Source organism: Dermacentor variabilis, chromosome 9, assembly GCF_050947875.1.
Source record: "Dermacentor variabilis isolate Ectoservices chromosome 9, ASM5094787v1, whole genome shotgun sequence".
NCBI classification, from domain to species: domain Eukaryota; kingdom Metazoa; phylum Arthropoda; class Arachnida; order Ixodida; family Ixodidae; genus Dermacentor; species Dermacentor variabilis.
The window spans coordinates 104606556-104678644 of NC_134576.1; the positions used below are offsets into that span (position 1 = coordinate 104606556).

The window sequence follows — 72089 nt, forward strand, 5'->3', positions numbered from 1 at the left end:
AATAGAGGTGGTTAACCACAGTTACGCGCACTCCTGTGAAAGCGGAGCTACATTGCGCAGCTTTCACAATTTGGGAGGCGGGCTATCGACATCGCTGTCACTTCTCAGCGTTGCTGGAGGAAGGACTCTTACCTTTCTTTTACAGGCTGCTCATATCGAAAAAATTCTGCTTACTAAATATCCACGCGCTTTTGGGAGTAACCGCTGCAGGTGTAAACACTGCCGAGGGTGAGCGTTGCGTCGCGCCACAAAATCCTAGGTCCTTAAAAATTGTTTGTCAATTCTTTTAAGCCAAACTGATCGAAATTGGCGTATTTTTGCGAAGGTGTGCCCACGCGTGAGCGATAAACACAGGGAACTTTCCGAACAGCGATGGCGCGGTGGATCTCCCGCATTAACATGCGCACATCAAGCTGCTGTGATCCTTACAACTGCAGGGTTTGTTTTCGGTACTACCTTTTAGCAGGTACAGTATAACCATCGGTTGTATAGACTATGCATATATGCCTCGTGCAAGCGGGCCGGATTGCGGTCGTGCAAGATTTCTCACAGTGGTTTTATAAACGGGGCCGTATACATATATGTGCGCAGACGTGGTTTGTTCACATAAAATCTTGTAATACCATGTTTACATAAAATACTGGTTAACTCGGTTACTTAAATTCGTGAGGCAGCGTCGAACTCTGCTCGTCAGTAAACCTGCTCACAGTGGAATGGTCTGGGCAGGGGAATTACTTTTCTTTAGAAGCGCGTCTTGCAAATCTATGCCAGTTTTCAAATCACAGATAAAGCTTGACACTGGTTGAGACAATGCACATTGATTTTCGTACGGTCCATAAAGCTGTAAGAAGAGACGCGGACAGCCTTGCTATGTTTGAATAGCGAATTTATTAAACCCTTACAAATTTTTTTTTAAAAATGCAACGACACTAAAGATCAGTGCGAACAACAATAACAACAGCAACACACACACAATGCAAACAGTATAACAGGTCGTGCAGACAGAGAAGTTGGAAACGATTGGACGCCTGTTCCAAGATGGCAGTGTCAATGTTGCACGCAAAATGCAAGTTCGTAACGCTAACAAAAAAGCGTTTTGCAACGGATGTGTTCTATAGTAACAAGAAAACAAAAGACATCTTTCTTTTATATACACGAGCAACATCAGCCCAGAAACAATGGACAGCATAGAAACAGCTACGCAAAACAGTCGATGGAATATTTAGCGTATGTTCTTAGTCTGCCTGGTGCAAGGACGCGATATTTTCGACACTATAGTTTGTTCTTTCTGAAGGTTAACTATACGAAGAAGTAAATATTGTTATGTGATGACTACAATTCCGAGTCGCTAGAGGTAAACTTACCGACACGCGAATTTTTCGAGAGCCGTCGTCCATTTCTTCTCTCCAGTTTTCAGTTTTCGAGAAAGCCATCGTTCAGCTGTGCCCCGTTGCGGATGTTATGATGAGGGTGTCATGCACGCGAAAGAATGCTGCACAGAAAGTTACAGGAATAGTTCGCCCTCCTGCAAAGGCCGGATTTCAAGCTCCAAGTTTTAATGCTCATCGAAGACACGATCAAGCGTGCAAAGCGTGAAAAGAAATATATCTCAATTGTCTGAGCTGGTTAGGCCCACCTGGATGAATAAAAAAATAATCCCCCACTAAGCGTGTGACGCGCCCTATGTGATCGCGGGTATCTTTTTAAGCTGCCACTTGAAGGGGTTGTAAACAAACGGTTAAAATTATTGCAGTTTCGTTACACAAAATACTGTGTTTATAGAGACTATTCTCGCAGAAACGAGTTAAACGAAATGTCGACAACAATGTGTGTTTTCGGCGGTCATGGCGTGTGAACCTGCGTGCTCTCCTGTCGACTTCCGGGACCAACTTTAGCAGCGGTTCGAGTTTTCTTCGTCCTCAGCTTGCTGCGAACTTCAGGACACTTATGGTCTGAAAAGATAAGACGAAGCAAACGTAAATTTCTTTTTAAATTATTGTTATGAGTATGCAGCGAACTAATAATTTATAATAGCACACCTTGTTCTGTCCAAGGCGACATTTTATTTTTTTTGGTGACAAAGGCGCAGTTTTGGTTACGCGTAAGAAAAATCGAGAATATGAGCATAGCTTAGCATATGAAACGACTAATACCAGCACAGAAAAGTTTAGTAGTGGAGAATGCTTTACGGCCATGTGAAACTTAACTCAGTGGGAAATGCTTTTACATTGTACGTACAATTTGTACAACTACACAAATTGTACGATTTTAACACCACATTACTGTACGTTAGAGAATTTCTCACACTGTATTTTTTGTATATATATGCACTTATGTATTCTAATAATTGTATACTATAATTGAGTGCACTCTCCCCCCTTACACAATGCTTCTAGGAGTATACGAGGTATATTTAAATAAATAAATAAATAAATTCGAGAGTGTTTGATTGTGGAAAATGAAGTGCCAGTCTCAACTGTATTGACGTCTTGGTAAGCGCGAAGCGTTCACATTTGGCAGAGAACGCGTTACTTGAATAGTGCAGCCGTTGTGTAGCGAACGTTTGTGTGGAGATTACGTGCCGTAGTGCTTACCTACATAAGTAAAACAAAACGTTTCCAATGGCGAGATGTAAGATTTGAAGCAAACTAAAGCACAGTGATACCCTTTGGCAACAGTGGCACTTAATTTTTGACCGCACTACTATCACCGGGATGGGCCCACAACAAACGGCGAGATTGGCAGCACTACCCCCGCGGCACCGTGCCCTCGAAAAGGGTGCGACAGGGGCTGCACAATCACCGGGATCGGCGCATCAGAACATCGAGATACCTCGCCCGCCCGCTTATAAAAGAAGAACAGGAAAGTACCCGCCGTGGTTGCTCAGGGCTTATGGTGTTGGGCTGCTGAGCACGAGTTCGCGGGATCGAATCCCGGCCACGGCGGCCGCATCTCGGTGGGGGCGAAATGAGAAACACACCCGTGTACTTAGATTTAGGTGCACGTTAAAGTACCCCAGGTGGTCGAAATTTCCGGAGTCCTCCACTGCGGCGTGCCTCATAATCGGAAAGTGGTTTTGCCACGTAAAGCCCCACAATTTTTTTTAAAGAAAAAGAAAGTGGCTGCATTAGGAGAAGAATGCTTCGCGCTAAAAAAAAAAAAAAGGCTAAATTTTGAGTGCTCCATGTCGAGAACTTCGAAGCAGAACTATTCACAAAGTGTCCTTTTCTTTTTTTTTTTTTTTGCATATTGGTGTCAGAATCGTTATGTAGGACGTGTGCCAAGTTCGACTCAGCAGGTTAGACTACCGGCAACGGTGGTAACATTCGCACGCGGCCAGAATGCAAGAGCGCCCCTGTTACTGCGCTTTGGGCGCACGGTTCAAGAATTCGAAAAAAAAAATTATCCGGATCCCTACGTCGATCATAAGCAAATGCGCAGTTTTGGGAAGTTGAACAGGACAATTTAAATTCACTTAGAAGTTGCAAACGTAATCCGGCGTGTTGCGTCGATAGCAGCACTACGCGGCATTGTTGTACGGAAAAGTATATGCTTGTTTTGAATAGAAGATAGTGCACGTATAATTGCGTGCTGCCATGTCATGCTGCCATGGTGCCTCGCGAGGCTCTCTCAAATTGTACGGCATTAGCGCGACTGCTTAAGGAAAAAAATCTCCGCGGCAGCGGAGTGTTGATTTCACTGCGAGGTGGTCGCTGGAATGTTTTCTTTGTAATCATATGAAAAAAAAAATTGTCTAGCCTCGCCAACCAGATCTTTGGCCAAACCCATAGTCTCCGGCCAAATCTACAGCGAAACTTTATTGTAAGAAAGCCGGTTAAAAGGAACTAATGAACACAAGAAAATATTCGTAATCCTTCTTTAAAAGTGCCATCGACACACATGGATATGAGTCTCGTTTTAATGAATCAGTACTTTCTTTCTCTAAATGCGTTCTTTGCTTGCCAGCGTTTCTCAGAATTCTGGGGGCGTTGTGTTCGCGAGGTGTATTCCAACGTAGGCCAACGCGCTCAGTCAAAAGTTGAGTTACGACGGTCAGATAATTGTTCACTTAACTGTCTTCGTGCTGCTGCGCTGGCCGACTTGCTCGGCGATTGACAATGCGACCGGCACTCAACACCTCATAGCGTTCTTCGACCCGCAAAGAAACGATGTCCTGCGCGTGGGTGAAACTGCGGCATACGAGTCGCGTTTCGAGGCATCGATTTCGGCGCTGAAATCTCGAAACACAGATTGAGTCGAATTGTGGGGCCTCTGAAGACACTGCCCTGAACCCAGGCCATCAAAGCAAATTTCGCGCCTATGACTATAAAAATGACGCCACTTCCTACTGAACAGATACGACGTCACTTTTATTTTTCGTTCTTCTGGTACTCTGAAATTGTTTTTCTAGTGACTCTGTGAGGTAACACATTCATGGATTGTAGCGCGAACTGACACACACACAGACTAGAAGAAAACAGGACGCTTAACGCTGTCTGTGTGTCGCTGCAATCCAAGAATGGGTTACCGTACCAACCCGTCCAACTTTCTATCCATTTACTTTATACTCTTTGAGGGTTTCAGAAGCCATATTAGAGTGTACTTGAATGTGCTAGTTATCGCAATGCACACGGACTACAGATGGCGTGCGAAGTGATCCATGATTGCCGACACGGACATTACCATGACTAAAGCCCGACCATTCACAAGCCAGTACCGCTTTTTACCAGGTTGGCGATAACGTGTATGGAGGGCCCTAATCAAGAATGCCGACCGCGCGTCCGTGTCGTAGCACGCCGAGTTTATTTCACTTCGACTGCGGAGAAAAAGGCAGCGATGGCGCTACCTTTTACAAAGCCACTGTCTTCAGCAGACATGATGGATCGCCACCAAACCTGCGAAGTAAGGGACCCCATTCCTAATACAAGGCAAGGAAAATCAAGGGTAAGACGGACGCCGACCACAAACATTAAAAGAACGAAACCCAAGACGTTTCGGCTTCCATACGGGGGCCTTGTTCACATGACTATGAGCAATCCCGACCAGACGAGTTCCTGCGAACTCTTGATTTCAGAAGGCAAGGAAGTTCTGAACGCCGGCTATCCAACTCGTGACCGCGTCCGTGAAGGCTTGCAGCATCTGAAGCTGTTACTGTTCGAGGACGGCTAGCACGGACGTCGCACATTTGAGGGAGGAATTTTCAGCCGCGCTATCCGCACGCGTTGTGCACCGCGTGAGTAATTGACGGTCTTGAATATGATGGTTCACGCACCGCGTAAATATAAATGGCAACTATGCATATCCGGCAGGGCGTGCGTGTTTGTTGCCCGGTACACGGGCCTTAAGGCATTTGGCCCCCGTTACAATGTGGCCGCCGCAAGTGGGATCGAAAAAAATCAGATTTGTTGTTTGTTTTGCTAAAACAAGGAGTGGGATGCGTAGTTCATCAAGAACTATAGATTATAACGTTGAAATCTCGCCATAAAACTACCGCGTTTATTAAAGTGCAAGATCGCAAAAATGCTCCATAACGCAGTCCCACGGGCGCACACAACGTCTGCAAGTGAGTACAATCGACCGTTTCCTGAAATAACGCACGGTTCGTTTTCAGCTGGTACTCGAATAGCGTACACAGCTTTCTAACGGCTGTACAAATAATCAACTGTTGCGGTAACGTTCCGATGGCGCTAAAACATCGTAGGGCATAGGTGCGAACTCGTTAGCTTGTCTTATCATGCCGCGTTGGACGTCCGGTTCACATAAACTACAGTCACAACGTCGTAAAAGTTTACGGTTTATGTTTTTCTCATCAATCTTGGCCATGAACATTTCGCTTTCTGATGCCACTCCAGAAGATGACTTCGGCGGCGAAGTTCGCGCCACAAACCTTCATTGGCGGTGACACAGGCTTGCCGATCCGAAGTTTCATCCCCCCACTTCCTTTTAGGAATGCGTCCGTCGTAAGGGGATAAAGACATATTCCATCTTTCAACGCTCGATTGGTGCACCGATGCACGCAACATATCGTGTTGCATTCAAATTTCTCTGTGGCATAGATACAAGCTGTCAACGAATCAGGAACGAGCCCACGCGCACGGAGCTATACGGTGGCACCATGCGGATAATCCTTGACGCATTTCTCTCACTGGCCGCTCCGTGGCGCGACCATCTATGTGCAAAGATCCAGCTGGCACTCCCGTACTGTACCACCGCCGCCTCCGGCGTTGTGTGTGTGCAACTAGCCAATAGCGTTTGTTGAGTAATATGGCATTACACCTAAATGAAACGTGAACTGCCTGCGGTGCATGCTGCTCCTATTGCCGCGTTTGTGGCTGGACGCCACCGTAAAAAAAAAAAAGTTTTCGTTGTCTATAAACGTCCGTTTGTGTGCAGCGACGAACATTGTCGGAAGTCGGGAGATTGCATTGTTCTGCCGGCACGCTATAAAGAAAAAAATAAACATAGTAAAATTTGATAAGCTGAACGATCTGCTAATGCAGGAAGAGTAAACTAACATATACGCGCCTTTTATTTCGTTCGCGGTCCAAAGCGGGCTGTTGTATCTGCGTCGGCTTACTCGGTGGTAACTGGATCAACAATGCAAACACGCACGAACTGGCGGGGAACAGTTGCGGTGAAGGCGGACAACAATTCTAACGAAGTATTTTGCACCCACCCTTCAATCTCGTTATATCGAAGATTTACGACCTCCCTCCTCCTCCATACTTGCCTCTCTCTACATGCTTTCGCAAATTTGATGCGCCATGAGCCGTCCTCCCTAATGGGTTGCGGAATATAGTGTCTGTTATTCTTCAGAATCACTCTCTCTTTTTCTGGGGAATCAGCGCCCAGTGGCAAGTTTTGGTGAGCTAACAACATTTTTATTTTTTTCTTCCTTTTTATTAAGGATACTCTATCGCTTCTCTTACGCTTTGCACAAAGAGAGAGAGAGAGAAAAAAGAAGTACATCCACGGGGATCTTTTATGCAGAGGAACAATCATCAACTGAGAATAGCCTTAGCCTTCCTCGTACGCCGATCTTCGCCGAAGGCTAGATACACCACGTGCCATAAACTTTCTAGAACATACGAAATGTTATACTTCTGGGAGTTCTCTCCTGAGAAAAATACGCAACCGCGCGGGCGTCGCAAAGAGGCGACGGCTTATACCGAGCACTTCCGTCTACTACCCCACGGACGGAATCCTTCCCGCGATGGAATTTCTGAGTTGTGTGCGAAGAAAGTGCGACTTGCAACGCGGAAGCATGCACAGCACCCCCGGACTCCCCCAACGAACGTATAGGCGAAGCTTGCTAAAGACTCCGTAGTCCTTTTCTTTCTCGTCAGATCGCTGATTGCAGCGTTTAAAAGACTGCTCCGTGTAAGTATTCCACGAGCCCAATTTACGCGCGAAGTTTTTCGTACACATGAAGGAGAAAGAGGTGCAACAGGCAGTTGTTCGGACACAAGACGCCGCTTCCTGCGGGCACGGCTCAGTTCCCGGTTCAGCGCCAGCGAGGCGTTTACCGACGCTTCTTATGAGCAATTGAAGCAGCAGTTTTCTTACGAGACCCCCCTGCACATGAATCCCTCATCAGGCCGTTTGAAAACAAAATGCCAGAAAAGTAAGCTAAACCTGCCTCCTCGTTCCCTTGATCTTGTCTCGTTCGTATTAATTCTTTATTTCTTTTTTTCTGCGCGAAGTGCGACTGGAGATTCGCTGAAGCTCGCGGAAATGGTTCCCTGCGCGCAATTAGAGGCGTCTGTTTCGTCTCCATTATGCTCCGCTGTATGAGGCCCTATATGGGAGCGGCATAAGGCTGTCGGGAGGGGTATTTTGTTTTTATGGGAACTCTTGTCTTTGGATCTTAAAGGCAGCTAGCTTTAGAACGGCACACACATACACGCACACGCACACAAAGCAATACTCTGTACTAACGCTCTTTGCACCCATGTGTGGGGTCATTACATCCAGAGCAAGAAGAGAGAAAAAAAATAATTCGCAGTTTTATTTACCACCGTATTAACCAGGACTACGCGCACAGGTCCCTCTGCGGATATGCGCGTCACCTTGTTTTTAAAGTTCCAGTGACCGGCTGAACGCGTCTTAGCCGTGTTCCGCCATAAAGTGGTGTCGTCTGTAGCACATTCCAAGAGAGATAACTTGGCAAGGCTTCAAACAAAATACCTACCCAATGTTTGTTATGCGACGCCGCACAGCGCGTTCTCAAAGAGGAACATTTAAAATGACGACGCCGCCACTCTCGACCATGTACTCTTGCTGAATGCCGCGGGAAATCTAATACGAATGGACACGGCGCCTCATCAGGCTCTGGCCGGCCGTAAAGTTGTTGAGGAACTTGCGGAAAAAAGGTCCTTTGAACGAAGTGAGACGCTTAATTGGTCGATGATCTGTGGAGCGCCGCAACTAATGTTGAGCGTCGTCCTTGGCCTGCCAGTGATGAAGAGTGGTGATTTTAGCTCTAGTGCAACTTTTTTTTAGAGCGAGAAAGTGTGCGATGCAGAGTATAGAATAGGTGTAGGTTGCCTGTTGATTGATTTTATAAGGCTTATGTATACGCTACGCCTCATACTTTGTCTGCCACCTATATTTGACGATGTTCGTGTTACACAGGATCTGATATGTTTATGTGACATGCGTAGATGCTACGCACGAAATGCCTTCTTTTTGTTATTGTTATGCCTGGGTAAAAATCTAGGAAATTGACACGTCATCGGCAAGCGCTCGTAAATATGAGCGATTCGAAAACTGTTTCCTCCTCTAAACTCTACGTCACACGCGTGAGTCGCCTTCTCTCTAAGCAAATACTGGCATGACAATTTTTTATTTACGCATTTTTCCCTCGCAGTAAATGAAGGTTCAGAGACTGGAAACCCTTGAAAACGCACAGGCAAGCCTCAGAATGTCCTAAATACTTTTTTTTTTACTCCAACAGCTTTGTACGAATGAGTTTTGCTTTCGTTTACCAGAATGTGTATGTGTAGTGACGTCATGACACAGGTGGTCACGTGGGAGCAGGTCATCATGATGTCGCGGCACCAATTCAATCTCGCTAGGTGGTTTGTCATGCTGCCGCACGGAACCGCGCAGTGAACAGCTCCATATAGCGGGCTACCGAGCGAGCTGAAGGGAGGGCAAAGATATCTTGTTCCCACGTGACCTCCTTTGTCATGACGTCACCATGCATGCACATCCTGGGAAGCGAAAACCAAAACTTGTTCATTGAAAAGCTATTATAGTAAAATTTTATTCAGGACGCCAGGAAGTTCGCCAATATTTCTCCCGGGGTTTCGACGTCTAAGACCTCCACTTAGGGCAGAAAACAAAGTCGACAATGTAAAAGCAGCAGTCTAATAAATGGCAACGAGGCTCTAATAGATAAAAAAAAAGACAATGTTCGGTAAACTTTTGCGAGCACTTACAAAGTGGCCTGCCTGCCCGCGGGACAGAGAAATTTGCGAACAATTTATAACTAACAACGGCTAACAACAAAAATATATGACGCTTGACGATGCGCTTACAGCAAACAGCTTGCTGCTGTTTAGTTGGCCACGGGGACGGGGTGGCAAGTTTGCTGAAGAGTTGAGGTGATGACCTTTACAGGTAGATAGAAAAAAAAAAAAAGGTTGACACGTGGTCAGCAGACAACAAAGTGGTTCCTTTTATAGTCCGCATGTTTCCTCGGCCTTTGCACTTTAAGGATCATCCCCGCTTGTTTTAGCGAAAGCTTTGCGAAGGGGTGGCTATAGCCTTGGCATTACGTCTGTTAGAAGTACAGAAAATGCAGTGTACTCTCGTCGCATTGTTTCGAAGAGGGCAAAATGCGAAAACACCCGTCTACTTGGGTTTAGGCGCACGTTAAAGAACCACAGGTGGTCCGAATTTCCGGAGCATCTCACTACAGCATGCCTCATATTTAATTAGATCGTTGTTTTGTCACGTTAAAGCCCATAACTTATTTTTGTCGCATTGTAAGTTGTAACGTAGTTTGTATCGAATGAAACCCGCACTCAATGACATTATGTGGCCGCTGCACACGAATGTTTAGTCATTTGAGAGAAACGACATTCTCAATTGAACTAGACTGGGCAACTTCTTCAAACGTACTTCCAAACCTAACGCTCACTGTCCTGTGAGGACGATAGGGAATCGATTATCATTGACGAAATCATTACAAATTATATTATGTGCATTTTACTTCATCAGAGGCTGAGGATTTGTCTTCGATGAGAAGACGAAGGAAGTCGCCTTGTAGGAACGTTAAAAAAGAAAGACTTCTGCGGCACTCCTTGTTCTACCGCTGTTAATCACTTCAAGCCTCCTTCTTCCTTTGAAACACTCTTTTGTTTTTGATTACCTAATCGGAGACAGATTAGCGTTTCTGCACTTTCATTGTGCACCGCCTTGTAATTCATGCTACCTGGCGGGGTGGCGTCGTGGCATTGGAGTTGTGCTGGTGGCGTAGTGGCATTGGAAAGTAGCTTTGGACTTACCCGGATCCGCAAGGGCCGCAATTCATCAAAATTGAAAAGTGCGGCTTTATACGAGTATCTACGGTATACCTCTATATAAACCCTAATACGCACGCGAGGAAAGCTCCAGCAAACAGGCTTACATATAGCGCGATATTTGACCAACAACTATGATGGCAGCGAACCTTTCTTTTTCATAGAGATAAATTTCAGGGTTGACAGATTTGGCTACTTTGCGCCTAATTGGCTACTTTTCAGGACGTTGGTGGGAACAAAATTGTGCCTTGGCTATTTTTATGGCTACTTTTGAAATAGCTTGGCTGTTGTAAAAATTGAATAGAAATATGTGTAGCTCCTATTATGCAGCAAAATTAGTGAAGTAGCCACCGCACGTCCAGGGCACTTCAAATCTTTTCTAGCTGGTCCGTCATCATCGTCAGTTCGACGCGGGCGCTTTCATTTCATGCAAAGGACTTCGCGCTAGTGATGTGACAGCGTGTACCTTCTTCGTGTTCCATGGCACGTCCTCCAGAGGGAGCAGCGAAGCAACTTGTCTTGCCGATATCGAACGCAGAAGCCGAGTGAGTTTTCTTCGTGACAACCTCGATCAAAACTGACCTGAGAAACTCAATATCTGATGTCCTCCTAGTCTCGGTTGTAAGGATCAAGTTCGGTCTGTGACTGAGGTACTTGAACAGCTCCAGCTTCGATGTCTTTCCAGAAATGATTCCCAAAATGCACTCAAAGATTTACACTTGAACTGCAGCTGTGATTCTGATCGTGTGGCAATTTTCTTGTGTGTGCTTAATATTTTGGTCACAAAACGTGCTATTCAAAGCGCTGTTATATTTAGCCGTTTATACACGCTCCATATGTTCTTTATATTTTGCTATATTTACTAAAAGCACCTTTGAGCGTTGGTCGTGATAATAATGTCCTTACACTAACACAATAAAGCAGAGGCAACATTTTTCCATAGTGTGGCAACTTTTCTTTTTGTCATTTTCGAACCATTTTGGCTACTTTGCTCATTTTGAACGACAAAGCTAGGGATAATTATTAATTACGTTTCTGTGCTATATGTCTCACCACGAATGTTCTTGTCTTGCTTAGAAGTTATCGGGCTCTGAATAATCTTATTAACAGGTGCTAAAACTGAACCTCCATAATGGTTACGAAAACTCTACACTATAATTTTCAGGGCAAACATTCTTTTTTGTCTTCTTGAGGAAGTAACACGGTCATCGACTGACCTGGAGTTCGCTCCCTCCAGTGTTCGAGGTTCAGCGCCGGTATCTCCCGACAGTGGACGATGCCGCCGGCCTGTCTCTCCGGCAGCGTGAACACATCGCGCGTGATGTGCGTGATGTTGTCCCCGTTCTCGCAGAGCACGCGGGCCAGCGATGAGCGCTTGAGTTCCTCTCGCTGTTCAGCAGTGAAGGTGCCTTCGTTCAGGTACCACAGTCTGCACAAAATGAGAGGGGGTGAAGTCCGCTGAAGGTTAACACTGTAACATTCCAAAGTCAAACAGAATACAAGCGCAATGCTTTGTTTCTTCGTGTGCCGTCATTAAGAGTAAATTAGTTCTTTGTCTTTGGCTTACTGTGTGTGTGTGAGCGCGCGTGTATATATATATATATATATATATATATATATATATATATATATATATATATATATATATATATATATATATATATATATATATATATATATAAACAAACCAAGACAGACATGGACAGAATACAAGCAAAATCTTGTTTATTCTTCTTCGCCTCCCCACATTGCCAATAAATCAGTTGTTTTTTTATCACTACACGCAATGTGAATAACACCTGCCAAAGGGGTCGAGTAGCCGAGTGATGGTTATAATAATTTCGAATGGCATCCTTTTTGAAACAGGTTGGTGAGAAATGGTCACTTAGTCTGCGTGAGCGTATCGGGCTTTATTGTATCTATTGCAGTCTAGCGTTTCGCTATACATTATCTCGCAATGTTGCCCATGCCTGAGCGAACCCGGCCCCATCTCTTCGCTGCTTTATTTCCACCAATACTTAATACCCCTCTTGTACATACACAGACCACTGACAACTTTACGCTTCCATCAGCTTTAAAAACCGTGCACCATGTCTGGAAGGTCGACGTTCTTTACACGGCTCTGGCTGGGTGAAGTATCTTGGCGCCTGCGGGCTGCGCCAGCTCCACCTAGCGGTAACTGCTGGGTTGAAGGTCTGCTAATTGCGAGCTCAAGGAGCACGTGAACAAGCGCCACCTTGTTGCGGCGTTGGCCAGTACTTGCGACCAATGGCGGGCACCGTGCTGTCCGCGTGGCCGCTCTACAGAAGTACGATGTACGCTTTACGATTGAAAGAGTACTTTTGGCAATATATCATTGGAATAGACTACCGAGGGACATTGTATCTGCCATTAACCATGATGTTTTTGTTAACAAGTTGAAGGTTTTCCTAAATGTGTGATTATTTCTGTGTTGAGTGCCTACTTGCGTATGTTATTCTTTCCGTATATAATTATGTCACTGTCACTGTATCTTACTAATGTTCTTTTTCTACACGTTTCTAACTGTAACTGGCTCCCCCCCCCTCCCCCTATGTAATGCCCGAATGGGCCCTTAGGGTATATGAATAAATAAATAAACTTGGGCCTTTTCGTAATATAATGTCATCACGATGTACAAGGACGGCGAAGACGCAGAAGTACCGCAAGTAGTGAATGTATCGATCTAACTCTTTAGTGCAGTGAAGAGACGGATCCTATAGGCACGAGGCTCATCCATGGGTGAACTTGCGCTCAGAATGAAAAAAAGAAAAGCAGCGCTGCCGTGAAAAGGAAAACGGCGAGCCCGATCATTAAACGTAATCTCGCATTTCAAGTTGGTCTGGTGTTTATAAAACGTGTCGCATTATACATACCAGACAAGGCTCGTGAAGATTCGAGAATGCGCAGCACTCTTCGCGTCGCATGTGCAATCTGTTTAGCATGCCTTCCTGTTATTCAAATTAGCGACAACGTTTACGAAGTCTCGAGCAAAAATGGAAGTCGTGCATGTGCAAGAGGAATAAATAGGCAGCAGTGACAGTTCCGTAATGTGCACAGTTAAAGAAAGTGCAATGAACGACACATGACAATATTGATATATATAAGGGGTGCAAGAATACAGGCAAGGAAAAAAAATAACGTGGGGAGGGATAACTTATAATAGTTATTTGTTCCGGAAAGAACAGTGATGTATAATACACGACACGAAAGCTAAAGAAGCGAAACTTTAGAAAAAAGGAAATCGAAGGACCAAGGCCAAGATAGAGTGATCCCTTGCATGATATCACAACTGATGTCATGTTACAGTATGGCAAATACAAACGGCAAACCTATTTTTTGTCTGTAGTATCTATCGTATTAGTTTATTATGATGTATGTGCAAGATTAGTTTCTCAGAATTTCGGATAACTGCATTTCTTGAAGTAGGACACGAGCCGCTTCTTTTTTTTTCTTCTAATTTTGCCCTCATGTTCATCCAAGGTTTGGCTAGTGCTTCGGTGTGTATCGCTTCTCATCATGCATCCATTCTTTTTTTTTTAATGTTTTATATGCGTTTAGATTCGACTTAATTGTTTTGGTATAATGTCATGAACTGCGTTCAATATGCTTGAACAAACAGTCGGAAATTGACAAATGCAGAAATTTTGCATTGTGGGGCTCTCGCCTGTCTTGTCTGTCCCTGCTTGGTCGCAAAGCTTTTTCAACTTTTTGTCACGTTTCTTCTGACAAGACGCGTGCGTAGTTCGTTGATTTCGTGGCTTTTCTTCATTCATCTTTGTCGCAGCCGAACCATGTTCTAATACAGCCGGCAATTAACGGCAGAAGAGACGTTTGGGAACCGTGATACCGAATTGTGGCGTCCAAGGGCGACGAAGTTACCTGTTTTACTGAAGCACATATTTATGGCGAAAGTTTTGTTTCTATAATTCGCTGGTTTAGAGGCTAGAATATATGATCACAGTAGTACACATGGAATGCTGTACCAATATTGCAATAGTACCTTTGTGTTTCCCTCCTTTTTCTCTCTGGTTTGTGCGGTAACGTGGTGGTAACTGACATGTTACGAACTTATTATAATCCTGCGATTCTTTGACAAACTTGAAGAATGTGCGTTCGTTTGTGCTGAAACATTTGCATTACGGTTGTTATATTTTGGTGACTGATTTACTGGTTTTGCCCGTGACGTCAATGCTCACCTGTCAGCGTCACGCAATCGTGAAAACTGCAGGCTCAACAGGCAGGTCAGCGTCGGTCCCACTTTCGACCCAGGCAAGGGCTCTTCACCGATAGCGCCCACCCAGACGTCGATGTTGTCTGAGAGCGAAGAGAAATAAACAAGGATGTCACCCAGAGAAAAAGAGCTTTTTCTTGACGGCAGGCAGAGGGATAACCTATATTGACGCAAGGACCTCGTGAACGTATGATATTAGGCAGTTTTAGAAGTGCTTGGGGAACTCCGTCCGCCGGGCGTTCAAAAGAATGCATATAGAGTAGAGTAGAACCGCTTCTGTAATATAAGCGGCTTGCGTAAGCTATTTCTAAAACTCCCTGTTTTCGGCTGAAAGATGGGCTTGATGGAGTAAAAGCACACACTTATTTAGAGCGCAAGGCGTTCTAAATTTCCACTTTAGGCCAAATAGGCAGCTGATAAGTAAAAGTCCGCCATGTCACACGGTAATATGGAGCTTTAAATATAGCAAACCTAAAATAGCGCCCGGCCGGCAGTCGCAATTAATCTAAAGAAACATATGGAGTTGTGCAACGGTCTACGCGCAGAATCTAAATGTTTCTGTGAAACCAGTTCTGCAGATATCGCCTAGTATGAGGAACTCCTTGCGGATTACCGAAGAACCAGCTTCCCCCATTTTACGTTACTGATATTCAAGTTAACGATTAATTCAGCGTCGTGCAGCAATCTGATAGCCTCCTGGATTAGTTAAGATGCTGAAACAATCCATCCGGAAAGCCGTTGGTCCCGAAGTCAGTACCCAAACACCAGTGTACTTATATTTAGGTGCACGTTGAAGAAACCCAGGTGGTCGAAATTTCCGGACTCATCCACTACGGCGTACCTCATAATCAGAAAATGGTTTGAGAGACTTAACACCCTATAATTTAATTATTTCATTCCCCGCTGTTCAAGATAGTTGTATTTTTGATGAGCGTGTGTGGCTCTCATTTGTAGCATTGCGCTTGCTTTCGCGTGGATAAGAATTATTTTTTATTTCATCTGAACTTTTTTTTTTTTGCATGCTGCACGCCTAGACTGCATTAGCGTATGCGGTACACTTCTGCACCTGATCACCTGAGTGTTCCTAATAGCAGCTTGCTTCACTTTTCAGCTGCGGAAACAAAACTTTAGAAAGACCGCTCCAGCTTTCTTATACCCCAGAAATACTTTCTGCTATCTCTCCATGCAATAAAAGTTGAAGTTCCAAGATCTGCGCTGAAATTTTTTTTGAGAACTTCAAAGCTAGCGGTAGTTAGGGCTCCAAATTTCCCAAGTACCCGACTGCTGCGTGCCTCATAATCAGATCGCGGTTTTGACGCGTGCAACCCCATAATTTAGATTAATTAAATCCAGTTAGGGCCCAATTTGAAACAGCGTCCTGCGGAGTTGTTCTTGCACGAGGGAACGAATATTTCTAATGAAGCTGAGAACTGTGTAGTGAAACGAGAGCGAGGGAAAGGACATCACCCCCCCCCCCCCATTTTGCTTCGCGGAATACCGGCGTCGAGTCACAGCCAGTTGTAATGAGAGGAACGTTCGTGCATATGGTCAAGAGGCGGCCGCAATGGAAAGCATGGCTTCTCTACTGATGCACCTCGGAAACATTATGAACTGTTCTCGTACTTCTGACAACTTTATTGTTGAAGCAAAATGTAAAAAAAAGCACAACAGCTAAACTAGGATAAATCCCACATATAATTTCGATCAGAAGTTGTTATTTCTTGAAGTGACTTTTTTGTCTCGGAAATTTCGCTGTTGACAGGCACAGGGTGTTTTTGGTGGATCACGAGCAAGTGAACCGTTGAATACGCGAGACAACTTCGCACTTACACCCACACGCACCCAGCGCTTAGTCTCTCCCTTTTTTCCCTCTTTCCATTCCTCTTTCCCCCACCCCTAGTGTAGGGTAGCAAACCGGCTGCACGTCTGGTTGACCTCCCTGTCTTTCCTGTCCTTGCTCTCGATCTACACCTTGACAATAAACGTTGATACATTTCGCCAAATATGCACGAAGAGCTAGCTACGCAAAACTTTCGGCAACGCAGTTTTTCGTATTTAAAGTTTATTACAGACGGCTAAACTAAGAAGTCATGACGAATGCAGAATCGGCAGTAAAACAATCGCAAATCTGTAGCGTTTGAGAATGTCGGTTTTTGTTCGTTACAACAATTAAACATTAGTTATTTGAGCTGTAGGTGTGAGATGGTGGATACGACTGTCTAATGCATGAAAGAAACCAAGCTGATCTGTGGAGATAAGTAGACGGGCAGATTGACACAAGCCATTCAGACAGTAATAACCGCGCAACAAATTAACACTGTTTGACCGTTTCATTACCAAATGCCCTGGTACTGCTCCGAACGTTAGAGTGAGACATGACCAGCGCAAAATGCACCAGGACCTTTGACAAAACAATGCATTTATATTAAAACCTAATAACCAAGGCACTGGTGCCGACAATTCAGATATGATGCCAACATACGTAACAAAAAATACTATACATATACTACTAAAAGAATGGTAACATATAGACTTATTGCTGTCAATGGACAACCTCTCTTGACACAGTGACGTGAAAGAACTCTGGTTAACGAAGAGATACTCCCGATCACAATAATAATAATAATATTTGGGGTTTTACGTGCCAAAACCACTTTCTGATTATGAGGCACGCCGTAGTGGAGGACTCCGGAAATTTTGACCACCTGGGGTTCTTTAACCTGCACCTAAATCTAAGCACACGGGTGTTTTCGCATTTCGCCCCCATCGATATGCGGCCGCCGTGGCCGGGAATCGATCCCGCGACCTCGTGCTCAGCAGCCCAACACCATAGCCACTGAGCAACCACGACGGGTTACTCCCGATCACAGGCCACTGCTTTTCTGTTTGATAACAGCCTTTGTAGTACGGACTTCCCCGTTTACTGTACGCTTTTCCCTGCTCAAACTTAAATGTGCAGGCATTATATTTATACAAGGTGAACCAGGACGAAAATGCAAAGAAAGCGTTTAGAACGCTTATATTTTATTTTAAACATATCACTAGGGCCGTGTTGCTGTACAATGTAGGGACCACTTAGTAATAATTAAGGATGAAGGTAAAGTGAATGATTTGTGACAGCATGGATTCCAAATTGCTGTTTCTTTTCACATTTTTCCGAGCTGCACTTGGATTTGTAGCGATGTGCTTAAGAACTCAAAATTACTTCACCAGCGGCACGTGGCGATCGATTGTTGTTCAGGATACAAGAGGGAATCACCGGGTGTCTTGTAGAGGCGCTCCAATTTGCGCCTGAGCTGGGCGCTGGTTATCTCGTGACGTAGATCGTCGAAGCTCTCGGCCCGCGAGAGGTTGCAGAACTGACGCCACTTGTTGTATCCTGGCATTCCGTGGTCTCGACCCCGTTGAATGTTGAAGGAGGCCAAGTCCTGGGCCACCACTAGGGCGGGCTGCGAGATCGAAAAGATGCTGTGTCAAATGTGGCGCGTCGCGTTGAAGCCTGTACCTGACAAAATAGGGGAAAATTCTCGTTGCACACCGACTGAGTTGACACACAGTAGCTCTAAATTGCTGTTTAAAAAAAAGTTTTCATTTACGTGATGAGAACTGTCCTTGGTCTGCAATGATGTGTAGATACACCAGCAGCTTTTTCCCTGGGGTTCAGGCACTAAAGGCGTCGCTCTGTGGCTTTGTAACTTACGCGTTCAGTGAAAACGAATACGGTTCCAAAGGAACAGAGAAAGAAAAGTTAGTTGATCCCTCTTACTAAAGGAATCGGTCATAACGCTCAAGTGAAACGGGTATTCTAAGGAGCAGTGACAGCTTTTCTGCGCATTCACAAGTACAAGTGGATAAATATGCACATACAGTCTTTAATTAATTGCAGTTTCGATCGAATAGCGAAATGATGACAGCGATAGCGAGCACGCCAGTCGTGTACTGCTGAGCAGCACAAACCGAAACCCAGAGGCTTACCAGGCGCCGCAGAAATACATCCGTTCCCGACTGTGATGGCCTATTTTTACGAAACTGCGGCGTTAGATTTGGCCCACGCCGGTACATTTGTTCAAGGGTGAACGGACACGCGTTCGGTCAGCGCGTTCATCGAACGGCACCTCTGGGCTGAAAACTAGCACACAGTGAAAAGCGAGTAGGGGGTATGTGGAATAGTGATGTTTTTTTGAGGCAGAATCGAATACGAATCGAATAGTACCAGATTAGAATCGAATGACAAATAGATTTTAGAATAGTTTTGGAATAATGAACAGTCGTTGTCACAGCTATAGAAGTATAAAAGGATGCTCACATCCTAGTATTCTCAATGTTAGCAAGTTTCTGTCATTACATGGTAAGTCATAAAGCGTTGTTTATTCAAAGCACAAATGGAGCATTCGGAGCAAACGAGTAGCTTCCTGTTCGGTGCCCGCGGGCGTGATATTTTACCGTACATTTGCTCCAATTTCATGTTTAATTGGGTGCAGTTGACGTTTTGAATTATTCGAAAAGTATTCGAAAAATATTCGCATTTTCTAATAGCGACTATTTAATTCGAAGACCGAAGAGAATAGGGCACTGTTTTATTCGTTATTCCAAAGGGACGGATATTTGCCCACCCCCAAAACCAAGCGACCATCGGCGGGCCAACCATTTTTTCCCTTCCCCTTTGCAACCGCTCCTAGCGAGAGAGAAAGGCCCAAATGTCGACAACGTTCACGGCCGAGAGTATAGGCAAAGCACATAGCGAGCAAATTTACTCATTGCATAAAGACCCGTGCTTTTCCTGAAGTCAAGTGAGTCCTGGGTAGCCTGAAGACAAGAGCTGCAGTCACGTCAAGGGCGGAGAAAAGAGTCAAAACCTCTTTATATCCTAGCCATATTAGTAAAGTAAAGATTGTGCCATGATTCGCAGCGTAGCCACACGTCGAAACGAATGCTGAGCCGATGCGGTCTCCAATAAAACGTGTGAAAAGCCCCGCATAGTACTTATGCTAACGTATACAGAATGCTAGAGCCACCACATACATGTAAGTCATGGAGTAAGGTAATAAAAATAAAATACACGCCAAATTATGAGTGAAAGGCAGTGGCACAGAGATACCGTATAGACTCGCGTAAGGGCAGCACTTTTTTTTACAATTTTGACGACGTGCAGCACTTGCACGGGACCGAACATTTTGGTCAAAATGACGTCGGCGCAGGCGGCGACTGCCGGCACACCCCTGATTCCTGAATGTACCATTGCATCAGAGGTCAAAGCGCAGCTTTCGCCATCTTGTAGATACACGTGGAAGTGCACAGCGTGCTAAAATTCGCCGACGCGCACGCTGCATCTGGGCGCCGAATTCGATTGCTTGTCCAATGAAAAATTCTTTCTCTAAATTTTGGGCTGCCAAATGTGGGATGCGGCCCTTACACGAATCTACACGGTAATTTCCCCAGGTAGGACACGAAATGTCTGCTCACTTCGAATAGGTGATCGGTGAGCTCGGAGTTGAGCAGCTGGTCTGCCTTCCTGAGCTTCGCGGGTGCTATCAGCAGGCCCCTCATGAGCGGGTCGATGCCACCTTCCCTGAGCATCAGGTGCGGGGCGAAGAAGGCCCTTCTGAGAGGTACGGGGCCTTCACGCACGGGCCTCCAGTCGTGGTCCAGCCGAAGCAGCACAGGGTTGATCAGAAAGTGACCGAAGCGCATGGCCGCCGTGGCGAACACGTTCACCACCGAAGGGTTCACGTCCGGTTTGTAGCCCCTGCGGTGAATTCGCTCGTAAATCAGGGTGTGGCGCTGTTCCATATTTAAAAGAAATAGAAGGATGCTGTCCGAAAAGACGTTGTTCATCAACGTTAGACGTTTCGGGCCCTGTGCGGTAACCATGTTCAAACACTAGGTGCAGTTAAGTAAATAAGGCTTCAGTACGGATGTCTGGAACGTTTAATACTTATAACAGCAGTATTTTCATTGGCACCGTTCTATTTCTTTTGACGTGAGTTTACTCCTCGATCAGACGAGATGTACCATCGATTTTAGTTCTGTATTTGCCTAGACCTGGGACGCGTCCGTGGGCATATACTGCGGGAGGTGAAAAGTCTGCTTTTTGGTTGATCGAGTTGTGTTTGTTAGAGCATGGACGCGGGGTTCTCGTTTGTTTCTTCCTGTAAAAGAAGCATTTTCTTCCGAACAGAATGTCCGGTAAAAAGTGATGCAGCAGAAATGTTACTGTTTGCCTTGTAATGCGTTCATTCATATAGGTTACGACCACCAGTCTTGACTACTGCCCCGTATAGTGGACAGCGTAAGGGAGATAGAAGTGGTACGAAGGAGAGCACTGCCAGGAATATGTGAAGTCTGCCTCCCGTAGAAAGTTAGTGAATCATATACATTTTCGGCTTGGCTTGGCTCCACCCAACGACGGCCACTTAGCAAACGAGTTAAGCCGCGTCATAGGTGGAAGTGCGCGTAAGCACTTTCCGCGGTTTCTGCAGAGCTCTGCGTTCTCAGGTCAGTGCAACACGAGGTGCTTAAATGGAAGCGTCAAAGCCCATTTTCACGGGAACATAAAAATCAAAGTTCGCGCATATTAGGAAAACAGAGGAAAATACCGGGAAAGTAAATATGCGAAAGGTTTTTGCATTCTCACCGTACTAATAAGTTTATGTATTCATATTTTCCTCAAACGATCCCTAGCTGAGAGTAACACGCTACCAGCTAATGTCTTCCAATTTCATTATGCAAGCACTTCGAACGTGCGGTTGCTTCGTTCCTTCGTGTGAATCCCATTTTCTTGCTGAATGCTTTCTCATCAGTAATTGTGCTTCTTTATGTTTTTTATCTGCTCTGATTGTATAGCTTCAGCTTACTGTTTGTATTGCGGTTAATTCTGTAGTATGTTGTGTGCTATTACGTAAAATTTTCGAAAAGTTACATAGTTGCATTATGCAACACTGTCTGAACTTCTTCACGTATGGTAACTTTGCTACCACGGACTCCAAGGCTGCTCTATATTCTGCTTTGCATTTTTTCTTCTTTGTGGAAGACACATCTTATTTTTTTATTTTGCTAATGTCACCTGTGGCAGACAGCGCAGTTCGAGCCTTTGAGCTGGATTACTCGAAGAGGCTCACATTACTCACACGAGCAATCAAAATGCATTATCGACTAAATAACAAACTTTCAGTAATTAAGTTTCTAACTAATTACATTATGGTACTCAATGCTATTAACGGATTGTTGCCGGCGAGTGCGCAAGGCGGGCTCACATGGAATGATTTCTCATGGATGACACCAGTCCTGAAATATTCATTCCCAAAGCATGCGAGAAAATAAACTGGCGTTCCAGTTATTTGCGTACTACAACGCAAAATAATTCGTTCGGTTACGGAAGTAGGTTGAACAACAGGTGCGGATTCATAGCGCAGGTGTGACAGCGCACATATCGAAATTGGTGCCGTTTTCAGAATTCGTTTCAGATGAATATGCCTTGCAGGCTCACCAGCTACAATTTGTAAATTGCATTATGCGCCTTAGAGTAATTAGCTAAACATTAATTTAGTAAAATTATGAGAATCGTTCCCTCTCTACATGCGTACACTTTTGGCAGCAGGGCCACAGCGTCGGGCTGCTGTGCTTTAAGTGCCCGTGTGGCGCAGGTTTGATTCCGCCCAGCACAGGATCAAATTCAAAGAACGTTTGTTTCATCGAAGAACATCGTAAAAAACGTTAGATACATACATACACATACACAAAAACATACTAAAATATACGCACACACACGCACGCACACGCACGCACGCACACGCACGCACGCACACACACACGCACACATACACGCACACATACATGCATGCATGCATACATACATACATACATGCATGCATGCATGCATGCACGCATACATACATACGTACGTACGTACGTACATACATACATACATACGTACATACATACATACGTACATACATACGTACATACATACGTACATGCATACGTACATACATACATACATGCATACATGCATACATACATGCAGACATGCATACATGCATACATGCATGCATGCATGCATGCATGCATGCATACCGCAAAATAGGCGAAATTTCCCAAGGTTGAAACCCTGCTATCCGGTATGCTCATAATTGCAGCAGCTTACCGGTAAGGGCCCATAGCAGCCATCCCCACTGGGCCGAGTATCTTGGGTAGCCAGTGTTCGTAAGTGACGTGCTGCATCTGAGCACCGACAATCTTGCGCGCTTCCTGGTACAGTCGCTCGCCGTCCCAGTGCGGGTTGATCTCGCTAAGCGATTCGGCGAGCCGGTTGTGCTCGCGAAACCAGAGCGTGTGCATGGCGAGCAGGCCGAGCTGTTCGTTGGCGCGAACGTCACCCGACAGGAAGCAGTCCACGTCGTTTATCTGCACGCGAGCATGCCGTATGCGAGCATGCAGTGTGGCACAGCGAGCTTTGATTTCTTTAGCACAAAGTTCGCAGTAAGCGAAGACAGCACTTTGATGCCGCAACGGAAGCCACAGCAGCTTGTCATACGGTCATACCGTGCATTGCCTGCAGTGGACTAAGAGCGCTTGTGAAAAGGACTAGAAGAAAATTTTATGAACCATGCGGTCCGGTGAACAAATTCTGCTGATATTCTACCAATGAGCATGTTAGGGAGTCATTAGTGATTTCGGTGTTTTGGTTGGTCAGTGAAATCATTTTTGAATTTATAGTCTTTAACATGGGTGTGCATAGGTTTACGAAACATCTCGTTTTAAGCCTCTGTATGTCGTATATGTGCGTCCAAGATGTGTTCTCACAAAGAACTTTATTTGGATAGCAAGTTAGTGTTTGGACTCGATTCCGTCAGGTTGTCTAAAGCCTCTTGTATGCCATTGGTCTAATCAGGCAAGCAAGTAAAACCGACGGGAAGGAACGCAGAGGTGCGCGCTGAATTCTGTATTGCAATATATTCTATAACTCAGCCTATGAATGCGACCTAGGTTTGCTAATCCTAGAGACTACTGCTACACGCTGCTGCACCTCATATTAATTGCAACCGCGCCTATGAATGGGCTCAATTCTGTAGTACGTACCTTCCAAATACTCACTTAAGGCTAGTGCGAAATTTTTTTTTCATTAACATTCTATCACTGTTATGTCCCTGCCGCGGTCACGTATGCAGCTGAGGCAACATCATAATGTTAAAGTGAAAGCGTTGTAATGTGACACTTTGTTGACAGCGCGTCATTTTCTAGCTTTCGCGGTCGCGAGTGACTGTACACTGTACCACGGACAGCAAAACAGAACGCGTTCGAGGGGTTCCTCACGACCGCAGTCATCGTACATAGCTAGCTGTTAAACTAATGTTTAACATTATGCATTGGAGTGACCGACAATGCCCACCTCGGAGTTTCTCTTGCAGTCATTGGGCTGTCCATCGTTGAAAGGTAGCAGATACTTCCCCGAAGGCATGCGGGGCCCCACCCTCAGGAGGCCGCGGTCGCTGGTCAAGTTGCGCAGGTGAATGGCCTGCTTCGCTCGGCTGCCGTACACGTTGGAGGCGTCGATGAACGCTGTCAGCTGGTTGGTCTGCTCTCGCGGTGCCAGCGCTCCGTAGAACACCGAAGTGCGCCCCGAACCGCAAGCCGTGCTCGATCGAACGAACTCGATGCATCGGTGGCCCCGGACACGCCGGTCGTCCTCCGGTACCTGTGTATAGAATGTGTCGCACTTACGAGGCGAATGAACGGAAGTTCTTGAAGTGATATCTGTTCCGATTCTGGCCGGCGTTGAGTCTATGGCGCAAGCTGCCTTCTAGCAGGCTGTGCTTTGACTTCTAAGAGACAGCTTCGAACCCAAGATATGGAACGCATTCGGAGGACGTCTCTTCAGTAACAACGCAAACTTAGTGGACCTGCTAATAAGGTGGGCGCAACCTTATTTTCGCGAGAGATTTCTAAACAAGACGTAATACATTTAATATTATTAATAACATATTTTAATATCTCTGTGCATTAAATATGCACAACAGAAAACTCTGCGAAAAACAAAGTTATGAAGAAATTCGCAAGTTCCCGTTTGACTTTATCAAATTGGCCTCGCGGAATTTATTAACGTTTCGGATGCGAAGAAGGACACCTCCGAATTCTAATGCATTCATACACGACAACTCAAGTGTCGTTCACATTAAACAAAGAGTGCCGACATAAATTTACGACTCATTTTCTTTCCACAGTAATTTAATGGCCTGCAAGGCCTCTACACCTTGGAAGAAATACGGACAACCTGGAGCGCCTTAAGAGCTTTTATTATTAGTTTTTCTACATCAACATTTGGTTTCGTTTCCCAGGAGGTCACTGCACCATGACATCGTGACGCAAAAGGCGGTAACGTGCGAACAGGACATCGCGATTTTCTTTGACTCCCTCCGGTTTCGCTCGCTCATCTGCTATGCTGATACATTGAGCCATACAATGTGTATATAGCATAGGAGGAGATAGAGCAAGCCAGAACGAGTGTCAAACGTCGCAATGTCCTTCTCTCACGCGACCACATTACGCGTGCCATGATATCACGACAGAGCCCCCTCCTGGAAAGCAAAATAAGAACTGGTTGTAGAAAATCTATAATATTACATTATTTAGGACGCTCTGAGGGTCTGCAGCATCTTTTCGGGGGTTTTGAAGTCCCGAAGCTTAACTTAGCACCAAAGCGTAAGCCATTACAGTCTGTGAAGGTGGATAGCCAGCGTACCTGTTTAGCAACGACACAGAGGTGACACAGAATTTTGAACAAAGGTGTCAACTCATTCACCGTGATATTTATATACATTCGCGTGGGCGACGGGACCGCCCCCCCAAGGAGCCAGATGAAACTAGAGACGTGTGACGTTTCGTGTGACGTTTCACCATCACGGGCGAGCGGAAGGAAAGGAAAGTAGATACGCAAGCGCTTGGAACGCCGACAAAGAGAGGGCGGTGCGAACGTAGACATGGCCGACGCAGGTCAAAGTGTAGTATCTGTTCTAATCAGGTTAATATTTCATACGGGTTCTATTTGGGCCCAAGGTTTTTGCAAGGTGGCAGAGTGCTTGAAGCGTGCTTCAAGGGCTCAAGTGCAATAAGAGGTCGGCCCCTTATTGCACTATCTCCAGGGTCGGCCCGCGGTTTTTGCACGTGCAGAACAATAATGCACGGAACCCTACCCATAAACAGGTCGATGTAAAAGGAGAAAAAAATGAACCGGAAGTATTGTTACGTGGAATTCCAGCAGGTAGCAAAACTGTGGCATTAGATGGATATGTATCCCACAATATGAATGTGGAGGGAGATAACGCGTCAGTAATCCTTCGGACAAAAGAGAAAGAATGTGGGATACCCGCCTCTATAGGAAAACAAGGCATGACGTTGTCGCAGGAGTCGGCGCAGTCGACGGTGTCGATGAATCTCTCGTGGCTGATGGCCGGCATGGAGAAGTCCATGTCGTGGTCGAGAAACTGCCCCCACTGCATCAACATGTGAGAGTGCTCCGAGTCTCCTTCCACTACCTCTGTGGATACCAGGCCGGTCGACACGGCTCGAGCCAGCGGGAGGCGGTGGCCATTTACTGGTTTTTCAGCGGTCCATCCTGCGGTAATGATAAGATGACACCTGCCCAACGCACTCTTCAATATTGTTACTCGGTCGAGTAAATTGACTTCTAATAAGAAGCAGAAGAACAGAAAAGGAAAATTGAATGAGAAGACGGCGATGGATGCCGAATAGAAAACGAAGAAAGAAAAGAGAGTCACGGCTTACATAACGAAAAACGATGCCTTCTGTAACCAATGCGCATTAAAGCGGCGATTACAAGTGTTGGCCATAATGCACCTTAAATTGCTCCCCGTATGCCGACGTCACAATAAACCCCGCCTTCTATTAATGACCGAAATCAGCGGCATCGTAGCGAATGCGTTTTGAGCTCGAGCATAGAAACGGGAGACCCCCACTGTAATATTGGAGGGGGAGGTTGTTTGGGGGCGGAGTGGGGGGTGATTCTGAAATATTGGGTGGACAATCTACAGATGGATAAAGACGGGTTGAAACGCATAGCGCACGTATATGGAACGCATTCTGAACTCGTGAACGGCAACTTGCCGACACTCTTCAAGTATAGTTGTATACAGTGTTTTGGCAGGGCTGGCTAACGCATGCGGCCGATAACACAAGAATAAGAAGCATTCAGGAGCATCTATCCAACCTGATTACGAGGCAAGGAGTGATGAAATAGAATATTACGGCTGTAATGTTGAACGAGTGGCAGATGGCGACTTGAATCAATGAGCAAAACGCGAGTAGACGAAGTTCTAGATTAGATTAGAGAGGAAAAGTGAAGTTGGGCAAGTGATGTAATGTACAGATAGTCTAACCAGTAATCTATCGGAATAGCAAAATGTGGTAGAATGAAGAAAGGAAATACACTCCAGAGTGGCTGGATGTTAGGTGGTGTGACGAGGTCGGGAAATTCGCAGGCGTGTAATGCAGCTGATTGACTATTAAAGATTAGTGGAAGAGAAATTTGTCTTACAGTGGACAGAAATAGGTTCATGACGACAGTGAATGTAACCTGTTGAGTGCGCGAGAAAAGAAACGTGTATGTCTTGCTTTTGTATAACAACCTTCCTCATTATCATTATCACCGTCATCACGATCAGTAAGGTCAGTGATCCAGGACAAAGTTTACCCTCCAGATATATTGAATGACGTTTATCCAGCAAGCGTCAAAGGAACCTAACTTATGCCTGTAAATTTTGATCCCTTCTCTATAATTCGACGCGGCCATTGCATTTCGATTTAGTTAGCAGTCTTTATTTTACTTTATTAGAGCAGTGGTTACACGCCCCACGTCTCACGTGATGTCGCCGAATCTTTCTAACCATCTCAAACCAAATGTCATCGACACGCGTTGTTTCTAACCCAAATTGGCTAATTTTGCTAACTTTCCACAATATTTCAATATTTCTTTCTTTGCTTTTGCGCTGCGTGACCCTTCGCTTGCTTAGAATTAAGGGCCCCTAAACAAGCTCGGACGTTTTTTTTTTTTTTTGCACATTTCATATAAACACGCGCATCGTGTTCATTCTGCTGTGGCGATCATCATTGGTGAATGCGGCAGAGTTACGCGACGTGAGGATGTCACAAATTAAAAAAAGAAAGAAAAAGCAATCCAATCCTCATCTCCTGGCCTTTCCAGTGCCTCTCTTCGAGTCGTGATGCCAACAGGCTAAACGCTGTCGAGTGCTCGACCTAAAAAAGAAAAAAAAAAAGAAACCTCCGACTTCCGGTTCGTCTGCTAGGACGCCTCCACGCAGTTGATGTAGGCGCACGTCTGTTCTGCTGTGTTGCTTATTTGTGCGCCCACGTGTGGCTTGCTTCGGTTTGTGATTCGCAGTGCCACAATGGTCGTCTTTCACGCACACATTTGCAAAATTAAGAGAAATACGGAAACAAAAGAGAAAAGAAAGGAACACACAATGTAAGTCCTAATTTCCGCACCGACGCGCGATGCTCCAGCTTTCGCTTTTCTCGTACGCGTCGGCGATGTACACCCTACCAACCGCATTCAGATGTCTCTGCGAAACACGGCGGTACGGTATCGTGTTGAAGGTCTTGGCAAAACGCCCGTGGGCAGCAGGGCCTGTTTTGTTCGCTTGCTTGCACTTTCACTTCTTTACTTGTGTGGTCAGTTGTCGGGCCTCTAACAGCGTATTCTAAACAAAACGGTCAGCGGTCGCGTATCATTCACAACGCAGGGTCCATCGCGGCACTGCTTCGCAGTAGTGCGGGGAAGGGGCCCGCCATGGCAGTGACTGCCAGTAGGCACCCAAAAAACTAAATAAAAAACGCAGAGTCGTGGTAACCGCATGCGGATGGTGTTTTGAAACAAAAAAAAGCGAACCTGGCGTTGGTAATGACGTAGCGTCCAAGTGATACTTAGATCACTTTAGAGGAGTTTACTGCGAGGAGAAGAGGCCAGCGGAGAGCCGTGAAAGAGAGGGAGAAACGAATGGCGGCCGCATTCTTTATCATCAAACCCCTGTAACTCAATTTTTATGGAATAGTTTTCATAAATTGCTGCGGCTGCACGTTCTTTGTAGACTCTTACAAAACCGCCACAATATAACAAATTAAGAAATATAACAGTATGACAATAACATAGAGTGGATGCTTTTTCTGTCAAGTATATCGGTAAACTAGCGTTTATGTCTCGTAGTGCTGGCCAGATGCGTTTTCACTAATTTTTATTTTTTGGCAGACTTAAGTTGCATCCATGATTCGTATCCTTTGTTACTAGTTGACCTATATGAAAGTACTCTAAAAGGACACAAGGAAGCTGTCTACGAATCACGCACTATTCTTCCCTTGCTAGGCTATTAAACATTAGTTTTCTGCATATTGATTTTGAACCAAGCTCTTAGAGTTTGCCGATTCAAGTCCTCAACTATCAGTTGTATATGATCTCCGGCATTGCTGAACGCTGATCAAGGCGCGCTGTGCAACATTTTGTGCCGAATTACATTCCTTTCTTTTTGTGTGTTTGCGTATATGTGTGTTAGGCATTTTACCTGCTAAAGAAGCAACTCCATCTTGCCTTTGAATCCTCAAACAAAAAATAAAAAACAGGAAACTATACAGCCCCGAAGTCCCGAGTCAACGACTTCGCTAAGCGGCTTCATTGTCGTGCATGCCTTCACATAAGCTGGCAACGCCGGCGATTCATACGAACCAACGTATGTTTACATAAGCCAGTACTCACGATTGAACTTCACTTGAGCGCCATTATGCACTGTTGTCATCTTGTGCCTTTACAAGGTGGCAAATGCATCCTAATCGTTATTTTAATTTCTGAGACATCAAACTTGGTGCTGAAAGGATCGTTAAAGGTACAAGCAGCCGTGATGTTACAAATAGCCGTGACCTTACAGAGATATTCCGGTAGCAAGGTAATCACTGCTTGGTGCAGTGAAGTTCCACGTTTCATTAAGCCACCTCATGCCGAGCTCCTTGAACTGTTCTGTACGAATTGACCAGCTCACCGACGGGTGTGTTGAATCCGTTCTCATACTCCGCCGGAAGGAGTCTTTCGAAAGGTGTGAGCGAGGCTCCCCACATGGGATGACGTAGGTTGTTGCAGGTGCCATCGTAGGTCCGGAAACGGCTGTGAAAGCAAGTGTCGGAGCAGTCCGGCACCTGTCGGTGTTGCAGGCAGCCCGACTTTTCAGCCAGGAGGTCCAGGTATCCGGGAGACAGCAGGCTGTTGACCGAGGTATCTGCACCGTAGGAACAGCCGAACACGTCAGCTGTTTATTTGCTTGATGATACTGCAACCACGCCTGCACGGGTTTCTATTTAGGAATGTGGGGATGCCAAATAGCAGAAGGTACAACGTAACTGCACGCAGGAACAGTAAGAAACGGGTTACAAAATATGCATTAGACGGTCGCATCAATATGAAGCCCGTATTACGTAGGCAAGACGACGTATTGTCACGTTGTAGTGGAGGTCTTGCCAAGGCCTTGATCCAAAGGGTCCGAGGCGTCGCTTGAGTCATCCTAAAGGGATCCCGGACTATCGGCTCTTCCCCCAAGCTCCCTTCCTTATTCAACCACAAAAAAAGAATATTCCACTTTCTCTCTCTGTCTATTCAGATGTTGACTGCGTTCCTCACGTGTTAGTGTAACCTGACTACGGCTCACTCGTTCTGTGTTTTCGTTTTTGCGCCATTCTGCAGTAACCCAACCAGAATTAGGTCATATTACATCAGAACCTAAAGTTCACCCTGCATCACTAATAAAATTCAGTGGGAAGTTCAGATTGTGTCTGTCACTTTATATGTTTTCACGGTAAGAGCCCGCTGATGTGTGCGTTACGTGAGAAGGGGTTTCGGTAAGCCAGAAAAGAAGCGAATACCTAAGACGGGCGGCATTGCCGCCTAAAAGTTGGTGCACCCTCTCGCCATGACGTCATAGATTTTGGCCACGTTTGCTCGGGAATAGTAAATATCATTCTTGCGGCGAGGGGGGGGGGGGTGGAGGAGGGCAAAGATGAAACTGGATTGTATTTTAAAACAGTCAGAAACTGAACTTGCAAATTTAGAAAACACTTGCTGAACCAAAACGGCTCAAAACCAAAAACAATGACACTGCGATAACCGATGACATCGTAGCGACGTATGGTAATTGCGTTTCGGCAGGAAATTTAAAACATAGAACCTCGAACTTCTTTTTCTACTCGCGCATACAACTGCTTACGGCGAAAGTAGGCAAATTAAGGTTACTGAAAGGATGCTTTGATAGTGGAATGTGATTTAGTGCTGGTATTTAATTGTCCCTAATGTATTCGCCTTTGCGTGTAAAAGGCAGCGCGCGACACTGCCTATCCCGCCAATCAGCGGTCGTTTGCCTCCTCACCGGAAATGTTGAAACGCATGCCGGCAGCCACCTGCTCCTGGATGATGTTAAGCGCCCTCTCGAAGACTTCGGCGGCCCTGGCCGAGCGCTGGGCCTCCGAGTCCGGGTACCGGAATATCCGCAGCAAGTGGGCGTGCCTGTGGCGCCCTCCGACGGTGCTTCTCTTGTTGTTGAGCAGGTCTTCGAGAGTGCTGTTGACGGCCCTGTCGACCGACTGCTCGGCCTCGTGCAGTGCCGAAAGCACGTACCGGTCTCCGGGGTGCGTGCCGGTGTCTTCCTCGGCGAAATCTGCAAGATGGCGTGAAGTATAGGTTGACGGTGAATTCGTCGCTCGCAGCGATCTTCCCGTAGATGGAGAGAGCCCTGTGCAGCTTGCTTATGAAGAAATTGCGGTCACTATAGTGCGACTGTGGACTGGCTTCAGTCGTACGCCAGGAGCCTGACAGGACAGAGACTTGATCGAGTGTCTTACAACACTAAGTGGCATATGTGCATTCTTATTCTTCTCTATTTTCCCAGGAACTATTCATGCATGTGCTTGCTCTTTTACCCTCATAACGCAATTATTTTTGTTTTTGTTCTTTTTCTTAGCTTAGGGATTGGGTACTGAATATTTTCTGTGGCCAACTTACGTATTATACGGCTGATAAAAATGAAGAAAGACCTAAAATAATCGTTACATAAATGCGAGAGGCATTGCCATGGGAAAAAAAAGTTAAGGTTGCTGTTTTTAGTGCAATATCAAGAATGTGCACGAAATGGTGGAGAAATATTACAAGGACTAGCTGTTAAGCATGCACTCAATAGAGCTTGTACGAAAATAACTAGTTCGTGCATTATTCCTCCTCCTCCATCGTTTCTCTAGAAGAGTGAACGGCTGGGCTAGTTGGCTATCCAACATAATTAACTAGTTTTGAGCCAAGACAACGCACACAAGAAAGGAAACAACACGAGCGCTTCTGTTGTCTCCTTTCTTGTGTGTGTGGTCTTGGCGCAAAAGTAGTTTATTATGTCCATCCGTATGATTAAACCTTGAAAGCAGGGACCGAAAAAAAGAAAATATCAACGAGGTCTAGCGATGGTGCCTACAGTTTGGTCGGCGTTCTGCGTCCACATCATATTTGTGACACTCTGGTTTCCCCGGAAGTTCTTCAACATGCACTCAGTCCTCTGCAGACCATAGTTAGCGGCAACCTTAAACAGTAACAGGTAGTATGCACAATGTGTCGCCATAATCGTAGGAGGCTGCCGAGGCTAGGGCTGTAGGGTGTTCGTTACGTGCTATGACGGCCACTTTCACCGTGCGACTCATAAAGGCTAGTCGTGCACGTTAAAACTAACAAGAACTGAAATTTGCAATTCCCTCGGGCGTTGAGGGTATAAATTAACGAAATTGAAAGTGAAAACGCAAGAAAGACGACCACAGGACAGAAAAAAAATACAAGCGCGCTTGTCATTTCGTTTGTTCTTTATTCGCGTTTCTTGCGCTATTAAGGCAATCGGCTTAAGCTAAAGCTGTGGAAAGCTGTCGCAGCTAAGACTCCTAAATATCGCTCGCAAAATTTTACACAATTTTACTAAGGCAGTGTACGATGTTCCTGCTAGCATCTTCATGAAAAATAAGAAACAGTATATACCAGGGCACACAGGTGTACGTTTATCTATAGGTCAATTACTCACGAAGAGACCCTGATTGCACGCGCTGTTATTAGGTCCTCGCTTCTGCTCGCAATCCCCGTTAGTTCATTGCTACTAGAGGATGGGCGCAAAGTAACACACACAGATGAAGGGAAGCCGTCTGTCCTGTCTACTTCGTCTGCATACCCGTGTTGCTTTGCGTCCCTCTTCAAACAGTTACGTTTCACCAACTATAGACCAACAAGAACTATGCTCCTTCGGTTGCGAGTTCCAAGGCTCGTTGACCGCACACTTATGTTGCGATGTCCTTGTGTGCAATTTCCCTCGTGGCTCCCTTAGTACAAGCACGTACCCCGGACGAGTATATAGAAGGGCGCCGCAGCTCGTCCCATCTCGTTTTCGGCGACGCACTCGTAGCGGCCTTCGTCCCGTGGTTCCAGGCGCACCACGCGAAGACCGTCCGGTCCCGCGCTGAATCGCCCTCCCAGAGGCAGCGGCACGCCGTCCTTGCGCCACGACAGGGTCGGCGCCGGATGACCCTCCGCCATGCAGAGCACCTCGACGCTGGAGCCCGGGTCGGCCTCGGTGTTGACCGGCGCGCTTACGAAATGTGGGGACGCTGTGTGCGAGTGAGGCAGAGCGTAAGAAAAAAGATATAGGAAGGAAACTTGGCAGATGTGGTTGTTGAGCATAATGTTGTGGCAAATCCACCTACATTCCCATACAAAGGGGCTCTTAATTATCTTTCAGTAGATGAGCAGTGTCTGGATGTGAGGTAGCATTTTGGTATTTTTCGCTTGAGTGATATCACTCAGTATGAATTGACGGACGCCTGTAGGAGTGAGCCATACATTTGCGCTGCGGTGGTGTTGCGCGTTGGTTTGCCATCATTCGATACAAGCGCTACGGGACAGAGACGCGAGGCGAAGGCGGCACAACAAGGCGCTCCAACCTGCGATCAGCGCCGTGTTATGTCGCCTACGTCTCGTGTCCTTGTTCTCTGGTGCTTGGAATCGAATAATGCATTTTATCAGTGATGACGAACTTTAGACTTGTCCTACGTAATATGGCAAAGCATTCATTACGCTTCAAACTAGTGGTTCCAAAAGTTCTCAGGTGTAGACCTCTTTTTTTTTTCTTTGCTTGCATTTTGACGTGACGAAACGTGTGCTAAAACCGTTACACCCCAACGAAAATACGCGCTGCAATGGAATCACGCACAAGAAAGGTGTGTGCAAAGTATATCACATTGACATTGTTTTCATACCGTAACCAAGATTTGTTTATAATTGCTGAAATGCTCTCTTTTGAGATTTCAGCAATTGCGTTAAGTACGTGCAATCACAAACGAAAGTTTAACAAAGCAAGAGACGACTCGCAATAAGCAATGACACAACATATGTAGCGAAATCAAAGAAATAGATACAAGTAATATTAGTCTGAACGTCATCACCCTTACTATTGCTTTATTTATTCCCCCCAGCATTCGAATACCTTTACCTTAAAGGCGATAGTAAGACCTGAACCACATCGGTACCAATATTTCACGTCGGTGGGGATTGCGTACACTGTAAAGCAAATGGCGGATGCAACGTCAAGTATGAACATCATGCACATTCTGTGCAGCCATTCGCGCTGCTAAGTGAACAAGCACTGCATCCTGCTCTTCATGTATTCGCGAAACACTGTAAACCGATTTGCACCGTTGAAGGGTCTTTAAGTGTGCAAATCGGTCTATAACTCGAGCCTTACACTTGAGAAGGTGTAAGAGTGTGAGTTATACACAGATGACCCTTCTGGGTGTAACTCGTTCTACAGTGTATTTCCGTGCAAGTTGAAGCAAAGCTTCGCATTTCGGAAACCACTTCCCCTGTTACGCACTCACTTTTTGAGTGGACAGAGAGATCCGCGTGAGCTTCGGAGTATCCAACGGCGTTCTCGGCATGGCACGTATACACTCCTTGGGCCTGCCTGGCCACACTCTGAAGCCGGAGCACCTTGCCGCTATGCAACACTTTCACGCTTTCCCCATCTGGCGTTATCCGTTGACCTGAGAGATCGAAAACGCATCGTATACATCATACATTGGTCTTACGTATACGCCTTGGCCATCTCCGGAAGGAAACATCCATCTTGACAAACACGTAGCTACTTTTGCATAAGCAACCCTGTTATTGATAATACAGTGCCCAAGTTGTAGCGTCATTAAGTGCTTCTAGGATATCTGGTGAAAACTGGTAAACATGGTTGTTTACGGTGTGTTTACAGATACGCATGCGTTTACCCTTGCCAGAACAGCACTCGTTAATGTTTCTTAGTTTGCGGTGTTGAAATTAAATTCTGGAATTTTAGGTACCAAACCCACAATATAATTATGAGACACAGCAGTGGCAAACTCAGGAATAATCTGAATTTTAGGGTTTTTTTACCTTGCACCCAATGCACTGTACACGGGTGTTTTAGTACTTCGCCCCATTGAAATGGCTCTGCCGTGGCAAGGATTTGATCCCGTGATCGGGAGCTTAGCAACACAACGCCAAATCCCCTACGCCACCATGGCGGGTCCGTGCGGAATCGTTCGCGCTGCTTTCTAAGATGCACATCTACCAACTAGCCCAGTTTTCACTGCTACTGAAATTTGTGGAGTGTAGGGAGAGGTTCAGCCACACGGCAGCAGAGTAAAAGAACTTGCGACGTGTGCGAGTTAAATTGAACGTGTCGGGTCAGCATTTATTCACGCGGTAACGAGCAAAATTTTGATATGAGGCAGACTGGAATGACAACATGGACTGTTAGTTTGAAATTACAAGACTACCGTATTGAAAATACCCCGTACAGACGAAGTGTCATGACTATTCTTGCGCCGTCAACGCCCGATGACAATGTGAAGAGAGAGAGAGGGAGGGGTGAAATTGTGAAGATAGGTACATTTGAACAGCAACAACAATCTAAGCGTCTTACAAAACAGCTCGATAGAAATCACGTGTGATTCAACGCAAGAAATCATATTAAATGCTCACGTTATTGAGTAGAGCTCTAATGGGTTTGTTTTACAATTGCAAAACTAGCGATTAATATGAGTGACAAGAACGCAAAATATCTAGGTCTGTGTGAGCCCGTGACCAACGATTCATAGTAAATCGACGAATAAAATCGACACTGTGTTTCTTCAAATACATATCCATCTGGCTGTCTACTGTTCCTGCTAATTGTCCGACTTGAAATTGTATGACAGGGCCCCGTGGATCCTGTTGCCTCGTATTCATGGCCCTCTCCAGCGAGAAAAGTGCCAGACTGCTTGAAAGCGAAGCTGTCTTTGCGCACCGTCCCGGATTTTGTTGACCGTGGCTGCTGACCGTGGCTTGACCGTGCTGCTGCTGGCTAGTCTTATAGCTTAAAGAAAGAAATTGAATTTCGTGCCGGTGTGGAGGGGGGGGGGGGCTTGAGAGGGTCGAGCCTAGGTCCTAGAGCACTTCAGCCCGACGCTCTTACCATTAGGCCACAATCGCACGTAGACTTCTATTATCTTAATGCCAACTATAGCTCTTTGAAATGATCGCCGCGTGGTGTCGCATCGCGCAGCAGGGGTGCGCGACAGCACAAGCGCGCACGCAAGTTTCCTTTACGCCAAAGACACAGGAATGAAATGAGCAAGTTTATAGCACTTGATAAATAGCTTCACGGAAGCTTCGCATCACATAGATTCCGAGGTGTGCATTGGACATGCATAATTTTGGGCTGAGCTAGCATTAAGCTGGAAATTTTAATAATCGATAAAGGACCACGCTGCTAAGAAATATACTCGTGTATAGGAGCGGGTGATTGACATCCTAACCAAAACTTTTTCACCAGCAAGTGATAGCCGGATCTGGGTCGGAGCAGCTTTAAGGGAGTTTCGCGTCATTATTCTCTCGCAATAATAATAATAATAATGGCAGTTTCACCCGCAGGGCGATGCACTGACTGCGATAGAAAGGTTTAGCGTTTCCCTTGAACTTCTCGGAGGGTGTTCTGATCATACGCGGGCAGGACTAACGCGGACGTGATATACGTGGTGCGCCATAATTTCTGGTACACTTGAGAACGCGTACCAGGCCGTGTAGGCCTGTAATGACGTCAAACCAGTGCCACTAAGATTACATCACCCTCAGGTTTGAGCTCCGATATTGTTTTGCAATTTTAATATTTCATAGTCTGACCAGGTTCAAGGTAAAGTGCATTTGCTGTGAATGCCTATTTTGTCTGCTTCCATTCTCAAAATTCTGGGGACTGACTTAGTAAGAAGCGTAAGACCTCGTATGAGAGACTTATGTGATTGAGTAGTGTATCAATATAACCCGCATATCTTGTATGGACAATCACATGACATCTATATACCTAAATATATGGGGAGCCCCACGGCGACGCCAACGGCGAGAATTGATTGGAAAAAGTTCGTATAATTGTTACGGCAATAAAGAGTATTCAAGCCATGCGAAAATACTCGCTGAAATATCCTGCGCATTATGCTGCTTCGCCTTATACAGATGGCGATTGAACCATGGTAGATGCTTTGCGTGTTTGACAAAGCAAGTATAATTTGAAACAGCACTGCCTGCGCGAAACAATAAGGTACACGCGTGTGTGTTCGTTGCGTCTTGCGGCATACATTATGCTACTCACGCGAGGTTTCAACCTCAAACAGCTAAGCGACGCACGTCCCATGCCACTGCATACATAAACTCTCTCTCTTTAACTGCCCCACTCTCTCTTTAACAAGTGGGTGTGCCGTGGTTGGTCTCCATAGCCTGGGTTCGATATTCGTATGAGCAGAGCTGCTGACGAAGCTATGTAGTATGTTTATTACCACGACAATTGATAGCGACTGGCACTATATCGTAGTTTTACACTACAATGCACACAGAGAGAGGCGCAGAGATACTCTGTCTTGATAAGAGAACCAACATTGAGAGAAAAAAAATGATGCAGCATGAAGTATATCACCACGTCGAGGCCATACCATCCTTGTACCACGAGAGTTCCGGGGCTGGGGATCCCGCGCCGCTGCAGATGAACTCCACGTTCTCTCCTTCCAGGACATCTTGCTCGCGTGGCTTTTCCAAGAAGTATGGAACCTCTGCGAAGAGAGCGTTTCGCTCTAAACTTGTCAATTTCTTTCTGGACGCGGGCATAGCGCCGTTGAATATTCTCGATACGTAAGAGAAAACAAAACACACTTCGTGTGTACGGAAAACTGCACAGCGACATATTTGCCAAATTTTACTCGTGCTCCCTGCAAAGAACTCTGAGCGTTCTTTACTGCCCAAGCTATTATAAACAGCTATCATAACGAACTGCGTCAACACGTGAAATGGGCTGAATTTGCTTGTCGAAGTACTGAAAGCTTTTCGGAATTAATGAGCGACACCGTGGCTTGCGCATGCATTGATGAACTATAGCCATCTGAAGAACATGAAAAACTGGGTTCGAGTGGTATTCATGTTTAGTGTCAGTGTGCTGTCGACTTACATTTATGTCCTTCGGTTTTGTTCTTTCAGGAGAATAGAACAGAATGCGCATGAAATTGAGTACTGTGTGAATGACGCTGGTTCTACTCGTGCTCCCTGCAAAGAAATGTGAGCGTTCTTCACAGCCCAGGCTATTCTAAACACCCGTCATAATGAACTGCCTATCATAATGACCTGCGCTGCAATTGCTTGTCGAAGTACTGAAAACTTCTTCGAACTCCTGAGTGACACCATGGCTCGTGCATGCATTGATGACCTATAGTCATCTGAAGAACATGAAAAACTCGGTTCGAGTAGTATTAACGCTTAGTATTAGCGTGCGGTCGACTTGCATTTATGTCCGTTTGTTTTCTTCTTTCAGTAGAATAGAACAGAATGCATGCAAAATTGAGTACTGGGTGACGAACGCTTCAACAAGGATTGGGCAATGAAGGACCACTTTCCCACTTACGCTGCACGTCCAGCCTAATGGTGGCGCTGTCCTCGCCGAGTGGCGAGGCAGCCTTGCAGTGGTACGAGCCGGCGTCGCTGGGGTCAGTGGCCGAGATGAGTAGCATGCCGGCCGAGAGTGAGACGTGGTAGCGGGCGTGTTGCAGCAGGGGCACGCCGTCGCGCTTCCAGGTCACCAGAGGCGTGGGCCTGCCCGTGGCAGGACAGCGCAATGTCACGCTGCGGCCGGCCATGACTGCAACGTCCGAGGGCGTGCCCACTATCCGCGGCTTGTCGTAATCTGTGCGACACGGGCGGGGAAATAGATGATATCCTTTCTTGTTCTATTTGCTTCGTAATCGAAATTTTTCAAATCCGAAGGAGAAGTGTGTGTACTCTCTTATGACTTGAAGCAAAAAATACTTTTTCTCTGCCAGACTTTGTAACGAAGCGTAAATATATTTATTGTTTAAGTTCAGCAATCGAGGAACAAGAGATGTCTGTGGAGCCAAATTTTGTCTGCCTAGTCGATGCGTTCACACCAGCAACACATCGCGCTCCACACATACTGATCATATCATGTCTCCATCTTTATGTCTAGCTCAACCTTCTTTTTTTGTGAGTGAATGCTATCACAACTTGTTCTTTTTTGCGTGGATCAAATCGGGCCTTTCAGGCCTACATTACCAATCTGTCTCAATACCTGAATTTGGACTTGGCAATATTGTTCCTGTTTTTTTTTTTCAGCTTTACTGTAGTTATAAGCTACGAAAATGGGTCGAGCCTGTGTATTCGTGAGTCTGTTTGTCGCACTTCAGCTGAAGCATACAGCGCGGTAACGTTAAAGAAAAGGTGTCTTTAATTCGTTTACTTCGCCATTCAGTTAACTGCGTCACATGTAACGACGAAAACTGTAGTGTGACGATGTAAGCACGACGACGACGGTGGCTTGATGACAACGGCACAACTACGACGGTTGTGACAGTGGCGCGAGGTGCTGCTTCACGTTTGTCTTCGTGGCACAGCGATGTCTCGCCGTCGCTGATCCGTCGACGGCGTCGTCATGCTGTCGGGGCCGCCATGTTCATGTTCGTGATCGTATAGTCGTCGTCGCCTTACCGTCATCATCACCGTTGTCGCGTTTCCAAATGTGCGCACACTGTACACTCCTTCCGATTGCTGTGCGGCGTCTTTGCGTTATTTGGGACTTAGCGTTATTTGGGAAACAGGATTCTTTCGAGTGATACGGCAGACCTGCCTTGCAGTAGTATCCTGAGATCCTCTGCAAGTTCCCTACTGAGTCTCGAAATGTATCAAGGTTCTGGATTTTAAGGCTGTTCGCCGTAATAGAGGTAATGTTACTGATTGGCTCATTGTGCTGGCTTTTTACTGTTCCGCAAAGAAGCACAATGCTATGGAATCAGAAGCCCGCAGGCATACGCCGCTGTTTTTTTAGCTCGCATTGGTAAACTCTGTTTGACGTTTCCTTAGGGAGATATGTTCCCTCTTTTGCATAATCAGATAAATTAGTTGTTCGGCGGCCACATGGCATCGTTTTGCTTGAGTCACGCACGTTTTGATAGTTTTGGCTTGCGCGCTGTTATCTGGCTTTCCAGCTATGTTTATGACTTCAAGAAGCAAGGTGGTGTGTTGCTTCGGTGTTCCAAGAAAACGTTCGTTTTTTTTTTTTTTGCTTAGCAGTACGGCAATGATTTTCACGTTAAGTAACTGAGTGAAGCGGGGACTGTTATTCTGCATGCATTTGTTTTAATGCAGAATATGTACTTTAGCGCAAATATTTACGACAGGCTACGTTCGCTTATGTAAAAAAAAAAAGAAATGGAAATCCTCTATACCCCTCATTTACCTTGTCTATCCACGTAGTTTTCGAAATTTCCTATGACGTGCAGCTGCACCTTTCTCGAGGTCACTGCTCCAGCCGCGTTTTCCGCTCTGCACTGGTAGGCGCCTTCGTGACCTTCCTGTGCCGAGCGGATGACCAGCGTGCCGTCTTCAAGAATATCGAATCCACTCCTGTCTCCGGAGTACACGTCCAAGCTAGAATGGAAGCAGAAGCCAATGGCTTAGCTCTTGTTGGAAGTCACAGCGTGTAATTCCTAGAGTGATTGAGCGGGTTGCTAGCAAAGACGCGTCATTTCCAATATCATAAATAACGACATTGTGACAACTAGAATTAGGTGATCTGCTTATGCAGAGGTGTATGACCGCCGCTCACAGTTAGTCTAGAACACGTACTTGATTAGGCTGGTTATTACGCATCGCTATACTGAATAGCAATAAATAAACAGTGCCTTGAAATTATTTACAGCAATGGACTTCGATATGGGAGTAATCTGACCCATACACAAATGTTACTGCAAGGAAAATGGAGACTCGTGGTTTTTCAAACATTCATGCGCGGCCAGATAGTACATATGCTGAATTTAATAGGTTTATATTATTTTATGTCTACTCATTCTCCCAGCTTAAGGTTTCATCTATTCTTTAAAAGAAACAAAAAAAGCAAGTAAGATAATCGCATCTTGGGCACACAACAGACTACGGCCATCTCACTAATATTATTCAATCATTTCCAAAGTTTGAAGGCACGTGAACAAACGGAGAAACGAAATGAGATCTTTTGTCCAGTTTAGAACGGTCGATAAGATAAAGCAACCTCCTAGATCCATTCAGCTCGTGTCACCTTAAAAAAACTACAAAAAAAAACACTCTTCTCTATGACGAAAAGAAGCTACATAAGATTAGTCTTGTCATCAGTAGCTGGTTCCTGAGTAAGAATGAGCTAAACACGCAAATATATATGTCTTTCATCAAATAACAAATATAGGCCAGGAAGCAGTTTTTTTTTTAACCTGACAGCCGCGCACCGCGTATAAGTTTCTACTGAGGGGATAGAAACAGCCCCAAGGGCTACATCTTATGGAACTGTCGAGGTTAGCGACAAAAAAAAAAAGATAAAAAAGAAAGAAATGAGGCGCGTTGTATGCCCCGACAAGACGAATAACAGCGACTGTCAAGCCATTAGCTTGTTCCCAGCGTATGTCAGCATACATGTCTGAAAAAAAGTTTGTTAGGGGGCTCGCATTTCGAACGCATACATCGTCGATCCGTCTCGAGTTCATAAAGAACGATCGCAGATTGCGAAATTCGGCATGCACTAGCACCACGTGGTGCGTCACACTGTACCCGTTCTGGGTCCAGTAGACGTTAGGTCGGGGTTGGCCCAATGCCTTGCACGTCAGGTTGATGGATTCGCCGAGCTCCACGTCTTGGGGCTGCGGCTCTTGTACAATCCGCGGCCTCTCTAAGAGAAGGAATAAAAGTGAAGGTCGTTTAGAGTTTTCAAAGTCGCCAAAAGTAGACGGAAATACAAAGCGCGGGCATTCATCATGACGAAAAAGATGCTTGCAAGAGGCAGTCATTCTCGATGCAGCAGACAAAAGGCTATGACGGCTGATTTTGTTGTACAAACGTAGGATTAGAAAAAGAAAAAAGTCAGTTTCTGTGTCTCCTCCTACGCTTTCCTGAAATGAGGAGACTGCCCACCAAGGGCGAAGAACACTTTGCTTGCTCGAAAAATAAAAGTTGACTCTTTCTCTCTCTCTCTCTGTATCTTCTCGAAATAAGAAGATAATGCTATGCACCGCTTCGCGGCATGCTACCAGGTCATCAGGGATCAAAGATGCCCCCTTAGCTTAGTGCTAAGTTGTTCTCTTTAAACTATAGGCTTCAAGTTCCGGGCTCTAAGAAGTTCAAATTTTTTTCTGCAAAGCTCCGCAAAACCAATAAAACTATGCATTGACAACCGTGGGGGCTATGGTGGTCAAGCGGTTCACAAAGATTCGTCTGGCCACGGGTAACCCAGTAGTTTGTATTGTTGCCGTCATTTTATCCAAACGTGAATGGATGATAAGGTAACTGCAATCGCTGCTGTCGTTGAGTCCGGCGCAAATTTCTCAGTATCATAGACAAGGCTTAATGAAAAGAGTAGAGGCTTAACACGGCACTCCGGGGGTACTTAGATAATGAGAGACAAATGTGACCATGGGTACACTCACCGCAGGCAAAGTCGCCGCTGTCCAGTGACGTCAGTGGTCTGCCACGAAGAGACTCTGGCTGGGAGCACAGTCCACTGGCCTGCGTGATGGTCTGCTTCTCTCGAAGCATTTGAGTGAACCAAACGAGGCCACAGTCGCACAACAGGGGGTTGCCATCCAGGCGCCTGCGGAAGGGCATAGTGCAGTTTCTCGGGCGAGTAAATCATAAGGCTCAACAAAGACATCTCTACGAATGATCGCGTTTGCCCGCGCCACTGATGTTGCAAAAAAAAAAAAAAACCGCCAAACCCCACATTTGTACAAATTAGGTCCGCGTACCAGCGTGTAGGGATAGAGTGAATGTTAAACCGTCATAGTATAGCTCAGGTTTCCATCTTGCTACAATTACTAACCTCTACGGTGTCATGATGAAGTAGTGAACTGGCTCACACAAACACGCACATTATTTCACTCGCAGTTTAAGCATGTCATACTGCCACGTAGGAGCATGGATGACTAAGGACTTTGTCGCCACGCATACGCCTTAAAAGACACCTATAGGTTTACACGTTCGCCTAAAGAAGAAATAAAGAACCACGAATTGTCTAACGGAGTTGTGAACTCAATGTTTTTGTTAGCGCGAGTGTCGCTATACAGTCCATGAAGCAGTCCTGTCTTTTCTGCTTCTGCGGGTGTTAGGTTTATATAAAGCCGCCTTCCACATAAGAAAGCTTATAGTTCATAAACAGCCCCATCCCGCATTCGCAACTTTCGTCCAATAGTCGTGCTCGAGCGCGTTATATTAAAGAATTGATCGTCGTCATCATATTTATGTCCACTACAGGACCAAGGATTCTCCCACTGATGTGTTCAAGTAATTTTGTTTTGGGCCCGCGGGCACTATTTTCAGCCTTCGAATTCCCCAATTGTATCCCACCATTCTCTGCCGCCCTCGTCTACGCTTCCCTTTGGTTGGCACCTACTCTATCACTTTATTAGACCATCGGTTGTCCGACCTGTACCATTACACCTTGTTGTTAACTGAACACATGTCCTGCCGAAATTCATTAATGCTTGAATGGAAACAATCATTGGATTCAAACATTAACTATTTCCAACTAGTCCAGCTACCCATCCTGTGCGTGAACATCTCCACATTCGCTTTAATCGCGCCAAAAAAGCATCTGGAAGAAGAACGCCACGCAGAGTCACACGTCGTTCTCACAGGCGCCTGAGTTGCCTGAGGTTCTGCAGGGCTCCCTTCTGCACCGTGTGTATGCGGTTGTCGTTGAGGTGCCTGCAAAGAAAGAGCGGGCCGACTTTGAGAATCGCACGCACAGCTCGCACTATGCGCGGATGCTGTGGGTCTTATCTCCGTCGCGCGAACGCGCAAACGCGGTAGCAAGCTGCTCACAGCCTCTCCAAAGACAGCAGAATCCGAAACGGCGCCTCCGCGATCTCCCCGAGCTCGTTCTCGTGCAACGACCTGCGCAAGAGTCATTCGCGGATGGCAGTCGTGAGCGTGTAGTTCCAGGTTGGCGTACTCTGGGGTCGCCACCTGCTGAACAGAGAAATTATACTGCCGGATTTGTTATACATATGCAAAAGAAAGACGTGTTAAATATTGAACTTAGCATGATAAAGCTACCCTGGTTGCGAACAATTACCAAGCTTTATTACACACAGTATAGGCTCCCGCTAAGACGAACCCGGTTAAGTGGGATTTTCGCGTATGAGCAGCAGTATGTGAATCGTTGATTGGTTTCCTGTAGACCAAATGCAATAAAAGAGGAAAAAGTTCCTCTGTACACGAACTGCCAGTTCGGTTAAGCCGAGCTTCTGCGGCCGCCATTGACGCCTGTTACTTTGCTTACAGACAGGCTCAGACTGGCAGACTTAGTGGAAGAGACCTTGATTTACTAGATACGATATGAAAATGGTCTTTCCGTGGGCACAAACAGCTACACCAGCATTAATCGAAGACGAGGCAACTTGCAGGGCTGACACCCGCTGCAGAAACAACAATCAAGAAGATTCTCGAGCTACCTATCAGGGTGATAATTAAAGCGTGGGAACATCCACGAAAAAAAAAAGAAAGAAAAGAAACTATGATGTTAATGCGTTAGGCGTCACTGAATACATTGGTGCATTTCTTTTGTTGTTTTTTCTTTAATAGACGTGATGTGGTTGAAGGATTTTCGAGCAAACCATAAGTGAAATGTCAACCGTTGCGAGATCGTGCAAGTTTGGAGAGCGCTGGCTTGCAAGAATTGCAGAATGCTTTATAGCTAAGGGTGCAGTACGCCACACTTTGCCTCATGCAAGTCTATGTTAACGTTTGTCTCTTGGTTTTAATGCTGCTTATTACTTTTTTATGTTTTTTCGTCAGTACTTAGGCGGACTGGAACAGTAAATTTTCATTTTTCGTGGATCCCTTCTGTTAGGAACATTTATACAAATTTCTAAGACGAAAGCATTTTTACGCTTTCTTCGAGCCTTCACCGTAACTGGAGCGTAGTACGGTTGTATACTGCCTCCTCTCGCGCATGCGCATTCTCGCACCCATGTGCGTGCGTGTGTGCTTGTGTGTAGTCGTACATGCTACGAACATGCACTGTGCTAAACGTAGCCTCTAGGTGCAAAATCGTTATATTCAGTGTATGAATGTCCAAGTTTATAAACATAGCGGGTGGGGCCGGTGGTAAGGCTGTGCTAACTGGAATAGCTGTTTGTACAAGACTCGAGGCCAACTCCCATAGGCTATTCTAAGCAGGCTATCGGAACGAAATGTTTTTTTTTGTTCTGGTTTTAGTTTCGTTCCACTGAAAAACGTTCCGCCCCGGTTCTGCTCCGGAACGAAAAGAAAAAAACATGGTCCGTAACGGTTCATAACCAATTTGGTTCACATGCAAAAAAATTTCGAAGTAAGTAATGGTGAATGTATAGTATTTATGTTTCTCAGTAAGTGAAGTAGGAATTCTGAGATCATGTTCAGTGCCTTGAGTCAGGGCACTGAGCACCGTCTCAGAAGCAGCACGTCATCGAGTGTACTCGCCGAAATGCGTGACCGCCGTTTGGGTGAGACGAACTTAAACGAACATAAACGAACGATAAAACTTCGGTTACGAAGCGTTGTAACCGTAGGAAACGAAACGGTAAGCTCTATAAATACTATAAATAAATAAATACTATAATACTATAAGCTCTCCTGCGCGCAAGCCTCTGGGTTTTGCTACGATGCCCATCTGCATGCTAGTGCACCGAGTGATAGGCTTATATTAGCGCTCGACCGGCGATCGCTGGCACTAACCCTGCCTGAAATATGCGGGCTAATTAATTCTGACGTTGCCTGACGTCGATAGTTTCGGATTGCCTACTTTCCCCTTGAACCGAAAACCTATCAAAATATTTCGATTTCGCTCCGAAACTAAACAATAAGTAACGCTTCGGTTACGTTTTCGTTCGGGGCAAGTATATAATTATTATTTTTGTTCTTGGTTTATGGTTTTGGTTTTCGTTCCGTTCCGACGCACTCATTCTAACACACGTAAAATGCCGAGATGCTCTCGTTAGACAACGCTGGACCGATTTGAACGAAAGTTGCTGCATTTGAAGTTCAGTCCCTGCGAACTACTGGAAACAAAACTTGGATTGATAACGTCGAGGTTTTCTTACATAGATTGCTGAAAATTGGAAAGTTTAAAAAAGAAATTAACCAGAAAGCTTACAAATTAACTCTGAACTAAAACCAGGTGTCACCATTATGTAAACTGAATCCGCTAAAGCATCTCAAGCGGACGAATTTTGTATATGTGCTGGCAAACTGTGCGTAATTGGTGCAATGTTTACGACGCTGTTGCAGAATTCGATCTCACCATTTAGTGGTGTACTTCAGAGTGGGATATAATGAGCCAATAGATTGCGTTCCAGATGTACTACCAGGTGCAATTTACAGAATTGCGATATCAATTATTACAGCTAAATTGCAAAGCAGTCAACATATTACCTAACTTTCTTGATATTTTGCAATTTTCGAGAGCTTTATTGTCAAAATTGACGACAAAAATTGAAAATCCACTTCCTACAGTTCCTACATCCTAACTTCTTTTAAATGCAACAGACGTCCTCAAACGAAGCAGAGTTCTTGCAGAGGAAAAAGAAAAAGCAAGGATTTCTACATTCTTGTGTTTAGACAGACGCGACCGAGCTTTCACTCAGTACTGCGTAGAAATTAAAGGGGTTAGAGACTGATTTGTATAGTGATCTTTCCGTTCTGCTAACGATAGAAGTTTAGCTGCAGCCGTGCCTATGTACACACACACACACACACAAACACACACACACACACACACACACACACACACACACACACACACACACACACACACACACACACACACACACACACACACACACACACACACACACACACACATATATATATATATATATATATATATATATATATATATCGCATATATATATATATATATATATATATATATATATATATATATATATATATATATATATATAATATATACGCGATGATGTGCATTGCTGCTACAGGGCTGTTTTCTTTATTCCCTCGTCGTTTAGGGAATCTTATTCTACGAGCACTGATGTAGAAGCACAAAGTCGGGGCCACTTACAATTGTTCCAGCTGGTGCAGTCCTGAAAATGCGTCATCTTCCAGGTGTTTGATATTGTTCTTGGACAGAAATCTGAAAGAATAATGATGTGAGAAATAAATTTGCAAATCAAGAGCAGTACGTTTCAGCCGTGTTTCCTGACCCAAGAGAAATGCTAATGCGAACGAGAGCCAACTGCATGAAATAAGAAAAGAAGTAAAAAATAAGTAAATCAAAACAAGCTAACTGAAAAAAAAAGAACAATATCCCACGCATGAATATATAATAAGAAAAATAACATTGCCGTACTTTAATTACAAGTGCCAATGCCATTTCCTTCTACTCCGCCGAATCTGACGCTACATCCCTGGTACTTGCGACCAATGAAGTGTATGAAGCTTTGCATTAGGAAATCGGAATAAATTAGTTCGTTTTCTCCCCTTGTCACGTTATCAACGTTAAAACGTTGTCCTTTTACAAAACTATTCAGAACAGCATGAGGCCGCGGGTTCCATTCCCGGCCTGGCGGCCCGAATTTGGTAAAGACAAAACGAGAAAAAATAAATAAGATAACCGTTCTTCTACTTGGATTTCGTTGCCCGCTGAAGAACCTTTGGTGGTCATAATTGAACCGGAGCCCTCTACTATGACGTGCCTACTAATTCACTGCGCGCTATTTAGAAGCTACATCTCATAATTTAATTAGAACGGAAGGTAATGTGTAGTAAGTTGAGCGGCAGACAATGAACCATTCTTGATGTTGTGTCTGTGTTCTTCCTCCTGTCCGCGTTTTTAGCGCTGTTTTTCTACCGTGGATGCATACCAGCGGGCTCGGCTCGCCTCCAGACGCTTTCAAGTTACCTGTTGTTTGAAGACACCTTATAGTGTTAGCGCCATCTGCATCGCGCTGTGGGTACTCCGCGCTACAACGGTCGTGGAATTGTCGCATAGGGGTCGCCACCGCAACAAACGACCGGTGGATGCACAGCGCTCGCTTTCCTGTTTGTCTTCAGCATGTGGCGATACATTGTGGCGCCCTCCACAAACACTGTGGAGAGCTATCCGAGGCCTCTGTGACTCCCACTGGGCGCACTGAACAAGAAGGAATAAAATATATGTCGCAGTCCTGTTGGTTCACATGGCTTCCGAGATCCGAAGGCGCCGCGCAATCTCACGAACCATGGGCCTCCCAAGCTTTTTGTCGTCGGGACGAGATGGCAGGAGCAATAGAGGCGGAGAAACGAAGTGCCGCGACTTTTAAAAGCTAACACACACACACACACGCACACGCACACGCGTACACGCGCACACACACGCACACGCACACACGCACACACGCACACGCGCACACACACACACACACACACACACACACACACACACACACACACACACACACACACACACACACACACACACACACACGCACACGCATACACGCGCACACACACGCACACGCACACACGCACACACACACACACACACACACACACACACACACACACACACACACACACGCACACGCACACGCGTACACGCGCACACACACGCACACGCGCACGCGCGCACACACACACACACACACACACACACACACACACACACACACACACACACACACACACACACACACACACACACACACACACACACACACACTCACAGACACTCACACACACACACACACACACACACCTATTGGTTATTTTTTCTTTTCTTGAAACTAGTAACGTCATGCTCTGAACATTTACTCTGCCCAGCTGCTTCATGCACAAGTAGAAATTACGGCCCACCCTGAAACTTCGGTGTATGTAACATCATTTGTTTAAGTTTGTAGAAGCCCTAGCCTTCTTGTCAGTGGCGCTAGGCGGCCGTAAGGCACCCGAAAGCTCGCTGGACCACCTTTTTCCTTCCTCTACTTAAGGTCTGCGCCTAGACTCCTCCAACGGTGTTCTGACTATACGCGGGTCCGACTAACGCGGACGCTAAATATGCGGGTGCGCCGAATTTCTGGCACCCGTAAAAGATTTAACACGCCGCGTAGGGACTGTAATGACTTCGCACAGACTCCACTACGCTGTCCGCAAAGAGCCGCGGTAGTAAAATTACATCACTTTCAGGTTTGAACACTGATATATCGTTTTCAAAGTTTATTATATAATACCCTGAGCAGATTTTCGACAGTGAAGGCCACGCGCTGTGAATGACGTGTTTAATGACTTTTGCCTGTGGGCAGCCACTCTGAAAACCCCATGACTAATTTAGTCCAGAACGTAAGATCGTATTTGAACTACCTGGTGGTAGAATAGCATGTCATTTATATACAGCATATACCGAGTGCACCAACACATTGCTTAGACATACCTGAATATGTGCAGAGCTGCATGGCAGCGCCCAAGAAAACAGCAAAAATTCGTCTAAAGTGCACAAATCATTGCTATCGAACTAATACTATAACTGCCTTGGTGTGTATGCAAACTCTCTAGCAAGCCTAAGGTCCCTCGATAAAAATGTTATTTGTTTTAGCTACACCCGGCAATAACTTTCCGTGGCAGCGGAGCCGAACCTACGGAGCCGAAGCACATTTTCTTTTTTTTTTACGGCGCAGTAGTACGCGTATTAAGCAAATGGAAGTTACATAGCGTAAAACAAACCATACAAATTAAAATTTTTTTTTACTTTCTTTTCTCGAAGTTTTATTCGATCACAAATAAAAAAAGCTTGCTTAATGAAAGTGGTTAACCCTTTCTCGCTGTTCCTAGCTTTTGGCTTTTTCTGCTGTCCATGTCCGGCTTTCCTGGTCCTGTCAACCGCCAGCAAAACGTCGGCGCTGCTTGGCGTAGTAATACAAGCGCCGAAGCTCCGCACGTGTGAGCGCGTGCGCGTAACTTTGTGCTGCCACGGAAAGTTGCCCTCAGATTTAGCAGAGCTATACTAGTGCCGCCCTCCAACGATGTTCTGCGCATCTGCTTGCGGCATCCGAGATGGTAAGTGAGGCGCGGGTCAGCAATCCCGGGGGTCAAAGAGAGCACCTCTTTAGTTGCCTTTTACTACGCACAGAAGGCACGGAGAGCTTAAGCAAGCTAAAGTTACGGTATAGGCTGCCTTTGGGAAGCCTGCATAGTAACTCTACGTTACTGTGTAGGTAACCACAATATAGCAACGTTCAGTGTAGTTACCTCTAGTTACTGTATAGGCTCCCAATACAGAGCCTATACAGTAATTCTAAAGCAAGCTGGGGGAGAGAAGCCTGTCATGAAACGTTTACACAGACTTAAGTTGTTTTACACCCTTAAGGGCGTTTTCTTGTGGCACTGGTAACACCCTTACCGTTAGTGTCTCACAAAGATTTATAGATGCCGAAAACGGAGCTTTAACTAGACTTGCTATAACAAAAGACGTAGTTGAAGCTACGTAATCATTCTGACCGCCTAGGCGCACAGAAATATCCGGCAAGAGAATTTCACCGGGAAAGAAACTCTCCTGTCGGATCTGTGCGCCCAAGGCTGTCATAGTGGTTCCATAGTTTTCAGCTGTGTCTTTCGTCATCGCACATTTAGTTATAGCTCCTTTGTCGTCCTCTATAAATTTTTGCAAAGCCTTTGCTGTAAGGCTGTTACCAGTGCGGTAAGAAAACACCCTTAGGGGTATAAACGTTTTTACAGTGATAAAGCCTCATAGGGGAGCTGAGACGTGCAAGTTATATTTGGAATCTGCACTTGTGGATCACTAACAGCTTACGAAAAATTGAAATTTGAATTGAATTTACGAAATCTGAAAAAAGAAAACATGCACACAAGCAGTAGACACAAAATGCCACTGAAATCCGCGGCTTGGCGAGAGAGTGTGCCTCTTCATACGGCAGCAATGGTGTACAAACACTTGTTACAAACCTAACTACTTTTACAGGTTTTAATAGAGAATGAAATCACAACAAACACAAGCATTTTACAAAGCAAGAGGGTTCTCTAAGATTAACATACAAATACTTCATAATTGGCGTAATGCAATCTCGCCACACATTTCTTGACAACAGTGGGGCATTTACAGACTTATCGGCAAAACTATTGAGCAACGCTGGAAGGCTGTACGGGAAGGACTTTTCATTGAATATTTAGCACTGGTGTTATCGCAGGTTGGTATAACGGTAAATATCAGGGCGACGCGTCTTGTACTGCGGGAAAGTTTCCCTTAAATGCAAATTCCAACCTTAAACTGAAGTGCTCTTCTTTTGTTGCACAATTGAGCAGTATGGTTTCAGCAAACGATGGTTACGAAAATGCACAGCCCGAAGCGGTACAAAACCCTCCCGGCTGCACCTTGTAAATCGTTCAGGTGGAGAGCATTGCAGGTCACTCTAAAGATTTGGTAGATGACTCCCAATAGTACGACTTTGTGATGGTCTTTGTGTTTCTTGGGGACGCTCACAGGAATGCTGTACCAAAGCGCTCCAGCCATGCAAAAGCACTTCCAGGAGAGAAATAAAAGGGAAATAGCCCAGTCAAGGGAACGGAGTGCTCTTCGTCACGTAGGCACGAACGAAATGGACTGGTGTTAGACAAAATGTCAGGACATTGTTCGGACAATGGGAGAATCTATGAAAACATAATCGGGAATGTTAAAGTATTGGGAACGTTGTCCACTTTAGCTGCTGCGTCTACAGCGGCTCCCAGTGCATATACTGCCGCCTTACGCTGCACAAGAGTCGACGCAACTCCTTATCTATTGAGCACTGTATTACTGGCGGCGTATGTTGTCATATAAAATGCAGCGTAAGTCCCCTTGTTTGCGAGATTGCATTTATTATGCCGTTCAATTGGGTGTGATGTTCGGCGCACTTATTGAAGGACGCATGCCGTTATGCCATGAGTCACTAGTCGGTGGCATGGCGCTGTGTAGGTATATATATATATACACATATATATATATATATATATATATAGTAGTCCAACTAAATTGCTAACGCTATGAAATCATGATCGATACTCACAAATGTCTCAGACTCCTGAGTCCCTCGAAGGCCTGGTCTTCAATAATTTGCAACTGGTTGTTGTCCAGCAGCCTGTACATGAATAAGTCTGATGGTAGATTTTCATTGCTTCGAATGAACGCGCACGCACAGTACGACGCAGAAAAACAAAAAAACAATGTCTTCCGCGGTTCTTGACTCTATAAAACGTTGTTTAATATCAGAAGGCGCTCTAATAGAGCATTGATTTGTCATTACAGCCGACATTTCAGTAGCGGACGTTGCTCCTCTTCCTGTCGCGAAAAACAGCTACGTTGGTGGCGCCCCCACTGCAATACCACGTTGCTACACTTCTGGGTTTCGTGTCCCAATGTTGCTCATTAATGTTTATTACCATCACATTTACACTTCTTGTGCGTTTCTTGCAACTGTGCACATAACTTTTGTGAGAGAGCTGGAATTCAAGGTGGGGGCGCCTTTAGTCGCCACCAGGCCGTTTGTTCGCCGTTGCTAGGCGCCATTGATACTTTCAGAGATGAGGTATGTGCTGCCGGTATACTTACAGTGCGTCTAATTGGTGAAGGTCTTGAAATGCATTCGCCGGTATGCGTCGTATGTTGTTGAAGCGCAGGTCGCTTGATTGTTCAAGTCACGTACAGTTATGAAAAAGAACGAGATAAAAAACAATGAGCACCAAAATTATTTCCTGAATATCAACTATAACCAATGCGCGTGAACACTTTACGGGGGTACATTGTATCGTTGCCACATACCTTAGGCCGTGGATTTCTGTCACTAAGATAGTATACTTAACACAGAAACTTGCTCTTTTGCTCCCCATTCCCCTCCCCACGTGTAAGGTACCAAACTGGACTCAGTCTGGTTAACCTCCCTGCCTTTCCTTCTTCCCTTCTCTCTCTCTCAATCTCTTGCTGAACGGTATATTGTCCGTATCATTCTCCATCGTCCCTTCGTCAATTGAAGGTACACTTTTCTACTTGTGGTTTGTGTTCTTTGAAAAATATGCGCCGCATCTTTGGTTCTAGTTTATCAAACAATCAATAAATCTGTCAATAAACACTGATTTCCCATTTAACAATTGCGCAGGATTAGGAAATAGCCGCAAGGAGACGGCTCCAAAAACTCTTGACCCCCTGACAAGATCTCTAAACACTGACATGTACCTTAGAGAAAGAACAGCGCTTCAAGACGGGACACTATAGGGAGGAACCACACACAAATTCCCTAGTGACCCGTTTTGAAGCGCAGTTCTTTCTATAATAATGAACCAACTTGCCTGTCTGTCAGTCCTTGCAAAACATGTACCTGACGAGCGTCTAGTTCGCCTCCCTGCCTTTCCTCTCATATGCTTTTCTCTTTCACTCTCTCTCTTTGTCTTTGAGACAACACACACACACATATATATGTATATATATATATATATATATATATATATATATATATATATATATATATATATATATATATATACCAATCCTGCTACGTGTCTAGCTGAAACACATCTGAAATCGAAACCACCACTATCCACCTAACGAACAATTTCTCCTTATGAAGAAACCTCCCGGAAGAGAGCGCTGGGAATAGAAAGCCGTGTGCTATGTAACCAACTGTGAACTTGTGATGAAAGCCCTGGCTGTCCCCTGTTTTGTGCTGGCGTTGGTGACTCACTCATGAGAGACAAACGGCCCTTGAAACTTTGGCAGCTGCCGTCGTACATTGGATGCTCGGGGCGATTATTTCCACTGCGACGGCTCTCGAAGGCGACCAGATTACGTAAGGGTGGCCGCTGCTGAACTGCGAAGCTTCTCGTTGCCATCAGTCGACATGTTACTTCCAAGGCCTTAGATTATTTATCCGAGGTCCTTCTTTTGCCTTTATATAACTGAACGATAATGCGCGCCGCGCTTCCTGGTCTGGCAGTTTCGATGTCAAGGATTCGCCGCCTTGATCATGGAAAGCTGTACACAAGGTCTTGGACAAGTGTGATATTATCGCCGCATAAACGCGATTCTTGTAAAGGCTCTTCCAGAGAGCCGTAATTTATTCGCGCAAGAAAATAGAGAGTTAAGCCAAGTACGAGGTTGCGATATACTGCAGGCTGTCTAGAAATTGTGGCACAAATCTTCTTGCACTAAGATATTTAGGTGCTTTCATTCGGAATATCGGGATGTGGAACATACTGATTAAGTTCGAAATAACAAAGTGGTATCGAGAACGCCTCTCATGGTCGCATAAGCCTATCTGAAATAATTTCAGTGTGATACAAAGCTATTCCCTGCAGGCAGTAATTTCAGTGTAGACAAAAGTGTAGCGCTCCGTCTTTCCAGTTGTAGCTTCTTATCGATCGGCGCATGCAACACAGCTTCGGCAGAGATCTTGTCCCGAGTGATTCAGAGCACTCGGATCAGCGCGTGTAACTCGATGGTTCCGCTCGTACCGACCTTATCTGTGACGCAATGTTCTCCTGACAGACTAGCGGCTGTATCAGCGCGCGCCGAAAGTAAACTAAGTGCCCAGCTCAGTTTGCTCGCTTTCAGCTGAGCGCCTCTGCGGTCATGGTCGTTGGTTATATCTCAGCGAAAGCTCGTTTTGTCCTAGGCAGTGGAAGGTCCCAGGGATGCGACCGAAGGTCCGCCGACATTTCACAAAGCAAACTTACTGTAGCTCACAAACCTTAACATATGTATAGTGAGTCTACAAAATCGAGATCACAATGAACGATGGGAGGTTACAGTTGAAGAAATTTAGTAGCCGGTTAAAGGTTAGCTCAAAATGACCTTATAGAAACACAGAGATTACTTCTGCCCTAGCAAATACAAATCAAGTTTATTCCTTCTTATTTGCCGACTTAGTTATTGTTTCTTTTGCGATTTAGCGGCTAGTTAACTTCCGGTACTGGGGGCAGTGGTTAGGTTTAGTTAGGTTATGTTAGTTTAGCCGGCTAGGTTTTTATAGGTGACCATCACATCATCAGGTTGCCTATTAGACAGCTGCCAATGTAAGTAGGTCCAATTAGACGTTCAAGAATCGCAAGTGACCTAACTTCTTCTCGAGGTTTTAAGAGAAAAATGCTCGTCAATTATTTATGTTTATGCAAGGATTGGAAGGCTCCTAAAGAGAATATTTGGTCGGAAAGAAAAGCGCAGAAAACAAGACTGGTGCGATTGGGCTTAGCATAGTCGAAATAAGTACTCTCGTGCTATCAGGTTTTTTCTACAGTGCGACTCCGTCAAAGTGCACTTTGCCGCAGAAGGCGTTCGAAAAAAAAAAAGAAAGAGTCGCGTTTGACTAATCCATCACGACTCTCTTCGTGATGCCATATAGAAACTTACGTCGCTCGATGCTTTCTTTCAAGCGACATTGTATAGGGAAACTCACAGGACCGTCGTGTTCTCTGGAACCCGTGGAACGCGGTCGAAATTGAGGAACATGCAGCGAATGGTGGTTCCAACGCAGAGGCATCCTTGTGGACAGGGCGTGGGCGGCGCAGGCGCAAGAATGCCCACAAAGCTGGCTACAAACACAAGTTGCAGTAGCGACCACGCCGGAGGCATCTTGCCATGCATGTGTCGGCTGTGCTTGGTCTTCGAGTGCAGCGTTACCGTGGTCTGTTAAGCTGCCTCAGTGGAGAAAATCGGGCCGTCGTTGTTCGGCAATCAGCAGGTCCATGGGACCGGCGTCAGCATACGCGATACTGTTTGCAGCGCCATCTACCTGTGAGAAGAGAAACCTCACCTAAACAACGTGTTCGAATGGCGTTCACCGAAGTTGACTGGAGATAGGTTCGACAGATAAGAAAGACAGAGCTGAATGTGCTTCAACATTCGTGTTATAATGTAGAGCTTAACCACACTGTAACCCGCCGAATTTAACCTACAATAAGCGTGTTCGTTTCAACTTCGAAATTTCGCTATTGAAGCGTCAACGAAGGGATCAAGAATGTTTGAGGTCTAATAAAAGCTGCGCCCTGTTTGTGTCCGAAAGACTCAAAAGCTCTAAGGGAAGCAACAGTATTAGACGCTGAAATCATCCATGCTAACCTGGAGTGTCTTGCCATGGATAAGATTGGCATGTGGCATGCCCTTATATCTCAGCTTCAATTATGTAGAGCACCTTGGTAATTTCTATAACAGAATAACTTCAGGTACGTGGTTCTCCACACAGATAGCTAAAACCTCACCGTAATGGACACACTTGTGGGTAGGGCTTAGCAAATGCTCAGATTCCTCATATTTGAACTCGTAGGTCTCGGCTAGCATAACCCTACGTGCCGCTCTGCTGATCAACCATCCTTGAACTTCAGTCGCGGGGGCCGCTTAATATATCTGTCTGCTCCGTTGGGGCTTGGGGAGGGCTTCGAGATGTAGTGTGTGTGTGGTAAAAAATAATGGAAAAGAGACGCGCACGACTCACGCCAGAAAAGTTTCTGCCTGGCAGAATTTATCATCTATGGGGCCTTCTGGACAGACCGGAATAACGACAACAGTTAACTTCTCAGTGTCCGCACCGTGAAATGGCGCTGAGATCAGTTGTTGGCGCCAGAAGGCTCCTCTTGACGAACTCAAAGGACGCCCTCCTTGTGCGTAAGTCGCCGCACTAGACTTTGAACAAAGACAGGCACGACTGCCAGAGCAGAGACGTCGATCTTATCTGGCGGTAGATCGGGTTACCGCGGCTGCCGACCGCTATGGGGGACACCCCCGCAACTCGCGCCGTCACCCGACGGTCTTGTTGTAACCGGCCGTCTTCGCGGGGGTCGCGAAAGTAATAAAATACCTACCGCAGATGCCTGCTTCTGCAATCGTCATGATTTACGAAACTCTGCTGAGGAAAAAAAAAAGACAGCATGCATGCGTATCTCATATTCACCCGCGAGGGCATAGCGGGATGCCTTTCGTGTATAGGTAAGCACATCGCAACTAAACAGTCCCTTCGTAACGACGCCTCCAGATGGCATCGACAGGAGGATAAAAAAAATGCTCATCTGTAGGCAACTTTGGACTGCGAAAGTATTTTGTGGTTGCCTGATATAAGTGTTTTTAGATTACAAGTGGGGGTGGAGAACGCCACCCTGCGTGCACGTGTAGAACAAGCTGCATCTCGTCGCCATGCTTCTATGGCAGCACCGGTCATCGCACTGTCACCGCGATGCCCCCTCCCCACCCCCCCCCCCACCCATTTGTGAAGAAAAATAAGCGTTCAGACCTTCAAAGGTAAATCCAAATACAAGCTACGTCGAACTTAATTCGCGGCAAGATTTATATATGTTGCCTTAATCATTAGTTCATTGCTAATAATGCATAATGCGTGCTTGCAGGGTGTTGCTAGGATAGCCAAAGAGCGTTTCACCCGATTTGAGCTTCCTCTTCCTGCATCCGGCTCAAGATCTTTACGGTCACCAAAGGGAAAGGCTGAAGTATTGATTCATAACTTGATCTTCAGTTATTTCCCGCAAAAATGTTGCCGACTACAACAGAAACTAAAGGCCATACTTCCTTTTTTTTGCTTGTGTGTCGAAGCTCCAGCACCGCTACGGCAGGGAGAGGACACGGATTTCGAAATTTACTCTCGTATTCGTGCTCTGGAAACGCGGTGAAGTTAACTGAAGGTTTACCATGAGGAAAATAAAACAGAGGAGACACACACAAACATGGGTGGCCACATGATTAGCATATGAACTACCGGGTTGCGCACATGTTCATCTGTGTCCGCCCCCCCCCCCTTTTCTTTATTGTACCTATTGTAAATATTCCAGCGCCGTTGACAAAATCCTGTTCTAACAACTAGCCGCCTTTTGAAGCTTTATTGAACGCAATAACATTTCTCAAAACTTTGCAAGTTGAGTCCTTGCTCTCACAGAGTACAATGTCATCCGCATTTACGGGCGAATGGTTATCTAGGCACGAGAAGACGTCAGGATACACAACCTTATGGCGCGCTGATGCGGGGTCTTCAAGGCGGCGTTGCTTACTCGCCTTTTGTTTTTGTCTCTTTCCCGACTTGGCGTGCTTCCTCGGGTGGTAAGAATGACATTGCTGATGTTTTTCGAAGCGGAATTTACTAATCCAACTTAACGTATCTTTGTCTTTTCTGTTCCTATAACTGAACAAGGAGTGTTCTGTACATTTTCATTCGTTTAGCCTTGCGAAAAGGTTTCGGAAATTCTCTTGACAAGGTCGGTTCATCAGCGTTTATGTACATATTGGTACACTGATCCTTTCCCAACCAACACCGATCAACGTAGTTTGGCTACCTTTCGGGGGGGGGGGGGGGAGGTGTCGAGATCAGTTCGGCGAGTGCGAGCTGAGTACCAAAACGCTGTACATAGTTCATCTTGTGCCTGTGCTCAGTAGAGACCGCCACTCAATCTCCCCTCTTCAGTGTGATAGCTATGTGTTTGCTCTGGTAAGAAGTTCCAACCTCAGTTGTAGCACTGATAATTTTGCTTCTGCGTCAAGAGTGATTATCATAACTTGCAGTAATGGACCGTACGCGATGCGTTCTTCACCTACAGCGTATTGTGTGCGCTCCGATTGTTCCACTTCCTTTGTTGTTTCTGCGGCATCCTCAGAGCCGAATGAGCGGTCGCCGCAGTGATTCATCGTCCGTCGCGAAGCAGTCGGCGCTGCGAGAAGGAAAAAAAAAACATTTTTTTTGACGTTCCTAGTATGAGCTTGCGTCCGCTGGCAGGTTTGGTGTACTTGTGCCCGGGCCCCTAGTAAACAAACGACTTCAGTCCCGGTGATAAATGAGAAATCGTAATCCCCGGAATGCTGGAATTCAACTCGGTGTTCAGCCCCGGTGTTGGAGCGCATACACGCGTATTTGCAGTCGGAGTGTTTGCGTGTCCCAAGCAAGAGCAGAAGGCATTTTGCGAAGCTTGGTGCTTGGGACCCGGAAAACTTGAGTACAGTGAAAAATGAACTGAGATCGAGGCCTCAAGGTTTAGCAGCAAATACCCGGCAATGTGTGTCAGACTCAAATCTTTTCTTGCTTCAAAACTTTGAGAGAAACTGGGGTCTCATGACCGGCATACCATACACTTCACCCCGTGTGCAGGTGATCTCTGGCTTGCTGAGTGGCTTGTAGGCTTAACTTCAACGGCTTACTTTATGCTCACTTTAGTAAGTTTAGGTCTGACAATCTTTTTCGTTGCTGTATACAGTCATTAGTTTCTTCGAGTACATGCACCCAGACGTTCATTATGTAATAAAAGCGCAGACTCTGGCGGTGCCTTATAGACAAAGAGGAGAGAGAAAGTGGATTATTTATTTAAGGGTTAGAACAAAAGGTCTGCTTGAACAACGTCGTCCACCAGGAAAGGTATGATAAAATGGCGCAGTTGTCTTTAACATCAATGTTGTCAATGTCCTATTAGCAGATTACAACCTGAGTTTCCATGCTTTCCAGGACAACTGGATCTTGAATACACTGAGAAGACCTACTTACGACCTTCGCTTTGCTCAGTGAATGACTGCCGTGTCCCTATCTTTAGTTGCAATATAGAAATAAATTGTTTGAGTGATTTTCCATGCCGTGTATGAATTTATTTTTTTAAATATAAGGTAGCGCAGGCAGAAAGCGATGACTTTGTTACGTATGATTTCTTCATTCTTTAATGCTCTGGTGAACACCTTTTTATAGTCTCACGGAAATAGAAGGCAAGTGACGATGGTATATATTCATTTCTATGTCGCTAAGATTCCACTTGCAGACAATAAAAATGTCGGTACTACGCCATGGTACGAAGTGCTTAGTTTTCGTTAGAGAGACTTGTATTTAAATTGCATAATATGTAGACACGTGAAGAGGAGCTCGAACGGAGACAAAAGTTCTTCCTGTTTGAGGGCAGTGCAACCTTTGCAAATATCACTCGGAATCCTTTTCGAAACCAGCTTTTTCACAATCATCGTTGCTACGCACTAACATAACCTTATTGCAACTCAATTTGCATCTATGTGTGGTTGTTTCGGCTACGCTATCGTTTCTTGTTTTCCTCAAATGCTCCACTGTGCATGGGTCACACGGGAAAGACTATGACTATAGAAGGCGAGTAAGTAAGTAATTTGCTACAGTCGAAACCAGGTGGGCATTCACCCGTGAACGTGTTCTTACGCCGTGTCCAGGTGAACCGAGCGACTGCACATTCGTGAACAGTTAGAGCGACGGTAGAATCGGGACTTCACTCGCCTTCGCATTTGCGAGCTCTCCGATTGTCCACTCGACGCAGCACGTGCAAGACTCTTCTAAAGAAAATTAGGCCTCACCACGGGGTAATACCATGGCGTTTAAGGAATGTGCGCAGTTTGGGGGGGGGGGCTAACTGCAAGATGCCGGTTTCTGTGCAAGCGTTGTCAGCGAGCCCGCAGCAGTGCTCGCGCACGCACTCTCAGTGATACATCATGGTCCCACCTGCGAGATTTAATATTGCGCAAGTATATGCGTGCAAGATTTCTGAGTGTTGAGGCATGGGGTTAAGAGGCTCGTTAAAGGGACACTAAAGGTTACCAGAAACTCAAGTTAAAGTGGTAGAGCAATGTTCTAGAACGTCTAAGGCGTCAATATAATCGCGAACAGAGCTTTAGTAACCGAGAAATTGAGGTAAATGCATGACACGATTTGAGACCCCCCAGCGACATTCCGGTACTAGCCCGATGACGAAAGGACTCCTCATAAGTTGTGTTACTAATACTCAAATACTCGTATTAAAAATATCATTTCATTCGATTATAAGACGGAAAAAAATGCTACTTGTCTACGTCTATTCGATTCTAAGAAAAAATAACATATTGACGTTACCCTTCAGTAATATGGGTGTTCGAAAGGTTTCGTTTTCGCTCGACTCTGAGCGCTCGACTCTGCGCCGCGCACGCTTTGGAGTTTCAGTAGTTTCGTTATCGCGTCGTGCTGTGGGGGTTCTGCTGGCTCGCGAAACTTTCATTTGGAACAAGCAGCGAGAATGCCACGTCCATGTGATGTCATGGGAAGCCCTCGTTGCTTTCCCGCTCCGGAGAGCCGGTACCGAGGCCGCCGTCGTAGTACGCAACGACGCCGGCAGTGCGAGCCCTCAGCAGCAGGTCGCGCTCGTCGGTGCTCAAATTGCTGAAGTTGAGCCCACCATCGCGAGCCAATCTGTCGGTGTCAGGGTCCATTGTGACGAGCGTCGAAGTTTGCGTCATAGAATGAAGTACCAGCTTATGGGCGTCTTGGCTGGAGTTTGAGGTATAGTAGCGGCGCCTGGTGGCGGTGCGGGAAACGACATCTGGGTCGTGCCAGCTTGGGTCGTATTGAGCCCTGGCTGTGGCGAAGCACGTTTCTAGGCCGAGTTTTGCGTCGATTCGCACTTTTTTATGCCCTGTTGCGAGTGCGAAGAGGCTCGTCACTTCTCACAGACCACGACGACCACGCTGCGAGCTCGCCGCAGCCTATAGTTTAACGAAAACGGACTCTCCGTGTGCCGTGGGACGTAATGCTGGGAGCAGAAGGAATCGGTGATGCCGATCCGGAGAGACCTAGCCCAGCCTCGAAAAGGCGTCACCGTCATTACTTCTGCGTCGTGGGCTGCCATGAACAAGAAGGCCTGAAGCCCAACATCAGATTCTACCGTTTTTTTCAAGGCCTCACGAAGTGGAGCGCCGGGCGCGCTGCATAGCTGCAGTTCGTCGAGCTGAGTAAGCGAAACTTCGTACCATGCTGACTGCGTCGCCTGTCTTGAAGCTTGCTTGATTATCTGCGTTCGAAATTTCGGTATTTTGTACCTACAGTCCCGACAGCAGACCGACATAGCAGCAGGCATGGCTGGTAATTCACGATTCGAGACCCGGCCACAGCGACAATTAACAATTCGACCGATGCGAAGTAATGAAGTGACCAGGTGTGTGCAAATGAGCACAAATGGTCGGGCTCATTCGATGACAATTCACTACTACTCTACGAGCAGCACAGGTTAAGAGAGTTAAATGCGCTCATCCTTGATCTCAAGCCAGCACGTTGAGGCAGCGCAGCAAGGCAATATTGATTGCAGCACATCGATGTTCGAGCGCTGTCATTAAAAGCTACATCAAGCGAGCAGCGCACGAGCTCGCGCTGCAGCGCGATTCGCACGTACGTGCGAGCTCACATGCATTGCATCAGTTTAGCGGCATGCAGTCAACAAAGATTGCAGGAGGCCCGCCGTTTGGCGGCATGTCGAAAGACCGCTGCCGTCGCGGCGCGTACGATCGTGCGCTCGAGCAGTTCGTAAATCGCGGCGCGTACCGTCGTGTGCTCGAGCAGTTCCGTACACATGATGTCTGCTTATCGCTGCTGTGGATTCATATATAGCACGCATTTCCTCGCGTTTGCGCGCCTGAATCTAGCAGCTAGCGTGCAAACCTTACCTGTAGTTCCACTTCGTACGCGACTCGCTTCACTTGCGATTGACACCGTGCTAAAACTTCGCCGCCTAATTCTTGAACGGCGTACACGTATTCGGCACTGCATAATTTCTTGCCTTTACGCAGCCTGCCACCCCTGAAAAAATCTTCGGCGCCCGATATACGCAGCAGGCCGTGCTACAACACAACCGAAAGTGGTGGGTCCATATTGTAAACGTGCTTTCCGAAGCAGACGACCGAGCTTGGTACGACCCATTTTAGGACAGAGGGTGCTTTTTAGCACCTTTCTCGCAGCGCCCCCTGGGCAATGCAAGAGTCCCATGGTCGCGCGTTTCTCCTTCCACTAGCCACCATACTCCCGCTTTCGCTCTGCTGTCGGCTCTGTCTTGGCTCTGTTTCTGCCCGCGCGTTTGCGTTTTGCGCAGAAAAGCCGTAGCGCCGTCTGCGGACGCCGTTCTACTCACCGATGGCGCAACGTCACTATTAGACCATGATGTCAGTGCTCCTCGATCGGAGGGCGGGCGATTTGAACTGCGCTAGAGGTACGCGGACGCTTCAGAACGCATTTTCTCTTAAATTAAGTCTCTCCTTGGCACGAAACAGGCGTTTCGAGGTTTCTGTGATGGTATTTCAACAGTCCACGTTGACTTAATAGTAACCTTTAGTGTCCCTTTAACAAATGCCTGCATTTCTAGGTTGTGGAGTTAGCTGCTTTTTGGGGCTGGCGCATTTATACGGATGTGTCATTGTAAAACAACCTCGGTGACGAAACAAGAAAAATATAGGGTGGACCGGGGCTCTATATTTCATAAACAGACCACACAAAACCGCAGCGAGGGATGGGTTATCTCGTTTAATTTTTCTTCAAATTTTGAATTTCGAATTAATACCATCTCATTTAAACACGCTGGAACTTTGCAGCAACATGCAGAGACAAGGTACGCATACGTGAATGCATTCTGAAGATTGCTAGTTAGATTACTGTTATACCTTGACGTGCGTATGCCTTCGACGTGCGTATGCCTTCGACACATATTTTTAGCCGTCTATGTCTGACTATTCCTCGAATAACTTTTGTTCCTTTTTGTCCTTCTTTTGCCATTTTGCTTCCTGTTATAGTGAGTCGTGCGATTAGCTTGTGGCATATACGGTTTTCTATAGCTGCACAAAATTTTTAAAGAGTGACTGCGGCTGACAGCACAATTCTAACCGTTGATCTAAATTACTCGTTGACGATGCTATTACTTCTACGAAAAACCGAGATGCTTAATCAAAATGTAAACACAATTACGCTAAATAACTTTCTAGTTATTTACTTTACGGCATATATTTCAATCTACAAATGGTAGATGGCGAATGGTAGCTATATATTCTGTATGCAACTTAGCATTTAACTACTTTGTTGGGTAGGCTGAGCGATAAGGCAAAGTGGACCCGATCAGCTCGAATTCTTGTTAGCCAGAGTCACACAAAGTAGCAGACGATGAAGCTAGATAAAGCATGTGTAGTAGAGATTCATGTGCTTAATTGGAAATGTAAAAGTGATACGCTAAAGGGAAATGAAAGTGAACGAAACGATAACTTGAAGCACGTGGAAGCCTCACCGACATCTCAAGTAAACGCAACCAACTTCCCCTGGGTTTTATCCGGCTTCATTAATTGTCCGTTAATTTACTTCGTACGGTAGTAGCTAGACTGTCTTTTAGCTGCACCCCTCCCCCACCCTACGTCAGAATGTTTGTTTGAACAGCGCGATAATCCGGAGGCATGTGTGTATTGGGGCATTGGCTGCCACGGAACTTTCTAACCACAGTGTGATTGCTTTCGGTGGCTTGCGGTCGGCGTTCTCTTGTGAGCGTCTGGGCGCATCCCTTCGTTTATTGGCGTCCACCTTGCCCCGGCGAGTAATCTATTTACGGCGCGCAAACCACGCGGCGCTAACTTAATTTACTGCCTTCCGCGCATGGCCGGCGTAGATCAAAGTTGGTCGCTCTCCTGAAAGTTTCCACCGGCTTCGCTTTACGAGTCCATCGGCTGAGGGAGCCCGCAAATCGAGTTAGCTTAAACCCGAATAGTTTCTCGTCATCGCGTCCCCGAGGGTCTCTGGTTCCAAATGAAGGGCGTTTAAAAACCTTACGCTTTTTTTTTTGTTATTGGAATTCTGACTTCACGTACGTGCGTCACGTACGTAGTGCCGAAGGCTGAATGTGTAAGGCACCCATATCGAATGTGAGAAAATACCGTCACACGCACGGCAGACATTGTTTACTTGCATTCTGCAGATTCCGCTGTATTCAATAACAAACTGCTTCAAACGTACCTTACGCAAGCGCTAGTACGATGCAACAACAAAGAAAAGTCTTCGTTGCAAACTTTGGGCTATTTATTTATTTATTTATTTATTTATTAAACATACTTTCAAGGCCTAGTAGCTGCAACAAAAACTAGTGGTAAAAATATAAGGTATTTGCAGTACAGGATAAGAATAGGAAATCAAACTATAAGGCACTTTCAACGGCGATATTGAAGTTATAGTGGTGTCATAAATTGAGACTGCGGAGGCTCGAAGGCGGTTCCATTCATTAGCGGTTTTTGGCACAAAGGAAGTATGGTACAAATTAGCTCGACAAGATGGCGCTTTATTTTGTGTTGATGGTCGATGCGAGACAAATTGTCATTTGCTGTGGTGAAAAGATTTTCTTTAAGAGAAGGGTTAAAGTAATATATTCTGTGAAAAAGCTAGAGACGAAAGTACTTGCGACGCAACGAGAGGTTAGGTACATGTATTGTTATTTTCACGGGCGTGACGCTAGAATGACGTGAATGATTTGAGATAGTAAAACAGACGGCGCGGTTCTGAATGCTTTCAAAAGAATTGGCAAGACTGGCACGAGCAGGGTTCCATATGGCACAAGCATATTATACTTTTGGACGGACGAGTGTTTTGTCATAGAGTAAGCTTTAGTGAGGCGTGAGCTGATGCAAAGTTTCGTCTAAAATAGCCTAACGTTCGGTTAGCGTTGTCAGTGACATATTCAACATGCGTACTGCATGAAAGGTTCCTAGTAATATGCAGGCCAAGATACTTATAGGAGTTAACGAGGTACAGGGCTGTACGATTATCAGAATATGGGAACATATCTCAAGAGGTAGGGCTAGAGGAGACGCGCACACTTTTCTATTTAGTTCTGTTACGCTCCATTAGCCATTTGTTGCACAAGTTGGATACGCTATCCAGGTAGTAATGTAGCTTATCGAAATCACTAAGGTTAGTTATCTTGCGATAGATGACACAATCGTCCGCGAGCAGCCTAGTGGTTGTATTAGAGATACAGTCAAGAAGGTCCTTATTGTAGATGAGAAAAAGCAAGGTACCGAGTACCGATCCTTGTGGTAAACCGGATGTCACGGAATAAGGTCTGTACGTAAATTCGTCAGCGGTTAAATATTGCGTCCTGTTAGAGACGAAATCCTTTAGCCATGCAAATACCTTAGGGTCTACATTAAGAAGGGAAAGTTTAAAGATCCGTAAATCGTGAGAAACAGAATCGAAAGCTCATGAGAAGTCCAGAAATACGCAGTCGCTGTCAATTTTATGATCCGCATTAATAAACAAATCGTTCGTAAAATAAAGGAGCTGCGTTTCACAGGAAAACAATTCTCTAAAGCCATGCTGCGCGATGTTAAAGAAAGAGTTCGTCTGGAGGAAATTAATAAGGTAGGGATAAATTATATGCTCCAACACTTTATTGGGACACATGTTAAAGAAATTGGTCGCTAAATATTAGCGGAATGGATGTCATCTGATTTATGAACCGGAAAAACCTTTCCCACCTTCCAGTCGTTGGGCATGGCAAAAAGCTATAAACACTTGTCAAAAATCTTCGACAAAACAATAGATGAAAACAATTCAGGGCATTATAGTATTTCTTAGTTTATGGAGTCAGGGCCACAAGGCGAAGAAATTTTTAGATTGCTGATAAGTTTGCCAACGCCCACCCAGTCAAAATGATGGAACGCATAGGCGGAAAACCTGCGTGGGGTAAAAGGGGCACCGCAGTTGCAAGGGACTGCTGAAAAAAAATGAGGAGAATGTGTCATTCAAGATATCACAGCACTAGTGAGTCAAAGCCGCCCCGTAAGACTGAATTAACTGCAGGGCATTTATTTAGTACCAGCGACAACGGACCAAAACTTCCCTGGGTTAGAAACCAGAAACGACGGAAGAGTGTTGCTCAGAAAAGTTTGTTTGGAATTAGCTAATGCCCAACAAAAATAATCGGAAATGTGGCGATAATAGGACCAGTTATCAGGATGATTTGTAACTTCGGCGCGGCGAAACACCCGCTTTTTTTTATTGCGCAGGCACTTTAGCTCATTATTACACCACGGTGAACGGGAATTAAAGGCACTCTTCTTTAAGACACGTAGTGATCAATTAAAGGCAGAAGTTTGTTTTTATACAAAAACCAGTTTTCATCTAAAGTTAGTTGTGAGAAATGCACGAAATAGTTTCCAATGAAAGACTCAAACTCGGCACTTATTGAAGAAACATCGACTCTGTTCTAATTTAGTATAATTTTTGAACTCTTCTTACAGCTAGCATGTGCTTAAGAGTGAATTGGATCATTAAGTGGTTGCCTATTCTTTGCAGGAACGTTACGGGAAAAACCAAGTTGGGTGCAGTGGTAAGAATAAATTCCAATGTGTTGGCAGAAGTCGGTGTAGAACGCGTGGAATAGTGTACAAGTTGGGTTAGACTAAAATCGTGGCAGAGGCTTACAAATTCCGAAAATTGCGGAGAATATTGTTTAACAGTAACGGAATCATTCGACCACACAACATTTGGAAAATTGAAGTCTCCAAGTGTAAACAAAAGTGACGTAGGGTATCTAATAATAATATGAATAATTGTGTCATGGAGTTCGTAACAAAAATACACACACAAGTTCGTACACACACAAGTTCTAACGTTTAAAGAAGCGGAATGTTTTGTGACACAAGAGCATGTTTGATAGCCATCAAGACTCTCCCTCCTGATCAAATGCCGCGGTCATATCGGTAGAGATTATAGGGGATTGCACAATCCAATACTTCACTCCTTCTTATTTTTGCGGACCGCCACGTTTCAATAACGATAACAATGTCAACGGAACAAGAATCAATGGCTGATGACATAGCTACACGTTTGTTGAGTACACTTCCTGCATTAGTGAAGAGTATCGATTAGTCTTGCGCTTTCTGGCGTGCAACAGATGGCTATGAGGAAACATTCCGCTGAGTGACTGTAGACTCAATTACGGCCGCTTGCGCACAGTAGGCAAAAGTTTATTTGTTGAAGATAAATTTGTTTTGACGATGTGTTAAGGGTGGTTTGCTGGCGTTTCGAAAATTGATAAGTTTTTTACGCACTTTTCTCGTACTTTTACAGAAATCTTCGCACACAGATACACCTGAGCATGTTAGCTTTGCCCTCCGGAAAAAAAAAGTTGCTCTCTTTAATCTGAAATGCCAAGAAAAAAGCAATTACGGGGCGGGTGTTATTCGCTGAAAACGACCCCAAATGGTGTGCTCGAGATATAACTGTGTCTGGAATTGAAATATTGAGATGCAATGAAAGTGTGTCCCCAATTCTGGTTCAGACTCAGCCCAAGTCTCTGTGGAACTATCAGCGAATTCGTAAAAGAGGAGATTATCCCCCCTTAATCCGTCCCCCAGATCAAGGCGGGAATTACAGGCAATATTTTCATTTTTCACTGCTTCCCTCACTGCGTCGTCGACGTCAGCCATAGGTGGCGAGGTATGAAAATTATCAACGAAGGATCCAACCTTAGCCAGTCTGGTTGTTAAATCAGACCGGTTTATAGTGAGCGCCTCTTGTTGTTTAACATCACCTAGAGCACCCGTAACCTCAGCGTGTTCGAGTCCAATTTGGATGACAGGTTGCTAATTGCTGCAAGCAGGTGGTTTTACTGTAGGTCGTTTAGAGGCACAGTATTCACCTCAACATCGCCACAGACCAGTAACTTTCTCTCCACTAGTATACAGTCATAAAAACATTGAAAAAAAAAAACACTTGATCTGAAGTGAAGGCGCTAAAATGACGGAGGACAAAGAAGAAACACACACACGCACAGGGCGCCATGAAATATACGACGTTAGGATGGATAGTTGGGCGTGTTGGTTAAGCATGATCTGAAGTGAAGGCGCTAAAATGACGGAGGACAAAGAAGAAACACACACACGCACAGGGCGGGGCGGGGCATTTTAGCGCCTTCACTTCAGATCATGCTTAACCAACACGCCCAACTATCCATCCTAACGTCGTAAAAAACACTTGGGAACGGGATAAGCAGCAAAAAAAAAAGATTGTTCGATCGCTGACAAAAAAATGACGGTTGTACACCAGCCCGCATGTAGAACGGAAACGGGATTGGGAGTGACGAACGCATTGCCCCCGCTATCCCATGCCCACTGAAGGCGGGAGCCGGATCCTTGGCGCATTTGTAATCTTCTGGCGGGACTGTCGGTGACGGTGCCGCTGACCAGCCAGTAATGGGAGAGGGCGCTGTTATACAGGTAAGGTAGAAAGCACGTGTCATCATAGTCGAAAGTTAATGACGCAAACTGCGTCACCGGTGAAACCGCTGAAGCTTCGGACAGGGGAGATGTGCCCGGCAAAGTGACGAACTGCAGGTAGAACCAAAACAGGTTTGTAAGCGACGAACGAATTGCCGCCGCTTTTCCGTGCCTACTACTCATATTATCTATATTCACACAAGCACAAGTCTTCTTGACATCTGTTGTTTGAGAACTGCATAAAATTGGATTGGTATTTGCGTTTTGGCAAAACAGTGAGTGAGGCCAGTTGGATTAGTTCATATATTCACAACCAGAAAGCAGTCCCAAACGCAGCAAATGACTAGTATCACCCTTTCTCAGTACTACTAATTGTTGTGTCGCTATGTCGGCGCACTCAGTAGTTAATTGTAATTAGGTTTTGGGGCGTTCCGATTGCCAGGAGCGAGCGAATGCGCTTGGTAGCCACGAATAAATGCACTCGTTTTAGCCATGATTACGTGAAATGGCAGTAAAATAAGGTGTGCCTTCGCGTTTACCAGTTAATGAATCTGGGAAGGCAATGATTTTAGAGTACGCGCCATTCTATCGGAGTAGTATATGTTTCCACCGTTTGTTGTCACCGACAAATATCTCAAACGCAGACGCTGCGCTGTCCCTGATTGCACGCAACATTTAAAAGTTGCAGCCTGAAATGGCAAGCTTTAATGTTAGTACACCGGCATCCTGCGCAATCTTGGGTTTCAGAGAAGAGGGCGTTAGATATCGGGGGGCGTCGAATTAATTGATTAGACTCGAAGAAGCTTACCGTTATGAATACACAAACGCAGAACCTGAAGCGTGTGGTTAGCGATAGAAAATGTAGATTGCGGGAACAAAAGAGGCTCCTTGTCCCTTACACAGGCCGCTAGTGACCCAGCGAAATCCAAGCAGGCTGTGGCTTCCTCAGAATGCAAACCGCTTGCGTCCCCAACTTAAATAAGCCTGCACCACTTGGCGCCGGGAGCCCGCCCAAATAAATACACCTTTCAGGCGACCTACGCACGCGACATTGCAGAATCAGTGACCAAGAACTGGCCAAGCTGTCGTGCTCTTGTGGCAAGCTTGATTACGGCATCATCAGGCACTGTTCTGGATGGACAATATTTGATGCCCGTGGCAGACGGTGCTCACGTGATCTCACCACCACCACTGTGACTGAGTCTGCCAACTGTATAATTAACTCGCCAAATTAAGTATATTTGAGTACTCGTTCTTCTGAACTTCAACGAATGGATCCAAAGCAAGCCACTCTTTCTGTTCAAAGTTTTTGCCCGAGGCCGGCAACAGAGCGCATTCGCGAAATTCCGCCATGTTTGTTGAAAGTGAAGCAACACAAATGCTTTTAGACAGACTAAGCTTGCCGTCTGGCTGTCACTGCTTTTCGTGGTGTAATTAAGTGAGCGCGCGCTACATTGCGACTAGCACTCACTCGAATGACACGCCATTTTGTTCGCAGTCACTAGCCTCTGGCCCAAAGTTCCACACTGAAAGAGGCTATAGGGATGAAAGCTAATGCGATGCGAAGTCCGTCAAAGCATATCCCTGTTAACGAGGGGACGAATTAGCAAGGACCAACCGCGTAAGCCAGCAAACTCCTACACTTTGTTTTCTTATTATGAACATGAAAGTGGCGCCGCTAATGCGCACACGACTTCTACATATTTAGCACGTGAATTTATTCACGTTCGGGCGTCATCTCCAATAGAAAACCCTGGCGCACTTTGCAGGTGCCCGTCCAGGCACGAATATCTGGCTGTATGAAAGCGCACCCTATCTTCTGCGTTGCGCAATCTCTGCGCTAAGCTTTTACCGTAGTTTGCGATATTATACCAGGCACCCTGATAGTTTGACGTTAACTTGATTCCAGCGGTAGTTAAGGTTTTCTTTGTATAGCGAGATTTGCTTTGTGCTTTGTGTTCCTTAACGCCACTTGTCTTATCATCATCCATCCCAGTACTTTCACTCTCCTTCCCCAGTGCAGAGTAGCACGCTAGAGAGCACGAGCTGAGGTTGACCTCTCTGTCTTTCCTGTCAATAAATTACATTCTATTATTAACGTCTCTTATTGAGTGAAGATAGGTAAATCAATATAGGGAAGACTTACTCGCTTGGTTTCCAGGCCAGATTAAAAAATAACATAGGGTGCAGTTTTCTTTTGTTCGGCTAAATTTTCAAGGTTTGGACTAACACGCCTTCACGCGAATTCTTGATGACTGATTGCTACAGAGAGTGGAGAATGATTGATGGACTTTTGGACTTTTGGATGGACTTATTGATTTAGGTTGTTTGACGACACACATAGACAGCTGGGCTGTATAGCAAACGCTTCAATGGTGGCAATTGACTCGATCATAAGTTTGACCATTAGGGCCTGTATAGTTTTCACCCCAAATTCCTTAAAAAAATTCCCCAGATGTGCGCCAACATGCCGCATATCTAACGTATTAGATTGTGGATGCTTTGTTGCATTTAGAATGTCATTTAGTGTGTGTTAGGGTATTCAAAGCTTGGCTACTTCTGATATCTTGATTTCTAGCAGCCGTTACTAAAATCGCGGGAAATATGGCGACCTGCGCCTTCGGCGCCATTTTTCTCGGCGTACTGACGCGTTGCCGAGAATCTAGG

General features: G+C 45.6%; 1 protein-coding gene across 1 annotated transcript; it reads right to left on the bottom strand.

The window, feature by feature from the left end:
- Positions 1-869: 869 nt before the first annotated feature.
- Positions 870-56057, bottom strand: Pxn (Peroxidasin). Its single transcript, XM_075668898.1, has 23 exons — positions 55846-56057; positions 53010-53081; positions 52468-52539; positions 47499-47570; positions 44261-44332; positions 44072-44143; positions 42868-43031; positions 41996-42113; positions 40656-40846; positions 38811-39089; positions 37852-37968; positions 34738-34902; positions 33205-33471; positions 31215-31502; positions 29841-30074; positions 26148-26392; positions 24170-24475; positions 22925-23184; positions 20245-20527; positions 18041-18230; positions 14747-14864; positions 11747-11958; positions 870-1952 (listed from the first exon to the last, which is right to left on the bottom strand). Exons 1-23 carry the CDS (start codon positions 56031-56033, stop codon positions 1843-1845), a joined length of 4095 nt encoding a protein of 1364 aa, XP_075525013.1. The 5' UTR covers positions 56034-56057; the 3' UTR covers positions 870-1842.
- Between the last annotated feature and the right edge of the window lie 16032 nt (positions 56058-72089).

Bases quoted from the DNA above. Each gene is read 5' to 3' on its own strand.
- Pxn (XM_075668898.1), bottom strand. From the start codon at position 56,033: ATGCATGGCAAGATGCCTCCGGCGTGGTCGCTACTGCAACTTGTGTTT. The intron at 47,571-52,467 runs GTGAGTATCGAT...TTATTCTTTCAG, and splicing joins CTCAGGAGTCTGAGACATTT to ATTTCTGTCCAAGAACAATA. The intron at 20,528-22,924 runs GTAAGCTGCTGC...AATTCACCGCAG, and splicing joins GCTGCTATGGGCCCTTACCG to GGGCTACAAACCGGACGTGA.